Source organism: Pteropus vampyrus, unplaced genomic scaffold, assembly GCF_000151845.1.
Source record: "Pteropus vampyrus isolate Shadow unplaced genomic scaffold, Pvam_2.0 Scaffold1000003416, whole genome shotgun sequence".
Lineage (NCBI taxonomy): Eukaryota > Metazoa > Chordata > Mammalia > Chiroptera > Pteropodidae > Pteropus > Pteropus vampyrus.
Window position 1 is genome coordinate 1 of NW_011917818.1, and position 64,056 is coordinate 64,056.

Sequence of the window (64,056 nt, forward strand, 5' to 3'; positions counted from 1 at the left end):
AAAATTTCTCTTTATTTACCATGAGTTTTCTTTTTTTAAAATATAAGGCTTCTTTTACATTTCAATCTTTGTATGACAGAAGTAGCTGTGGTTTAGTACACAAACAAAAACTGTAGAGTCAGAAGACCTGGCTAAAATCCTGAATTCTTTATCTTTTTAACCTTTCCGTTCCAGATTGGAGTCACTAAATGACTTCATTCATATGTATAGAGTGCTTATGCAATGCTTAGATTTCTCTATTTAGTTCTTACTAGATGTAATTTTTCTAACTGAGTATGTAAATATTAGAAAAGTAGAATGGCTATGGAATATTTTGGGGAAATAAAAATTTTAGGAAATGTAATCTGGCCAGATATATGCAGTTAATACTCTTATGAGGGTCGCTGTATATTCGAACTGTAAACTTCATTTTTAAGTATAATCACATTTATTAATCTTTTATATTATGCCTCCCTGGTTTGTTGCCTTCCTAATTCTGAGACTCTTAAATTCTCTTATGCTTCATCTTTTACTTTCATGAATTCAACATATTATGTTGCATTTTGAATTCAAGAGAATGTTATGCTTATATAAAGTTGGTGGTTTAGAACCAACTCCATATATTTTCCATTTCAATATGAACTCATTGCAAACACTTCATAATATAAACAAAGAAGTCCTTCATTACTTCAGAAAATGTCATGATATCATTTTATTGAATGTTAGCTATAAGTCTCTTTTATTTATTTAGATTTCTGAGAGTCATAAAAAAGAAAAAAGGCTGCTACATAAAAACCACATGTAGCAGGATGAAATTGCCATGCTAAGACTGGAAATAGACACAGTAAGAAATCAGAAGCAAGAAATAGAAAAAAAATATTTGGAGGACATTGCAACTATACAAGACAAAAATGACTGTCATCAAAAGACAATAAAATTGAACGAGGAAACATTAACAAAAAAAATATTTCAATGTACTGCACAGCTTAACATTCTGACAGCTGAGAATACAATGCTCAAATCTCAACTGGAGGATGAAAAACAAAGAAAGACTGGCAAAAGAAGTTGAATCATGCTGTTCTAGACTGGCTACTGCTACACATGATCATGAGCAAGGTCAGACGTCAAAAAAAGACCTAGAACTTTCTTTCCAGAGAGCAAGAGATGACTGGTTTCATTTACGGGACAAAATGAATTTTGATCTGTATAACCTGAAAGGGAACAATGAGATTCTTTCTCAACGACTGTGTAAAGCTGAAAGTAAATTGAACAGCCTAGAAAGTGAGCTTCATTAGGCAATAGATGCTCTCAGAGAAAGGACTTTGGTTTTAGAACATGTCCAAACAGACCTAAGCCAGACCCAGTGTCAAAAGAAGGAAATTGAATATAAGTATCAACATGAACAAGATAAAGTGAATAAATGCACTGGAAAGCAAAAATCCTTGGAGGAGAGGTTATCTCAGGTACAAAGTGAAAATGCATTGCTTTGACAGCAACTGGATCATGCTGACAGTCAAGAAAAGGCACTCATTAATATGCAAGAACAGTTTCAGGACACGATAAAAAGACTTAAAGCTGAAAGTGAAAAACAAGGCCATATACTGCAAGAAAAAAAACAGAAGTTAATCAATGAATGTTATCGTTTAAAAGAGAGAGTGTGTCAGTATGAATTGGATAAAGAAGAAAGAGAAGTAAGTATTCAGAAAGATCAATATTTTTCAAATTTCTGAAGGAAAACTCAAAGTAATATTTTATTATGGCTAAATAGTGAATCTAGTTGCATATTTCAAGTATACAGACTATAAATGCATTTGCTCTATCAGTTTAAAAGGATACAAACAGCAAATAAAAATTAACCTGAGATTGCTTTCCTTTGAGGAAAACGTTGTGTTGTTTATGAAATTTTAGGTTCGAATTGGTAGTAGATATAGATTGAAATCAATACTTTAGTCTTATAATGCTAAAATCACAATTGAAATCTTTCTGTCACAATATTGCAATGCCATTATGAAGCAGATAAAGAGAAATGCTCATCCTGGGAATGGGTATAATGAAACTCAGGTTAAGGTGAGTAGACTCTTTTGAAAGTCAATTCCAGATTTCCCAGAAGAACTGAGCTGTAGATGCTGTATCTCAAAGTACCTTCCTTTCAGTAGCTTCTAATACATTACCGTTGGTATAATTTTATTTTTATTCATGGCAATTTGAATGAAATTTAGAAACATTTCAGTCTTAAATAGTGTTCTTAGGACCTCTGAACACTCTAAAGGCAGCTACTTCTCATTAATCGTATTTTGGGAAAGATGTGATGTGTTTTAGCAGTACTACACTAGATTTAATCTTCCCACTGCCATTTATCATTTTCATTGACTATTTTTACAAATAATTCACCCATAATTCTCATTTTAGGTGCCATAGCCTGTGATTTGGACATAAGTTTGTCCAATACAACAAGAATTGCAGCCCGTTGTGATTTGCTAATTTTGCATTGGATCTGGATTTTTAGCCTCGGGAGGGGTGGCAGGATTCATGTGCAGCACGGAGGAGGAGGGCAAGGCCCGATGACCTCGGGCCATGAAGGCCTTTGGAGTGGCTTCACTATTATTCTGCGATGTGGGAATCTATTGGATGAGTTTGAGTAGAGGACTGAATATGTGAGGAACTCTGAAGTTAATTTGAGCCTCTGGAAAAAAAAAAAATGAGGAATAACAGCAGTTCACGGTGTAGTCTGACCCAAGTGCCTATATCTCTTTGAGACTTTAGTAGACTGTAAATGTTTGCAGATTCATCAGGGAAAAATGGATAGTGGGGCTGTATTTTCTGTCCAACTAACCTCATACTGATTAGAAAAGGGAATACCACCTTTTCTGTCTTTAACTAAATTAAGTAAATAGCAATGTGTCCATCTGAAGAAAAGAAAGTGAATTGATGTATGTAGTGATCTTCTTCATGTTATAGTTTATGGTAAGAATAGATAACTCTTCAAATACATATATTAGAGTTATCTTCCTTAACATAATTTAAGAATAATGTGTTTTGTAAAATTGTAACTGAAATATCCTACCAGGTTGTCGTGAGACAACTCCAACGAGAACTAGCTGACACCCTCAGAAAGCAATCTATGTCAGAGGTGTCGCTGGAGGTTACAGCACGTTATCATACAAATTTAGGAGATGAGACACACGATGTGAAGATGAAATTAGATCAAATCAGAAGTTAAGTATGTATGAAATTTAACATGCCAACGGTTAATCTATACTTAGTTACATAATTTAAAGTGTTTAGGATACTAATTTTTATGAGCAGCTTTATTTTGAATGTCCCTTGTAATTAATTTTTATAATTTTATTATCTTTATAATGTGCTGATTTTAAAACTTTTTAATGCTGTCATTTTTCTGACATGTTTGTTATCAATATTTATCCTTGAACAAATTGAGAATTATGGAACATTTTTCATTAGAGTTGAGAGACTTTTTTCTATTAAACCACATATTTTTAGTAATATCTCCCTTATTGTGAAGAGAGCATACTTTAAAATCAAAACATATGGTTAATGGAACATTATAGAAAGTTATCTTATTTTTTATCTTAGCACTGTACATGGATATATAATCTGTATATATAATTTATAGATTTCAGGTAACTCGTACTGAAAGTCATTATACAAATCAGTTGAAGTAGGGATTTCTCTCATTTTCTTTCCATTTTAGATATATTTAAAAGCATGGAAATATTCAGATCATTATGGTATGTACTCCTACAAGAGAGAATTAAGAAATTGTATAGATCCACTATTGGATTTAAAAAACAACTTTATTGGTATATAATTCACATATCATAGAATTCCCCCATTTAGAATGTATAATTCAGTATAGCTTAATATCTTCATAGAATTGGGAAACTATTACCACCATCAGTTATAGTATGTTTTCATCACCCCAAAAAGCAGCCCCACATCTTTTAGCTGTCACTCTCAGCTTCCCACCTCCCCAGTACCAATCAACCTCCTCACCGTCTCTATAGATTTGCCTATTCTGGATATTTCATATTAATGGAATCAAACAACACGTGGTCCCTTTTTGACTAGTTTCTCTCATTTAACATGACGTCCGCAAGGTTCAACAGTGTTATAGCACATATTAATATTTTCTTTCTTTTTATTGCTGAACAACACTTCATCGTGTGGCTAAACCACTTATCTGTTCATCAGTTGATGGAATTTTCTGCTGTTTCCACTTTTTTGCTGTTAACAATTCTACTACAAACATTAGTTTACAAATTATTCTGTGAACATATATTTTCATTTCTCTGCCATTGGTTTTGTCCTCTGAGTGACTTAGGCTAGTTTCAACATCTCTTAGCCTTTACTCATGCCATCCTTTCTGTCTTTCAGTTTCTATTTCTCTTGCCTAATCCTACATCTTCTCAGACCTGGCTCCCAATCTCTCCTTCTCCACGAAGCTTTCTCTGACTGTTCTAACTCTGATTGAGATCATTCTCTTCATCTAGCCTATGCAGAACAATTTAGCCCTTACTTTTACATTGTTATAATTTTTTTTCATGTAATGTAATCATGTCTTTCTAAGTTTAAATTTATCTAAGGGGAAACACCATTTGATATGTTGTTACCTGTCCTTGTATCAATTGAAAATATTTTATCTGAACAGTTGTTAGGATAAAATTCGATATTTTATACCACACAAATACTTTCTACTTGGAGACACTCATATAACGAAGCTTTTATTCTAAATGTATTTTAATTTGAAGTAGAAAATTATTTAATTGAATGCTTGTTTTTTTCCCCTTCGGTGTAAAAAAAAAAAAAAAAGTCAAAATCAGTCTTCCTTCACTATGCAGCTAGAATTGGGATTTTTAGATTTATAGCACTTTCCCCACGTAAAACTCTGGTGGTGGCTTTTCTGATATGTCATGCCACATTGCCAGAATCTGCTCATCAAAAAACTTGCTAACACACCCCAACGTGAATAGTTTCTGGGAAGGAATTGATTTTGGAATGTTTATTTAGCCATAGAGTCCATTATTTTCACATCAGTGGCTTTACGCCGCCTCTCCTGGTCCTGTAAGTTACATACTCAGTGCAGGAGATGCTCTTTGCCTTGTAGTCCACAATCATTGCTCACTGAGTAGCACAGAGAGGAAGTATGTTATAAATCATTACAAGCAGCAAAAAGTACTGTTGGCTAGTGGAATTGGTGAAAGGTTTTTGAAGGACCGCGGTACATTCTTGGCTTCACGCTCCCCATTTGCTTCTATTTTCAGTGGTATGAAGAATGATTAGAGAGCAACTTGCATAAGAAACCACTTCCATTGGCATGCCATCTGCATAAAACATGTAACTTTATTAGAACATAACTTTATTAGCAACAATAATGATACTAATTGAAGACACTAAGAGCTTGCTATGCTGCACATACTCTTCTGAGCACTTTACGTATATTCCCTAATTTAAACTTCCCAACATCCCAGTGAGGTAGACCCCATTATTATTTCCATTTTACTGATGAAAAGAGACAGAAGAAAGTGCTTTGAAAGTACTTTGCTCGAGGTCACACTGCTAATAACTGGTGGACCTGGGATTCAAACCCAGGCATTCTGGCTCCTATGTAGGTACTGCCTCTCAAACTATTCCATGAAGCATCTGGTTGTCACTGAAAGCCTGCTATTAACTTTCATAATCACTGGAATGACCATGGATATCCACATGTATGACTATTTAAAAATGATAGTTGATATAGTGCTTGGCATACAAAAATGTAAATGTTTATCATAAGGTAACTTGCTATTTTTCTCCAGTTGACCAATATATAAATTTGCATATTTATCTGATAAAATAAAATTTGACAACATGAATAACGTTTTTGTTTTGGTACTAGGAAAAAGGTTAGTAAACTTCTCTGTAAAGGGCCAAGAGAGTAAATATTTTAGGCTCTGTGGACCATATGGTCTCTGTTGTCACACCTCATCTCTGCTGTTATGACACAAAGTAGCCATAAACGAAATGCAGATGAAAGAGTGTGGCTTTGTTCCAATAAAATTTTAGTTACAAATACAGGTATATTGTATGAGATTATCGGTAGTTAAAGTTCTTTTTTTAATTTTAGGTGCAAGAAGCAAGCAATGAACATGTAAAGGCCATAAAATGTGCAGAGAAGATGCAAGATCAAATGCGAAAGTATTATTTGTTTGTTTATTTATTTTCTCCTTAGGGATTAAAAAAAAACTGATTGGGGTGACATTGGTTAAAAATTGAAAGCAGCACAGAAAATAAAGAGTATTTATAAAGCAGATGAGCAGTAAGAGAGTTAGATCAGCTATCATAATAAATACACCAGTGTGAAGGTAGATAAAAATTTCAGCTTTGAGATATTTTGAAATGCATAATTTATGTACATTATCTCTACAATCTTGCACATTACCTAGAAAACACAACTGTAAAAATTACACAATTGCCAAATCATCTACTTTTGAAATCTTGAGATTTTTGGCAATGGCATCTTCAGATGTCTGTGCAGAAATTATGCGATATGTTTTAAAACTATGTGTGAGAATAATTATTTTAATACACGTTTTAGGCTTGAAACTGAATGTGCTGAGTTAAAAGACACAATCAAAAAGCAAGCCAGCAGAAGTGAACAGCTTCAGAGAAACCTGTTAGGGACAAGTTTGGTAAGTCAATGTCTCAATTTCTGTCATACTGCAAAAGAATTTTTATTTCTCTTGTAGTAGTATAAAAAATATTTGGACAATATGAAAAGTTTCGTTGACAAAAGTATGTATTGTACTCATTGACAGTACTTGCTAGTAGTCATGTAACTTCTTTTTATAGAGGGAGCTGTGAATTCAAAAGATTAATAATTTTTGTAGTAATATTTTAATAAAAAAGATTATCATAGTCTGAAAGCAATATTTGATATATCCCACATTTTGTATAGCATTCATTTTGGTTTTTCGAGCTTTTGACTGTTTTTCATAATGCCATTATAAATGTGGCCCTACAAATATCTCTGAGTCCAGACGTTTGATCATTGATTTGATCTGGAATTCTGAATTTCTCTTGTAATCTAAACCCTTCAGTGAGATTTTAAGAATTAATTCTTTTTAATGTTCTAATTTATTCTTTGTTCTTTTCATCATGAATGCATACTAGGTCATTATGCAAGCCTTTCCCTAAAGGAATGCATTTTCTTCTTTGTTAGAGTTTTGAAAAAGAGAGAGATGCCAATGAAAATGTAGAAATGGCTGCTCAATTATGGCCTTACATAGTAACATCGTGCTCCTAGCATTGCAAGTTTGGAAATTATTATTTTTTCCTTAACTTGAGTTCATCAGCCTTTCAAAAGTTTCACAATCCAATCTCAGAAAAGATTGATGGGAGCTCCAGGACTCCAATTTATTGACATAAAGAGAAAGCCACATTAACTACTAAGCAGGACAGAATTCTTCTGTCACTCTTGCCCTCCTCTGTGGGAGAAGTGACCTATGATTTAAGACCAGAAGGGTGCATTGTGCACCCTACATTGGATCAGTGAGGTAGACACACCTATCAACTAGCTTCCTTCTGTCGCTGTAGCTGGGTCCATGCAATTTCATTACACAGATATACCTATCAGGGGAAATGCAAGATTGTGTTGATCGCCCTTCCTGTGGCCAAAGAAATATTGAAAATTATAGTTTTTCTCAACTTCGTATACATTGGACACATTGTGTCATCATACTTTTCACAGGTGACATGACAATATATTGATAAAGAGTCTTCCTTGAATAAGAGTGCCTGGAGTTGTCACTTTAAAGTTTTAGACAGAAATCTATTAAGGTATCAAAACTTGAAAAACTTTGTAAGCAAACCCAGTACTGATTGAGCTTATACAAAAATATCGAGTGATTTTTTTTTGTAGACTTCTGTAGAAATGAGTTATGATATGGAATTATTGATCACTATATGGTCTACTTACTCTGTGAATAAAAAGTTTAATAACAGACAGATTTCAACAAACTCAGTCAATAGTCTAACATCTCTAGCAGTGTCTAATCTCATGAATCTGCAGGCCAGATCCTACCTGGGTTAAGGTATTTGATCCACACAATGTTGAGGCGGGGAATCTAGATTGGGAAGAAGAGAGAGCTCTAGCTGACTCCGCCTTCAAACAACATAATTGAGTGTGCACCTGAATGGAACTTGGGAGGAAGACTTTGATAGGTCAGGTCAGGTGTTTATGGAATAGAATGTGATTTAATAAAAAAGCCAATAATGGATAGTCTGATGCTTGTGCAAAGTTTTTGCATTCTAAGAGAAAAACAGGGCGAAGTATGCTGGTCAACGTCCTGAGAGGGAAGGGACGGACCTCCAAGATCAGAAAATAACACTACTCCCAAAGCAACACCGATAAAATGTACAACAAAATATACAATATTAGCTAATCCACACCAAGTAATGGTCTATGAGTGTGTGGTCTATGAGTGTGAGGATATTATCTGTGAGGAATTAGAAGAAAGAAAAGAACAGATGACCTCATTGAGGGGGTCAAGGCTGACATGTAGTTTAAGGAATCTGGTTTGATGCCTTGAGATGTAAAGAATTCTGAGAGAATGTAAAGGAAGAATAGAAAGGGTCCAGGACTGAATATCAGGGCTGCTGTTGCTTAGAAATGACTTGGGTTTAGAGGAGCAGGGCGGGTGGGGGAAGGGCTGTCAGTTGCTCCTCAGAAGTAAAGCAGGATGAGGACTAAAGAAAAAAAGAATCTTCAAAAAAATTTTAGTGCAGTTACAGGATTGAGAGTCAGACTCTTATGTAAAAGAGGAGAATAAGTGGTGAAATCTGAATATGTGGATGAGACCATGCATGGCAGAATGTTAGAGTCCAATGGAAGGGGAGAAACAGGATGATAGAAAAAGCTACAAGAGTCAAGGAAAAGTTATGTATTTATATAACAGAGAGAAGACGTTAATAGAAAAGGAGAAATTGGAATCTATGGAAGAATGCTTACAGAGGAGGAGAATCTATCTTATTCTAAAGTCAGATTATTCTCATAATGTCATGAGAATTGCATGGGAACTTTTTAAAGATTATCTCAGTAAGATGTGATTTAATCAAACCTGGAATATCTTGAATTATTAATGAAAATATTGGTAGGGCATCATTAGAAACTAAAAGGTAAATATAGGCACTCTTTATAAAAGATTTTAACAGCATTTTCCTTGGGAAAACATCGGTTTTTAAACAAATTTTGGCAATTCAAATTCTAGAAAAAAATCGATGATAATGTAAAATCAATGTGAACTGTTTTAAGAAAAGTCATTGTTTTTAAAATCTGTCCTTATTGGCATCACATATTTCATGAAATAATGAGGAATAATATTTTAAAGAAAGAAGGGTAAGTCTCTAGATGTTTAAAATTCATTTTGTTTAAAAATGTTTTTCACAGTCTGAGAATGAAAAGGAGCTACTAAAACAATCTCTGGAATATCGTTTGGATGAAGAAAAGAGGAAAAATGGTGAATTAGAAAAAGAGATTACCAGGTAAGATTTTATTATTTCAGATCATTTTAACCATTAATTAAGGTTTAGCTATAATTTTAGTTTATGAAAACCTAAATAAAATGTTATTTCATATCTCTAATTTGTATAAGTAAACAAGGTATCTTGTTTAAAAAATTTCTTTAGAAACTCACAGCACAAACCTTTTTGAATGCCAAATAGTATACCTACTCTTTAATGATTCCTAAAACAATAAAGACAGTTCCTTTTGCATATACTGTAACTGCATTCTCTTTGTCTACCTCGAATTTTTATTTCTGTGAGACGTCTTTGCCCTCTCTGGTATCTTTCCTTCTTTTAGTAGCGTTCTTCCTTTCAGCATTGCAACAGTTGAACATCTAAAAACAGATCTGTGTCATGGTTTAACAAGATCAACAATTATCTTGATTTGGCCAGGTTTTCTTTCTACTTTTTTCAGTTGTAAAATATATTCCACATGCCAAAATGTGTGTATGACTAAAAGAAAAATAAGATGAGCGATCCTGTTTTATGACTTAGAACAAAAAATAATGAAATCGTTCCCGATGTCTGAGAAGCACCCACATGGCTTCCTGTCTGTTTATCTGCTGAAAAAATAAGTTTGTTCTCTGATTCTCATCAATCTTTTTTTTCTCTCATTTAACTGTCTTTCTCTACGTTGTTTTGTATCCCTTTAATTTCGCTAACATCGTGCTATCGACATCTCTTGTTCTACAGGCTTGAAGAGACTATTACACATTATCTCTCTGATTATTTCTTTCTTCCGAAGAGTTCTTTTTCTGTTTCTCTTTCTATTTTGAATAATCTCTTACTGATACTTTCTTTTCTTCTTGTAGACTGTCATGAAGTGAGTATCAAGAGGTATTTTTGTGTTTTTTTCAAAACATTCATGTATAATTATGGTTTTCTTTTTCACCTTGGATATTGATGTCTGGTGTATAGCTGATATTTACAAAGACGTTAAGGTTTTATATTAACATTGGAAAACATATTAATAATAACTCATTTATAAGAACTCTATATAGTTATAATATTATCTGTTTCATATATGTCATAAAATTATTTTTCATATTATTTATCTAAGACTATACTTTAGTTAATATGCTTTCATACAATATTTGACTGGAACGAATGAAAGAGGATCCTAATTTACAGATTTGCATATTTTATATACAAGAACATAATATCAGTTTAAATAAGAATCAAATATCTATTCTTAATGAATTGATTTCCTCATTTTGTACTTTACTGCAGACTTAAGGAGCTCTTAAAAATTACAGGAAGGAAATTAAATGAATATGAAAAGGGAGAGCTTCATTTGCCTGGAGATTTAAAACCCAATCTCACTGAAATGGATGTTCTGATTACTAAATTAAAACAGAAGGTAATTTTTTATTAAATTTATTGGGGAGACATTGTTTCATAAAATGATATAGGTTTCAAGTATACAGTTCAATAATATGTCATATGGATACTGCATTGTGTGTTCACCACTCAAAGTTAAGTTTCCTTCCATCACCATATATTTGACCCCCTTTAACAAATTTCTACTTCCCCTTCCCCGACTTCCTTCTGGTAACCATTCAGCTGTTGCTCGTGTCCATGAGTCTCTGTTTGTTTTTCCTTTTCATTTGTTGCTTTCAGTTTTATATGCCACATATGAGTGAAATCATATGGTTCTCAATGTTTTTTGTCAGACTTATTTCAGTTAGCATGATAATCTCAAGATCCATCCATTTGTCACAAATGGCAGTATTTTATCTTTTCTTATGGCTGAGTAATATTCCACTGTGTATATGCACCACATCTTCTTTATCCAGTCATCTATCAAAGGACACTTCAGTTGTTTCCACAGTTTCATGTGAATAATGCTGCTATGAACATCAGGGTCTATATATCTTTATGAATAATGTTTTTCAGATACTGGGGGTAAATACCCAGAGGAAGGATATGGTAATTCTATTCTTAATTTTTTGAGGAACTGCCATATTGTTTTTCCTCCCTATTGATATCGCTGCAGCAGTGTATGAGGGTTCCTTTCTTCCTCCATCCACTCCAACTCTTGTTATTATTGTCCCACTGATGATAGTCATTTTAACAGGTGTGAAGTGATTTTGATTTGCATTTTGGGACCCCAAAATCACTTAATTTGAGGAACTACAAACCACTCAATGATTTGAGCCGTGTAATATAGATTATTCTCCAATTTTATAGACTTGATAACCGTGAGAAAGACAGCCTTTTTTATATCATTTTTCTATAAAGTAGGCATACCTCTATCTTAAACCCTGGCTGATCATCTAAAGCCAAGAAGCACACCATTATATGACCCAAGGAGTAGCACCAAATTGATGTTTTTGCAATAGATTTACTGAGATATAATGAAGAAGCCATGTATTTTGCTCATTTAAATTACACAAATCAGTGGCTTTTACTCTATTCAGGGAGTTATATAGTCATCACAATCAATCTTAGAATATTTTCATCACCCTAAAAAGTAACCCCATATCGTTTTGCCTTCCCCATGTATCAGTTTCCCTTCTCCTCTCTTATGAGCCATAGGGAACCACTGCTGTACTCTCAGTGTCTTTAGAGTTGCCTATTCTGATATTTCATATCAATAGAACTGCACAACATGTGACAGCCTTTTGTGATTGTCTTCTTTTCTTTAGCATAAAGTTTTTATGGTAAATCTATTTTATAGCATGTACTATCAGTTCTTCATTTCTCTTTATCACTGAATGACATTCCACTGTATGGCCAGACTATAGTTTTAAAAATTTTATTCATCATTTGATGAACCTCTGGGTTGTTTCCACTTTGTGGCTGTTATTAATAATGCTGCTATGAACATTTGTGTCCATGTTTTTGCGTGGCCATGTGTGTTTTTTCTTATGAATGGAATATACTTATGAATAGAATTGCTGGATTACATCTTTAACCTTTTGAAAAACTACCAGACTGTTTTCAGAAGTGGCTGCACCATTTTTACATTTCTGTCCATAATATATGAGTGTTAACAATTTTCCACTGGCCGTTACTACCACTTGCTATTACCTGACTTTTGATTATAACCTTCCTAGTGATATGTAGTGGCATCTTATTGTGGTTTTGATTTGCATTTTTCTAATGACTAATGATGTTGTACATCTTTTCACATTTGTATGTGTTAGCCATTTGTATATCTTCTTTGAAGAACTGTCTATTCAGTTCCTTTGCCCATTCAAAATTGGATCATCCTTTTATATTTGAATTGTCAGTGTTCTTTATATATCATAGATACTACTCCATTATCAGGTAGAGGATTTTCAAATATTTCTCCCATTTATTAGCTCGCCTAGTCTATGTCTCGATGATGTCTTTTAAAGCATAGAACTTTTTAATTTCAATCAAGACCAGTTCATCAATTTTTATCTTTTGATGCCATATCTAAGAAACAATTGCTGAATCCTGTCATAAAGATATACACCTATGTTGTCTTCTAAAAGATTTATAGTTTTAGCTTATGCATTTTGAGTCAATTTTTATATATGGTATGAGGTAGAAGTCTAATTTTATTTTTTTGCATGTGGCTATTCAGTTGTCCCATTATCATTGGTTAAAAATGACTATTCATGTCCTATTGAACCGTTCGGCATCCTTGTTGAAAATCACTTGGCCATAAATTTGAGGGTTAATTTTTGGATTTTCAATTCTAATTTATTGCCCTATGTCTGTCCTTATGCTCATACCAAATCAAATTTTATGAGAACACTTTCTCTGTCATCTTGCATATTACCAGTTGTTTTGTGTAATCAAAAAAATTTGGTATAGTGGAATGTCTTCAACTCCACTTCTGTAGAATGGATTTGCTTCTTGAAGGAGTCTGTGACCAGTTGATGCCTTGCTGACTCTGTGACATGATAGAATAAGTAGGCTTACAAAGAAGCTTCCTCCTTCTATTTTCCTTCAGTCAGACCTTTCATTCAGACATTTAGTCTCTTAACCTGCGCCTCCCACTTCACTCTCATTTCCATCCTGTGTTGGCAACAGGATCTGCTGACTTAGTTGGCCATATCTTCATTGCTTTTCACTCATAATCCGCAGAGTCCTCCATAGACTTCACTTTCTGGGAAGGAGAAGATTAAATCTGGACTGTCCGCTTTCCTGTTTAGAAATCTCTATAATCCATCATCTTGCAATTCGCAAGTAGATCTGCTTTTCACCTGGGTCTTTAGTGTAACACTGGTGCCAGTCTTGCCCTTGGCATTGATCCTACATTCTCAGAAACCACAATTCCCTGTATCGACTTAGTTTACTTTAATAGAGATATGCATCTGTACTTTGTAGCTTAATACATAGTTACAGAATCAATGTTTCATCCCATTTAAAGAAAAAAAAAAGTCAAAATTATAGCTGTTAAAAACCAGGTAGTATTCACTCAATTTATCAGACACAAATAATAGATTAGTAATTTGAATTTCAAAATTTCAAAGCCAATTGATGTGATGTGAAGCATTGTGGTATGACATAAAGATGAGATGGTCTTACCTTCTCATACAAGCAAGCTGGAAGTATGGAAAAGGAGAAATTGGATTTAAATAGTGTCTAAAAACCTTACATGACTTTTACTGCTGAGAATGAAAATGATTCTATAATGCTATTTCCTCTCTGAGGAAAAGAAAATGCAGATTGAGTACTACATTGATAAATAAATATTCACAGCTTCCTAACTCTTTAGGCATTTCAGTGACTTGAAATCAGGTAAAAAGTCTCATTTGTGTTGTTAAACTGACTATTTCTAGCTTTTCAACCACTATACTTTAAATCAGAGGTCCTCAACCCCAGCTCACAGACTGGTACCAGACCATGGCCTGTTAGGAATCAGGCTGCACAGTGGGAGGTGAGCGGTGGGCCAGGGAGCAAAGTTTCATCTGTATTTGCAGCCGCTCCCCAGCGCTAGCATCACCATCTCAGCTCTACCTCAGCTCATCAGGCATTCGATTCTCATAGGAGCACCGGTCTCTAGTGCCAAAAAGGTTGGAGATTGCTTCTTTAAATCATATGTCTCCTTGCCACTCTTCCTTATTCCTTAAGTTGAGGAAAAATTCTAAAAATACATACCTGCCTGGATGTAACAGAAGGGGACCCTAGAAAAGCTTTTTATGTCTTTCTTCCAGTTATCTGATTCTTTCTACTAGAATTGTTTGTTATCAATAAATTAATGTCAACGTTTATTAGATCCCACTTTAAAGGAGACTTACAAGCAAAGCATACCTCGAAGGTATTGCGGGTGTGGATCCAGACTGTCGACATAAAACAAGTTTCACAAGAAAGCGTGTCGCAAGAATTTTTTGTTGCCCAGTGCCTGTATACAAGTTATGTGTATACTATACTGTAGTCTGTTAAGTGTGCAATAGCATTATGTCTAAAAAACACAATGCACATACCTTAATTAAACACACTTTATGGATCAAAAATGCTAACCATCATCTGAGCCTGTTGGAAAAATTGTTCCCCAATAGATTTGCTGAATGCAAAGTTTTCATAAGCCTTCAGTTTGTAAAAACACACAATATGTGTGAAGCACAATAAAGCACAGTGCAATACAACAAGGTATGTCAATAATTTCTGCAGTATGAGTTATGTTTCTTATTATCTCTTTTTTAATCCAGAGGTTTACCTGTTGTTCCCTAAAGAACTCCCCGAAGTTTAGTGGTTTATGTAAATGACATTTGTTCACAAATTGAAGGTTAGGAAAATTTAGGAAAATTTAGGCCAGCTTGTCTCTGTTCTCCTGTTTCACTTGGGGCAGTGTTGCTTTTCCTGAACTAGCCTCGGAATTCACACAGCATCACTTCCATCATCTTCTCTTCATTAGGAGCAAGTCACTAAGGTTAACCCATATTCTCCCTTGTATATGGAAGGAATATTTCAAAACATACAGACACGTTTAACAACCAGCTTCATCTACCCTCTGGCCGTAATTGTTTATATTTCTCCCACGTAAAAAAATACACCGATCCCTACCTAATACCCCCAGAAGTCTCAATTACTATGAAGTCAAGATTGAGTCCAAGATTTTACCATTTTAATCAGGTGTAGATGCACATGAGGTGCCTGGAGTGTGATTGCTGGAGTCAAGCCCCTTGAGGACAATTCCTTTCAATACAAAGACTTGAGAAGCAAAGAGACAAGTTTATTGATCACTTACACTTCCAACATTGTGCTAAATGGCTAAGGACTTGCATTCAGAAATGGGGACCGGGACGCACACGCGTCCACAGCAGTCCTGAAATGCAGCCTGGTGCGCGCTGCCAGTGCTTTGGTGAGGACCAAGTCCTAACTTTGGGAACGCTTCCCCATGGCCCTTTGCTGTACCCTCTGATCACTTTGTTCTGCTCTTTTGATAAAAAAATACCCTGCACTTGCAGCTCTATTTTCAGTCAGCTTCTTTTGTGTGGAATGTGTAAGACGTACAGGCCACTTTTTGTACTGTCTTAGTCTCCTTTAGTCCAAGCTCGGAAGCAGGTTTTTTGCTACTGCAATTCTCTTCAAAACATTGTGTTGCCTGTGAATTTTATTGGGGTTCGTGCCAGTACTAGAGCCACCACCGCATTTCATCGTGAGATATTCTTTTCACCTTGGGTTTCCTTGGAGCTATTGTAGGACAATGCCTTAAAAATTCGTATAGTCTTCGGATCCTGAAAGGAATTTGAGGCACCATCTTGTCTCTTTCCAAGGTCTTAACAGAGGGTTTCACAGTCTTGTCTCCATCCTTAGACCATATCTTCCTAGTGGCATTGTGGATTTGCTCTTAGCCCAGAAGCCATTTCTTTACTTTAGCATGATTTGACAATTGGACATGTGGGAGATGCTATAAACAGGAAACAGATATCAGAACCCAATAAGTCCTGGTTCCTTAATAGTTCATGGTCTTTCTTAAATTTACCTTTCTCCTGAATTTGACTTTTAGCTGCTTCATAGCAAGAGTTCCCTCTCATCCAGGTTCCGGTGTCATTTTCTTCAATTGCCCAGAAGCCCTTGCGGTCAGCCTCTTCAGGGTCCATTGGGCCTCCTATACCTGTCTCAGATGCCCTTTTGGTTTGCATTCTCACACTTTTCTATGTTTTTCCAGGTTCCACTTACCTCCCAATTCAAAGTCACTCCTACAAATTTAGTTCTCTTTTCTAAGTGGCAGAATTCCATATTTAATACTAGTATCTATGTCATTTCTTGCTGCTCAGAGGAGAAAAACACACCTCATAACCTAGCGGCTCAAAACAGCATTTATTTTTTTCGCAAACCTGCAGTTAGGTGAGGCTCAGTAAGGCCGGCTCATTTGTTTCTCACTTGGCATCAGCTGGGATGACTTAGAGCTGGGACCTACAATCACCTAAGGTCTTGTCATGCACATGTTTGGCAGCCGAAGCTGGCTTCTGATCAGGACATTTGCTGAGGCCGTCTGAGCTGGAAAGTCTAAATGAGGACGTACTGTGTGTCTTGGGCTGCTTCATTCTTCACAGTATGGTGGCTGGGTTCTCAGGCTGAGCTTCCCTAGTCAGAGAAAGGCAAATGGAAGCTGTATCACATTTTCTGAGCCAGACATTGAAGTCATACAGCAGTTCTGCCATAATTCTAGTTTCTAGAAACCAGTTACTTACTAAAGCCAGCACATATTTGAGGAGAGGGAAAGTCAAGGAGAAGAAATAAAGAATTTGTAGACATATTTTTAAAATACCACATTCACTCACCTTGTCTTCTCAAATAATCATTGTATCTAAAGGAAAGTAGTTCTTCTCAACTCATATCATTGAAATCCCTACAAGATTTTTGTTGGTGTTGGTTTTGTTCTTTAGAATGTTCTCTTATTTTGTGGAATGTAATAAAGGATTCTGACTTACCATGATTAAATTTAGTCATTTTTGTGTTCAACAATATGTAGGAATCTTTTTACTAAACTTTTGTAATGGGAGATGTAATTTCTCCTTAACTCTGGGAATGATTTCTTTGTGGAATGCAATTCAAATTACATTAAAACACTTGTAGTTTGGTAAAGGGCTTATGGCAGTAGAAGCCATATTTTTAAGATTCATTAGTAGAACCTCAGTTTCAGAGTCCTATTTGAGAGGCATTTATCAACTGAGGCCTAAATAACTCAACATGAGATCCATAAAACTTTTTAAAAATGTTATGGAGAGTTAAGATGGGGGAAGAGGTTAGAGACTTTCTACTCGGAAGTAACTTATCATCATTTCATGGAGGAAAGACATAAAATAGTCAAACAAGAAAGTGTATAGAATCCAATGCAGATGTTTGTGGCAAAGACAATGACGGCAGAGAATGTCTTTTTGCGACTCCTGGTGGTTTTAACCGTGTTCTTGATTCTGGGTAATTTGAGCTTCCACATCCTAAGACTCTACCACAGTACAGATAACATTTTATTGCAACTGAATTTATTTTAGAAGTCGATACTGGTTTTGAGTTAGGCTCTTCTCAGTCGACTTCCTTCTTCACCAAACTCTATTCTCTTTTCATGCAGATTACTGATTCTAAGGCAAAACTGGAAACTGTATCTTCCAAATGTCTACGTCTGGAAGAAGAAAATCAGTTTCTTCGACAGCAGCTATTGTCTTTGAAAGGAATACAAGCAAAATGTGATGAACTGAAGAATAAAAATAAAAATTTGGATGGACAATTAGTAATTCTCCAAAATCACATAGAAATGAATATGGTAGAATACAATGAAGTCGAGCAGTATAAACATGAGACTGAAGAGAGAGGAAGATAGGAAATAGTCAAAAAGTTAAAAGAAGTAGACCTATTTTTACAGGTTAATTTATTGATCTTTAATAATCTTTAATTCATTTCACAGCAAATGACATTCTGGATATGTACATTGTATGTGTTTCGTCTACTTCCCTTACTAGTAATTTGTTTTGTAGATTTCAGGAAGGAAAATGGCATCTGCTTGTTCTTTTAAATGTTTCAGTTTTCATCATATTACACCAAATGGTTCCCTGAGAATGATTCTTCCTAGAGAATCATTTTATTTTTAAGACCTAGCTATGTAAAACAAGACTATTAGGAAGAAAGGAACATTTGTGATTTAAAAGTTGTACCATCCTCTCAGATTATTATGTTTTATTGTTCAATTTTTAAAATTTTAAAATTTTATAGTTTCTCATGGTATCATTGACTCATAACTGAAGAAAACAAACATAGTGTAATTATTCAGGCTATAATTATCTCAAAAATGTATCCTTTGTATTTGCTTTAGGCACAAGCAGCATCTCAGGAAAACTTACCGCATTTCCGAGAGAATGATAATGCTTCAATAAGAAGTCACATAGAACTCAGAATTGAAGATCTGGAATCTGAACTCTCCAAAGTGAAAGCTTCTCAAGTAGATTCTAATAAAACAGACTTGGAAAAATATAAACAACTCTACCTAGAGGAATTACAAGTTAGAACGTCATTGACACAGAAGCTAAACAAGTAAGCCAAAACATGCAATCAGTGAAAATTGATTTAGCTCATGAATTTGCCTCTAAAGGCAAATATTAAAATAATTTTGATCAAGCAAGGTTCATGAGATTAGTAGGAAGTGAAAGCTAACGAAACAGTATAATTTTGCCAAATGATGTCAGGAAATGAACTTTCCTTTACAATGTTAGTCCAGAACAGTTTGCATCTCTCCTTCATTTTTGGTTTGGCATGACTGTATTTTTTCTCACTTAATATTTTCATGTAGTTAACTTGACCTACTATTATTTAAGCTAAGTGGTTTTAAAGCTTTATAATCTAGATGGCAATATTAGTATACAATTTTCTGTCAGTATTCTGCTAAACAGAAATATTAACGAGTTAAACTATATTTTTGAAGATAACGACTCAAACTCAAAGGGTTAAAAGTGCTCTGCACTTTCTGACCCTTGACACATGTACTTTTTGGATTGTGATCTTTGTTACTATCACTAGGGGGCGCCTTGAGACAACTGATCCTTTTTACGGTTTTTCCAAAATCACATAGAAATGAATCCTTTTTACAGTTTTTCTAAACTACATAAACGCATTCATGTTAATTTGGGAAAGATTAAGATGGGGGTGAAGAGCCCTATAATCTCCAAAGTGGCAAAAAAATAACAAGGTGATCTGCCTGAGGGGGTGTGTGCAGGCCAGAACAGGCAGATCCCACTTGCAATGCCCTGGTAACAATATTATAAACAAATTGCCTCTGGAGCTGTTTTGGTTCATTTTGATCAACAGCTAGGCTATCTGGTCTCCCCAAGAGGTTGCTGCTCTAAATTATGTCCAGTGCCGAAAGGTTAATTTCTTCAAGGTAACAAGTGTATGGTACAAGGGTGAGGAAAGCACGTGCTTGGAAATGTCTTTGAGGAATTTTTTTTTTAAACTCTAAACTGGTTTACTAAATATGCCTAATGGCGCCCTCAAGAGTGTTTTAAGTACAGCCGTTCCTGAAGGCACCAAGTATCACCTGATAAGCCGTCCTCATCACTGAGAACTGTTTCTCTCCCCTCCTTACTTTGAATTGATTGTTAGTTAGAAATCCCCCCTAGAAACATTTATACTTCTTTAGAACACTTGTAAACCTACATTGGTATATAGTAGGTCTGCTCCGACATATTTTCGCTGATAAAATGCTGTTTAATGGGGGAATTATGGCAAGCTCAAAAATGCAAGTAATGTAGGGAAAAATGAAACACTGAGCATGTGCTTTTTGACCATCTTCACAGGGCTAATGAAAGGCTAGCAGAGACGAGCGCCAAATTTCGTGCGATGGAACAGCAGTACAAATCTTTACTCAGCACTCCTAATACGAGGCCGGCCCAGGAACCACCTTGTCCTGCAACTCAGAGTTTCATGCTCAATAGAAATCCTGCTCAAAGAGAAAACTTGGAAATTTCAACTTCAATCCCATGGACTTCAAATAACAGCATGGAGACTTACTTGTTCAAGGTTAGTTATTATCTTTTTTCCCTTGGGTTTCGATTTTCTGTTATAATTCTTGTTTCTAATTTGTTGAAATTTTGAGCTGTTTCATTGACTAATGCACACCAAGTAAAAGTCATAATTACATGTGTTCATATAGAAATAAGGCAAAATTTTCAATTTTTTTCCTTGAATTTAATAAAATCCCTAAATCTCTCGTGTTCAAGAGATGCTACTGCTCATTAACATTATTGAATAACTGTAGCTAAACTGACACCTTTTAAATTTTTTGAAAAGCCACCTTCAATTTTGATATTAGAAATCAAATATTATTGCCTAGTAATCAGTTGTATACTTTGTGATGCTTGGCTTCCTTTCTGTTTGATTTTAGTTTGGGATAGTTTATAACAATTTTAAAGGTTTGCCTAATATCAGTTTTTTCACCCTTAAGCATCAGCGAATGATAGACATTTAAACACTTAACCATATACGAATTTTCGTATTTAAATGAATCTGAGATCAATACTTTTTATGAGCTAGGTCACCTCATAACACTCAAAAGATTAATTTCTCAGACTTTAAGATAAAAAAGGTAAGGACAGACAGGAATGGACACTTCATAATGATAAAGAGGACGATACATCAAGAAGACATAACATTTATCAATACAATGCATATGTTCCCAATCAGGAGCACCAAAATATATAAAGCAATTACTAAGAGAGCTAAAGGGAGAAACTCACTAGAACCCAGTTATCATTTGGGCAACTTAAATATCTCACTGTCAGCTATGGATTGATCAAACAGAAAATCAGTAAGAAAACATCAACCTTAAATGACATACGAGACTATTTAAAGAGCACTTCAGTTGTTTCCACGTCTTGGCCACCATGACTAACGCTTCTGTGAACATCGGGGTGCACATGTTGTTACAAATCTTTTCAAATTTTGGGATAAATACTCAGAACCTCCAAACTGTTTTCCATAGTGACTGTACCAACTGACATTCCCACCAGCAGTGTGCGAGGTTTACTATTTCTCCACAACCTCTCCAACGCTGTTGTAACTTTTCTTGTTGATAATAGCCATTTTAATAGGAGGTGTGCAGTGGTATGTTATTGTAGTTTGGATCTGTGTTTTCCTAATAGCTAGAGAAGTTGAGCAACAAGGGGCCAATATCCAAAATATACAAAGAAATCATGCAACTCAACAACAACAAAAATCCAATTAAAAAATAGGCAGAGGACCTAGAGAGACACGTCTCCCAAGAAGACATACAAATGGCCAACAGATAAAGAGAAGATGCTTAACTTTCCTAGCTATTAGAGGAATGAACACTTTTCTTACTTAGGTAACTCGATTGGAGTAATTCAGCAGTTTGTGTTTTCTCTCACCTGTGCTCCTTGAACCTCCTGGGTCCAGGTTTGGGGCTTAGCTGTGGGCTTATGATTCCCGGCCTGTGTGACCAGGGTGACGGGTGTCGCCACTGTATCCAGGTCCCTGGGGTCTCGGGGCACCAACACCACTACCATCACCACCATGACCACCATGGGTAGTGGGGTGGGGATGTAGCCGGGGTAGGGGAGCTGGTAAGTGAGCACCACGTAGTGCCTCACTCAGAGCTGCTACCTGGTTCTCTAAGGCCACCCGCAGAGCTGTGCTGGGGACTGGAGGCTGGAGACATGTCAGCTGCTGCTACTGGTCTCTCTAGTGCTGAGAGCACTGCTGCAGCTGGGGAGGAATTTGGATTTTTAGGAAAGTGGGTGGATGCTGCAGCTGCCCCTCTCACCCACTACCCCTCCGCCACTTCTGACTTGGTTGGAACCGCAGCCTTGTCTGCCTGGAACTGCAGTTACGGGCCTGTCCCTGTCCTTCCCCCCAGCCCACCTCCCCTACGCATTCCAGGAAGCCCACCTCCCCACGTACTGATGTGGGGATCTTTTAGGCGTCCTAGCGTGCTGAGCAGAGGAACCTTTGCTGGGTTATGGGTGTCTGACTAGTTGTAGATTTAAGGGGAGGTGCAAAGGTGTTGTCGCACTTGCCATGGTGCTCACGTCAGTCCCTAAAATATCCATTTCGATCAATGCACCTTGTTTATGATTTTGATGGTGTTTCTATGGTCATTTTATTGCAGAGATAAATCACATAGGCTTGGGCAAAATGAGGCTTCAACCTTGCTTCTTCAATTGGCTTTATTATAATAAATGATAGGAGAGCAAAGTAAAGATTTTGAGACGGGCTTTCGGCGAATAGGGCCTAAGCGCTTTGAAGTGGTGCAACCGGACTACTGGGTACCAAAGAAAATGAATGTCAACACTTCTATGAACTGTTAAGCATGATGCACATTTAAAATGTTCTTGTTAGTTCACAGTAGAATATTCAGATAACATATCATTTTGCAAGGTGAAGACGAAAGCGTATGTACATGCAGAAGCCATGCAAGAGAAGATTTTTGTGGAAATTCTTCCTTCGGTTAATTTGTTTGGTAGGAAAGAGGTGTTTATGATTTAGTCTTTCTAGACGAACTGAAAAATAGTTTATTTTAATTTCATGTTGTAGTTCCAAGGGATGCGTAGTTCCCTTGTGGGGCACTGGTTGCCGAGTCGTGCCCGGCTGAATCAGAGAGAGAAAAGAGCAGCACTCTGTCCAGACGCAGAGACAGGTCTCCAGCATCACTACAGAACACCTGGAAAGTCCCCTTCCACAGTGGTGATGATGTGAGCTTGGACAGAAATATGGTAGATGGTAAAGAGGAATCCGTTTTGTGTTTTAAAGTTTGCTACAGATACCCCACAACATGGATGGTTCATTTGTTGATTGCTCTTGGTAAACCAAGTTTTATTTGGAGGAAAAGAAGAGTTCTTTTAAGAAAGAATTTCCTCCATTTCAGCCTGTTTGGTTTAATTAAAGATTTTTCTCCTTCAAATTCCCTGTCTTATGGTTTAAAAAAATGCGCGCTTTCTAAATTCAGCACAGTTCCTGCTCCTAATAGATTAACGGTCTTAATTTCTGGTCCTTTATTTTTATTCCGACTTTAAAGTTTGTGATTTAGTTAGAAAGTTACTTTTCGTGTCTTATGACTAAACATAATCAGCTATATGTCCAAGTTTTCCATATTCGCTTTCTCTGAGTTCTACTTAAAAATGGATGTATTTTTCCTGAATAGGAAGGAGTAGCTGGCATAGAACCCGAGGCTCAGTAAGAAGACTCAAAGTCCATTCTTGGCCTGCAGCTAATTGTTTTTGTGACCTTATGCAATCCTATAATCTCTCTGAGCCTTTGTTGTAAAAATTCAGGGCTGATTAAATCAATGACTTTCATAACAAAGTTTTTTCAAACACTAGAATTGTTCTTTAAGAAAAAGTTGCATGAAACTGTACTATATAAAACAAAGACAAACGGAGCTGCCCAGCTACAGGAGAGATGAAGCCTGAAGCTGTGCAAGCTCCATAAGCCTGTCTCTCATGCCAGTATCAGAAACGTGATATGGAAAACAGTCTCTGAAATTGTTGGGAAGCATGTTAGTTAACAAATTTCTCTTCACAGTTCACATCGTAAAGGCTTGGATATCACATCATTATCACCACAGTGTTTATTATGTTCAGTATATTATTTTAAACCGTGTTTTGGGCATTTAGTGAGAGAGTCCCTTTTAGAAGAAAGGTTTAAAGAAGACCACTGTAGGTGGGGACACTTGTAATACAGTTTGAAACATTCGTGCACATTCCATAACTAAGTAGACTATAAGTACAATTAGCTGAATGTTTCAAAAATGGCCCTAATAGCTAGAAAGGAAACCAAGTTACAATGCAAGGATTATTCATGGTGTTCGTTGTTTCTAATTCTTGAAAGTCACGAATCAGAAAGTAAGTTTGAAAACTTGCTCTGGCCCATATTTCTCCTTCATTCAGGCAGATTTTATGAAATCTTTGTGTTGATATGAATAAAGAAATGTTTCATTCATAATATAGGCAGCAAAATATTTTAATTTTTGTTGCCAGTAGCATTTTCACATAACAATGCAGTACCACTTTCATCATTTTAAGTTTCTGTGCTGAAAAATTAATAGCCTAGAACATTAAGATTTTAATTTTCTAAACATGTAAGAATGGAAAGCTCGTTTTAAGAAAAAATCTATTAAAGGAAAGAAAAACTGATTAAGCTTTTATAAAGGGCAGTTTTTCTAAAAATTGCAAAATTATGCATTCAGTGTAAAACATGACTTGTTTAAGTCTTTGTACCTTTCAGATCAAACATCATCCTTCTGAAATTATGTTTATTCAATATGCAATATCAGATGTACTTTTTATCAGATTAATCTAAATAGTCATATATATATTACATATATTCAATATCTAAAATTATAATTTGTAGAACTTTATTTTATGCATGTGATTATCTTTGTATTTATGCAATCTACAAGTTAGGTCTAGTCTCTAAAAGTATTATTTAAAGGCCACATTTCATAAATTGTATATCATTCCTATAATACTGTCTCTTGTTTAACTTTAATACTATAAATAATATTTGATATATTTCAGATGCAGCGGGAGTTGGAAAAAAATATTCTTAGAGAACTAAAAGAAGGTATGTTTCCAAATTTTATTAGTTCAATTTAGATAACATTGATTTTTGAGATAAGCTGTAAATAGTAAATGACATCCCTTTAACATTTGGATAATAGATACTGCATTGAATATTTTCTTGTACATACCGAATGAAAACTGTGAAAGCATAAGCATTCGTGATAAAGTATATATTTACTCCTCATTTATTCCACAGCTTGTTAAAAATCTCAGAGGTCCACATATCTCTCTTCATTTCCGGCTCCCCCCTTCCTTTCCTCCGCCATCCTTATGGAACTGTCAGCCTACACACTGAAACTATTGTCAGAAACTGGGCTTCATGGACTCCTCGTGTTCTTGCTAGTGATATAACACCCATTAACCAGACCCATCTAGTAATGCTGAGCCAAGCCATTACAGTTCCTAAAGCTGTCACCTGCTGGGTGACATTTCCATCTCTAGTCATTGACTTTGTCCTTGGTCTACCTTTTGCCCTGAGGAGGGAAACTCCTAATTCCTTTGCAGGAATAAAAACACCCAGATCAATTTAGTTCTTGCATAATAATTCGGCCATATCTCTTGCTCCTTACTCTATTCTGCCCCTTTGCTCTAGCGTCTAGCCAAACTAGACTACTTCTAATTCCACAAATGTTTTTCCTCATCTCTTATCTTTGCATCTTTCCTTCCCTTTATCTGGCATAATTCTTCCTTGTCATTCAGGTATCATCTTCAATATTACCACCACCAAAAAGTGTACAATATCGACACAAAACTCGGATGTCTCATCTGTGTGTTTCAGTACTGTCCTGTTTTATATTTGTCATGGTATATATGACTCTAAATGGAGATTACCTGTTTATCTGTTTTTATTTTTTCATTTATACTATGTAATTATTCAGAAGTGGACTGTGTCATCTTCATTTTGTTACTCTAGTGCTTGCCATACTAACTTAGCACATGGTTGTGGGATAGATGAATGAAGATGGAGAAAACCAAAAACTGACACTCAGCCATGATTGCAATTAATTCAGTGTGCAATCTTGGGAAATTATATTTTAATAACGCCATATTGTGTATTGTGGTCACATATAAACTTTTTCATTTTTCTTAACACGTATACTTAGTTGTATTTTAGATAAAGAATATAATTTTTTTCTTTCCAGCTGAAGCTGAACTTGAATTTGAATCCTGTAGACTCTCTTCTCTTGTATGATCTATTGATGACTTAAGCCTGTATCAAGATTTAGTTTTGAAAATGTCACAAAAATATGTACAGATTTTGAAGAAAAAGTAAATGATCTGAAACATAAAGAGTAAAAATTTATTTACTGGGCTGTTTGTATATTGTTTAATTGTTTCCCATTAACCCCATACCGTGCAAAAATCTTTATTAAAGAAAACTATTTGTGTATCACATGTGGATAATGTAAATTTATGTGGTACTTTAATTATATTTTTTAGCATCTAGCTAACTCCATCCAGCAGATTTTGTGAATGAAAATGAGCACTATTCAGTTTTACATGCTCAAACTACCAAATACCAGCTGTTTAAACAACACCCAACAAGCAAGTTGCCATGAATACTTTAGGGGTGTACATGGACAGCTTTTTTGTATTTTCTAATTTTTATCACCATATGTGAAACTAAAGATTTAGACAGACAACATTTTGATATCTGCAGCGATGGCTACCATCAACGTTTGGATGTATTATAATTGTTATAGTACCATAAAATGCATTATATGTAGTTTTAAACACTGATTCATAGGTCCATCCTCATGGAAAATAAGATTTGCCTGAGGCTACTCACCTTTTCTATATATTGATTAATTTTTGATTTATTTTTTTGAGAACAGTCTTAAGATGAGAGAAAAGTTCCACTTTTAAGACAACTTTTTCTCCCAGAACCACTTGAGAGTAAATAGCTGACACTACGCCATCATCCCTAAATGTTTTATTTCCTATGTGTCAGTACCTTCCCCTTAACTACCATGCCACCTACACAGTCAGAAAATTAACACTAAACCATTTCATCATTTAATCTTCACGTTTTTTCCAAGTCTTTCTCCTTGTCTACAGTATCTTTCACAGCAAAAGACCCTGCTCAAGTCCTTGGATTGTACGTAGTTGTCGTGTCCCTTCGTCTCCTTCAGTCTGGGACAGTTTCTCAGTCTTTCCTGACCTTGAAGAGTAAATTCCAGTCACGTAGAATGTCTTTCAAAGTGGGTTTTTCTGACATTTACTTATAAGATACAGATCATGTTTTTAGCAGCAGTGTCACAGAAGTGGGCCTGTGATGTGACCAACAATTTTGATATGTCCCATTATTGGTAATGTGCTTTTTCTTTTTTTAACATTAAAAAAATTTTTTAAGTACTGGTGGTGTACAACATGATATCAGTTTCAGGTGTACCCAGTAGTGGTGATGTTAACCTTGACCACTGAAGGTAGTTTCTGCTGGTTTTCTCTCTGTAATGTGCCCTTTTCCCTGCTTAATTAATTAGTGTTTTACAGGGAAGTACTTTGAGAACATTTGAATATCTCCGTTCCTCATCAATCTTTTGATTTATTTACTTATTTATAAGTATGGATTCATTGTTTATTTTATCCAATGGATCATAATTTGTTACTATCATTTAAAAAAGTTTATTTTTCTTTTACAAATAGACTGTTTCGGCAATTTCAGACTTCCAGAAAAGTTGCAAGAATGGTACGAGGAATTCCTGGATCTCATTCTCTAAAAGTTAACATTTTACTATATTTTCTTTATGCTTTTGTCCTTCTCTCTTTCTAGATAAATAGAGTGTAGGTATATAATACATACATATTATACATGAACCATTTATAAGTTATAGACGTGATACTTCTTTACTCATAAATGCTTTAGTTTAGTTTTTATTTCCCAAGAAAAAGAAAATCTTACATTACTATAGTATAACTGTCAAAATCAGGAAATGAAAATTGGTTCAGTATTCATATTTCACCCATGAACCTTCTTCAGATTTTTCTAGTTGTCTCAGTAATATCCTTCATAGGCAAGGATCTTATTATAAATGTTTTTATCTTATTATAAATGTTAATTTAAAATTAATTTCATTTCCTGCTTTTTGCTACCTTATAGAAATAACATCGATATTTTGCATTTTGAGCTTGAATTCGGTATCTTGCCTAATAAACTCTCATATTTTTTCTTACTCTATTGTTTTATCTGCAGATTCTTTTGGAATTTTTACCAGTATATACATATAATTTATACATAGTGATGATTTTGTTTTCCACTTTCCAATTCCTTGAGTTTTCATTTATTTTTCTTTCTTATTGCAAGAATGTTATTGAATATTAGCAGGGATGGTGGATATCCATGTCTTGTTGAAATTGCAAAGGGGAAGCAGTATATTTTTCTAATTATGTAAATAGTGTGTGTGTGTTTTTTAAGCAGATGTCCTTGATTAGTGTATCAGTTTTCTATTGCTGTGTAACAGAATCCCACCAAATTAACATCTTAAAACCACACCCATTATGTTACAATTTGGTCATGGCTTAGCTGGGTCCTTTGCTCAGGATCAGGAATTTGGGCATGGCTTAGCTGGGTTCTTTGCTCAGGGTCTCACAAAGCTGCTGTCAAGGTGTCCGCTGGGCTGCATTGTCGTTTGGAGGCTCGAATGGGGAAGAATCTGCTTCGAAGCTCATTTAGTTTGTTTGCAGAATTTATTTCCTCGTGACGGTATGACCACGTATTTACTTTCCCAGTAATTTGTTGGCTCTCAGTCAGAGGCTGCCCTCAGGTCCTAGAGATGGCCTACAGTTCCTATGAGGTTCATCTTAGTCCGATCGAGCTGCTGTAACAAAATTTTATAGACTCATATACAACAGAAATTTAGTTCTCACAGTTCTAGAATCGAGGAAGCCTCAGATCAAGGCAGTGGTAGACTAAGTGGACGGTGACGGCCCACTTCCCAGTTTATGAAGTCCGGTCTTCTTCCTGTGGCACATGGCAGAGAGGCAAGAGATCGCTCTCAATCCTCTTTTATAAGGACACTATTCCCATTTCTGAGGGCTTCATCCTCATGACCTATGATCATCCAAAGGCCCACTTCCAAATACCATCACACTGGACATCAGCATTTAACATGCCTTTGGGTGAGGGAAGCACAAGCACTGAGTCTATGGCAAGGCCATTGACAGCACTTGGCCGTGTGAGCCCACTCAGTACCGCTGCTCGCTTCATAAAGCCAGCCAGCAGCACCTCTCACTCCAGAGAGGGCTCAGGCTACTTTTAAGGGTTTTCACCTAATTCAATCAGGCTCACCCAGAACAATTCTTTTGATTAGTTCAAAACAAACTGAATTAATGATATCTGCAAAATTCCTTTCCATCTGTCATATTCTAATGGCTACAAGCAAGTGACAAATCCTGTCCACTCTCAAGGGAAAGGGATTATGAAAGGGGAGAACACCCATAGGCAGACGTTATCAGGTCATCCTTGGGTCTGTCTGCCACAGTTATGTTAAGGAATTTTCCTCAAAATACCAGTTATCTGAGTTTTGTCAAGAATGAGTGTTGAATTTTACTTACTGCACACTTTTACCCAAGGCTTCTGTAATACCTTCTTGCTCTCTCTTTTTCTCTACCTTCCCCGAATCGTGTTTTTTCTTTTTCTTTATCTTTTTCTATCTGTCCTTGCTCTGGCCAACTCCATAGTCATCCTCCAAGTCCTCCACTATTTTTATTGCCATCCTTCCTATCGATAATTTCATCTGTCAAATAGTGCAAATTTCTACATTTAGTTTTAGTCCTACAAAGAAAGTAAGTGCTTCCTATTAAAAGTATCACATCAAGTTTAAATGTAAATTTTAAAAATGACTATACCAGTTTAGACTAAGAAGTCCCATCTGGTAGGATACATGCACATCACCCAAATAGTGTCGCCTATGGGGAGATCCCTTTAATCTTCGGGAGCCGAAATGCCCGTGGATGTGCCTGGAGGAGTCAGTAGCCCAGAGGAAGACCTGCTTCAGCTCTGCACGGCACCATCATGTATTCACAGCAAGGAGGCAGAGAGTCAGCTCCTGGAGGTTGGCTCAGTCTAGTTTACAGAATGTGGGGCCATTCGGGATGACATCTTGGCTCATGCTGATCTTATTTCTTTGATCAATCCAGAAATTTCTGGGACACCTTTTCATACACCACTATGTTTTCTGGAAGTGAACCTGCGCTTATACAGAGATTTAAAAATCAAGCGACATGCTGTTTCTAGTGCTCTGGACCATCTCTCAAAGACAGTTGCTGATTACTAGGTAAATGCCTAAAACATGTTTTAGAGCATTTTTTCCCCATGAATGCATTACCTTAGGACGGAATATTAAGATCTGCCTCTGATTCAGAAAACAAAGTATAATCATGGAAACACTTTTCTCAGGAAGTTGAAACCTTCCTGCTGAAACCACGTGTCTAGTTGTCAAGGAAGTGCCTGCACATTAACAGTATTGTAAAGAAGGAATAAGTAGGCTTATTTGGTTGTTTCAGATCACTGAGGAAAAGGATTGTTGAAGGCGGGCCCGATTTTCACAATGATTCTTTAATATATACAAAAAGTGAGATAGAATTTTTATTTTTCCTTCTCCATAACCATAAGATAACATCAATTTTCTAGTTAAAAAAGTTTGGCACATGGCTGTTTTGGAGGTTTTACACTTTTTTACGAGATTATAAACGGTTGGATAAAGTTTGATTATAAGCTTGCCTCAAACATGGAGTTACATACACTCTATAGAACTAAGGTCACTGCACTAAGAATCCACAGGTGGAATGATATTTGTGATTTGCATTGGTTCTGCCAAGACTTCCATGTGGGGGGAGTGATTCTACGGAATAAGGTGGATGCTGCAGTAATTTTGCTCACAGACATTCAATTACCGAGTAAGTTTCAAATTCAAAACCAAGCCTTTACTCATACAATCCCATCACTTTCATAAAAAGGAAAGAGCAAGATGACTCCAATTATTCCCAAGCCAGGCACTAAAATCAGGAAAGACTAGAATCCCAGCTGCATTCTTCAGATACGGCCATACGTGTTTGTACCAGATTTCTAATGCATTTATGAGTTCAGCTAGCCAAGACCTATAATCAAAGCAGATTGCATCTAATTGCTCCCCTGCTGGTTATTCTAGTAATCCTATAAATGGAATCTGGATTTCTCAAAATGACTACAAAATGGAATTGGGATACACATTCTAAGCTCACATTTTCTGTGATGAGAATTTTAAAGCAATTTGAATTTGTGAAATTTTTCCATGTCAGTTTTATAGCTCTGAGACTGACTCCTGCCAGGTCAGTTAGGGACAAGGCCTGGGAATGATGAGATAGCATCAGATTAAGCATTTCTGCTATAATTTTTTTCCTGAATTAGTTTACAAATGTTAGAATATCTGCTCCAAAGAACTTAAAGCAAAGATGAAATTTATTTCTCCTTCAACTGAATAATCCACAGGTCACCTGGCTTCCGGGACAGGTGGATTCTGGCCCTTCATGTTGTTCTTCTCCCAGTGCAATAGGCCTCTACATTGATCATTTCCAGCTTAGATATTTCCTTTCCTCAATGGCCAATCCTTCCACTTGTATTTTCAATACCATCTTTCTGTTCTTTCTTTGAGAGATGGTCCAGAGCACTAGAAACAGCATGTCGCTTGATTTTTAAATCTCTGTATAAGCGCAGGTTCATTTCCAGAAAACATAGTGGTGTAGGAAAAGGTGTCCCAGAAATTTCTGTATTAATAATAGACTAGTTTGTAACTTCAGTCTCTACCTCTCACTGAATCTTCCCTTTAGATTTTAAACATGTTAAAGATTCTCCCATTAAAAATATCTGTACTTGGCTCTCACATACTGCTCCAGCTCTCCTACGATATCTCTCCTTCACCTCCAAACTCTTTCAAGAATTCTTTGGACTCACAGCACCCATGTTTCCAAATATAGTGGAAAATATCAATCAGGTACTAAAGGTCAAAGATAGCCAAAAGGTTTGAAGAAAAAACACATGATACACAACCACATCATAGTCAGATTGCTAAAAACCAATAATAATAATAATAATAAAATCTTAAGTAGCTAAAGAAAAAAGGCAGACTCCATAGAGAAGAAAAATGTAACATGGAAGTCTGATATCTAATTGAGCATTGCATCAAGAAGGCAATGGAATGACATTTTTAAAGTGTTGAAAGAAAATAACCCTCTCAACCTATCATTTTATGTCCAGTTAAAGTATTCCTTAAAAAAAAGTGAAATGCATTTTTGATGCATGGTCTTGAAGAAATCACATGAGAAATGAGCATTTATTTTTAATAAATAATAATGAACACTCATCATATAAAAATTGTTAAATATAGTGAAGACTATTTCAAAGGAAATTTTTATATCATTATAACTTTCTTTGAAAAGAAGAAAGGTTGAAATCAATGCCTTAAACTACCCCATTAAAAACCATGAAAACGAAGAGAAAATTAAAGTAGAAAACAAGAAGAAATAAAGAGTAGAAGTCAATGAAATAGCAGATAGAGAAATGATAGAGAAAATTAATACAGGTGAATTTGGGTCTTGGAAAAATATAGTAAAATCGATCATCCCTTGATCAAGAAATAAAAAAGATGTAATACAAACAACCAATATCAAGAATTGCACAGGGAGCATACTAGAGGCTTGAAAATAATGTTAAAAAATTAATCAGTTGACCAATTAGATCAATGGGTAAATTCTTTGTAAGACAAAACATACTAAACTGACCCAAGAAGAAACAAAACATCTGACTGGACTTCTATTTCTTAAAGAAAGTGAATTTGGAATAAAAAGCCTTTCAGAAAAACTTGATGCCCAGATGACTTCACTGGTCAATTCTACCAAATATTTAAGGACTATTGGAGAACCGAAATTAACCATATGTCATGTATTTCAGAATACAGAAGAGGAGTATTATTTACCAGCTTATTTCTTGAAGGCAGTACGATTCATATCAAACCCTGAGAAAGACATTATGAGAAAAGGGAATTGCAGACCAGTATCCCTCATGATCATAGGAACAAATATCATTGACAAGATGTTAACAAAACAAAGAGCGATATTTGAAAATAAAATTAAGGCATGACCAAAAGGGAGTCATCCTAGAAATGCAAGGTTGGTATCATAATACAAATCATTTCACATAAATTGCCACATTCAGATTAAAATAGGAAAATGACATGATAATCTTAAGAGATAGACAAAAATTCTATGATAAAATTCAGTACCAATTCTTGATACAACATCTCACCTAACTAGGAGTAGAAAGAAGCTTCTTCGATCCGATCGCAATTGTTATGAAATACCTCCAGGTGACTATTATACTTGATGAGAGGTTGAGCATCTTTTTCGTAGACTTAGGAACGAGCTAGTGATGTCTGCTCTCAGTATATTTTCCCACATTTGTGGATGGTTTAAGCCAGTGCAATCAGGAAAGTAAGAAATAAAGACTATGTAGGAAGAAAGAAAATGGCCTTTATGTATCCTTTACATAGTTGCATAGTTAAGAAACTACAAAAATCTGCAGGAACTAATAAAGGAATGAAACCAGGTTACATGATATAAAGTAAGTATATGAAAATCAACTGTATTTTTGTGCACTTGTACAAAAATGGGGAAAAATTTTTAATATTATTTAAAATGCCATAAACTAAAAAAAAAAAAAAAAAGAAGAAGAAAGAAATCTTCCTAAATGTATAAGGTATTCTTGAGAGAATTTGAAGAAGACATAAATAAAAGGAGAGATACCATGTTCACAGACTGGAAAATCTCTTATTGCTACAACATCTATTTTCCCCAAATTGATCCACAGATTCATCATAACCTAATTATGATCCCAGAAGGTTTTTTAAAAATATAAATTGATAAGTGATTCTCAAATAAATATCTAAATGCAAGGAAACTAGAATAGCAAAAAAATTTGGAAAAGAAGAGAAACATTGAAAAACTTGCACAACCTAATTTCAAGAATGAATAGAAATCTCCGGTAATCATGACTGTGTGTGGTATTGGCTTAGCATGGACAAACAGACCAATGAACAGAAATAAAGCCACACATAAATCGTCAATTGATTTTTTGAAGAGTGGCCAAGTTAATCCAAGTTAATTGGTGAAAGGATCATCTTTTCACTAACGATGCTGGGACAATTGGATCATTACAGAAAGAAAATGAACCTCTATGCGTACTTTCTGACAAACACAGGTCTATGGATCAAGTGTAAAGTTAAAACTATGAACTTTGAAAAGAAAACAGAGATAATTATTATGTAATCTTGGAAAAGGCAAAATATCCTCAGAGAGGACACAAAAAACACTAACCCCCCCCCCAAAAGAAGATAAATTGAATTTCAAAACTCTATAAACTTCAGTCCATATACATACACCATTAAGAAATGCACACAAAAGCCCCATGTTGGGAGACTAAGTAAGCTGACATTTTACAAAATAATGCATATAGAAAGTACAATGAGAATAATATTCATTTATAGTGTAATATATGAAATACTTGAATTCCATACAATAATGTGTAATGATGAAATAAAAAGGAAAAAAGAACTGAAAAATTATACTTTATGCTTGATCATGTACCATAATAAAGATGACAAAACTTCCTAATTTAGTAAAGATATTTTAATGTAAGAATAATTAATTTTTCTCAGGATATTTTATATAACATTTTAAAATGAGATTTCCAAGGCATGGAAACATGACTTTGTGTTTAGTTTATTGATGCTTTTTAATCATGCATTTTTATGAGATTGAATTGGGGCCATCAGAAATTTTATAACTGGTCTTTGATTTGCTAGTGGATAGTCAGGCAAAGCTTCAAAAAAAAAAAAGTTAAGAATACTGGAATACATATTAGGCCATGAGCAGCCCCGCAAAACATAACGAGACACATAATCTTTAAAAGCATCCTGAAGAGGCATGCTTTTGCTGCAGAGAAAACATACACCTCTATTATTGTTGAAGTTGCACTTTGTAACCCTGGGTAGCCTAGATCCCATGCCTCAGCAGTTATTTGGTTGACTGGGGGCTTAGAACTGAAAACAAATGCATAAGAAATGTGTGCAGAAAAATAGAAAGAAAATTCTCTACAAATGACAAGATGAATCAGGGATATGGAAACAAAATGGACTTTTTCGAATGCCATGAAAACCATTACTCCTACAGTCACAGGCGCAATAGCAAAAGTTACCCACAAAGAACAAAGTGGAAGAAAAATTAACAGTAAGAAAATGATGAATATATCTGTTAATGCAACAATGATATTTTTGAATAGTGTTTTCTAATAATGCAGTGTAGTGATCAAAATATAGGAATACCTGTTCATATCATCAGGATAATGTCACACTTTGTGGCCAAGTCTCGAAAACATAAGCACATCATCTTCTTATGGGTTAAAAATAAGATCCATCGTCTGAATGAAAGGCCAGGAAGAAATGATTTCCTCCTGTGTGATGAAATACTAATGCCATGCATAAAAAGGGGGAAATGTGTAGCGCATGGAAACACTGTTTATAAAAGCATTCTTGTCATGTCCTTCTGGTCTCTTACCTGCCATGTATTGCACGTATTCTTAGAACCAAAACTCTGTAAGATGTGTATCTCCATAGTCTGACACATTTTTCCAGTGTTTGACTAGCATTTTTATCCCAATAGTGAAGAGTTTCAGTAACAATAACCATAGCCCTGGGGACCATAATCTGAAAAATAGTCTTTATCAATGTTAAAATATGGTGTCATATTGGGATGGTCACTTGCCACATTTCAAAGGTCTAAACCTTCCTACCCTTGGAAACACCCCGATACACTGCTGAGGCCATACGAGATGCTTAGAAGCAGCTACAAACACTTGGACTCGGTGAGCAAAGGGCCAAAATGGTCTCCTAGGGCATCAGAAACACTCTTTCTTTGCTGTCATACATGTCTGAAAACTCAGAAAACAGGAGTAACAATTGGATTTTTTCCTTCTCAAATGAGAGATTGGAAAGGCAGTGGGTGCTCTTTCCACTAGACGGCAAGCTTCCACTCTTATTAAGGGGACATGATTCCTAGTTAGTGGCAGTTTGGCTTCAAATGTACATGAATCATAAACGCATAAAATCCTAATGATAATCTTAACATGTTACGGTGTAAGGATTTCATCCCAAGGAAGTTTTCAAAGATATTACTAATTGATTCTTAATATTTAGTTATCATCTCCCATCATTAACTTCTAATATTTTATATATATCCTTTAATTTGTTTCACTCGACATAAGGATTTTCTTCAGAATGTCTAATGATGTCTATGTTGAATAATTGTATTATGCTTATACGATCTATGCTTCTTGGTGCTGGTAAGTTCATTTTTATATTTTCCACCCTGCTTTATAAGGGCAAAAATGATTCAAGACTCAAATATGCTCAAAATCAGTGTCCAGACAAATGCTGTGACACTGCCCCAAAATGAACTGTTAATAGTGCTGTGATTCATGGACTGATAATCCATTTAATCTGAATTCACACTGGGAAAGACAATTGAAGGATTAAGCGACAAGTTTGAGGTGGGTTGCAATAAAAAAATTGTGTGAAATTGAAGGATTGGTTGTAATAATACTTTCCAGTTCTCACAAAATGACCAAATTACCAAGTAAAGTAATGGCAGGATAGATCTTGCCTAGCTGGTCTAGATTGAATTAATTGGTGAAATCAAGGGGCAAAAGGAGCAAAGTTTGTGTCTTTTTTAACATATATAATAAGTAGAAAAATAGTTTTCTATGTTCATAGGCTTTATTTAAAAATCAGATAAGTACCAAGTGCATTGTAACATTCTCAAGTTGCTTTGAGTCTATGGAAGTCTTTGTTGTATACGATTGATTTTGAAGTTAAAACTAGAACATTTGAAAGTATGAAGTTATCTTTGTGGAGCATGCTTTTAAATGTTTTTATAGTTTATAAATAGAAATGAATAGATTTCACATTTTTAAGATACAGCAATAGTTTATCCTTTCTCATTTAGGTTTTTGCCTCTTTCATATCTGCTCATCTATTTCTGCTCATCTATTTCAGGGCTCATGTGAATGAGCAAAACACTGAAGGGAACCAGCGCTGCCTGCAAGCAGCCTCTGGGACTGGAGACACCTGTGCCTCGCAGGTGCTCTGGGTCTCCTTGTCCGTTGGGCCTCCGTGCACACGGGCAGTGACATCACCTACTGCCAGGCGAATGCTCACTTGTGTTGCTTGGTAACCATTATTGAGGCTGAAAGATTCTAAAGTGCCTAACTGCCTAGTTGCCTTGCTGGGCTGTCGTGGTGAGAGGCGGTTGGCTTATCTGGAGGCTAGAAGCCCACCCAGGATGAGACGGAAAGCAGAGAGGGTGCTGAGGGGGCTCTGAAGCCCAGGGCTCTGCACGGTATCGGCCATGAGAAAGTTTTTTGGCTTTAGGAGACAGAAGGACAAGTTGTTCTTGGACTCCTCAGCCATCCAGCAGAGGAATGGAGCTGATACAGTCCCTGACTGTAGCAGTAGAATCTCCTCAGGGCCCAAGTATCACATCCGAGACAAAGATCTTGGAAAAATCCACAAAGCTGCCAGCACGGGCAATGTCCAGAAAGTGCAAAAACTTCTATTGCGCAAAAAAAAGTACCTGAATGACAGAGACAAGAAGAACAGGTAATAGGGACTGTGAGGCCAGTGGCCATGGGTGGGCCTGGGGTGGGGGGCACCTGGGAGAAGGGCTCACCTGCCAGGGCACAACCTGGTGGAGCCCAGCCCTTCCGTAACAGTGGACGCTGGGCTGTCTCCCCTCCTGAGGCCCGGCTCTGCAGCACCTCTGTGGTGGGACCTTACCTGGGCACCTTATCTGCCCCTATAAGACACTTTACAGATGATTTTAAAATCAATTTAATTAAATATCAGTAATAGAATCACAATTAAGTATCTATAGCATTTTATTTTTTGATGTTCACATTTTTATACCATAATGTTATAAACTATAGAAAAGTGAATAATGAGAAAAATAATTCCTACAATAGATCAACTTGTGGTGTGGCAGCCTGACACTGCCTGGCCATTTCCTGCTCAAGGAGTTCGTTCCTGACCGCCCTTCCCCAACCTCGAGAGCTCTCTGGCTAACTTCAGTTTTCTCATAGCTTGCAAACCAATTAATGTTCTTCCTTATATGTAGCTGCGTAGGAATGACAAGACTGCATAAAACTGTCTGTTACGTTACAGTCGGGGCTCAGACTTTGGATAAGAATCTGCTGAGGCAGTGCCAGGATCAATAAATGCTGCTTCCTGCTTATAGCCCCAGTGTCCCATCTCTGCGTTCGAGAATCCCACAGCAGTGGGCTAAAAATTCTTTGGATAAAATCCAATATCTATTTTATAGCAGTGCACACCTGTGGATGTGTGGTCTTCAGTGAGAGACCTTAGATGTGAACTTGGAAGTGGGAAGATGGCTGTGGTCTGGAATAGGAAGACTCATTTTCTCAATATGTGCGCTCTTCCTATATATATGTCAATTTTACATGAACCAACAAAAATATGGTTTAAAATTTTTTGAGTTACACATGCTGTCTTTTCTTGTGATGAAATGAAGACAAATTTTAGATAATAGACAAAGACTGGCCCGCCCGAATATATGTATGACTGTAGAGCCTGTTACTGGTGACATTTCATGTTAGTAGAAAAAATAAATTAGTCATAAATGGTGGAGGTAGCTGTGAAGGATATGGAGAAAAGAAGCTATATTTTTTTATCCCAAATACAAGTTCCGGATTAAGTATAGACTGAAAAATTTAAATATGCAAAATGAGAAAAATACCAGAATAAATTCAAATGACTATTTTTACATTTTTTATGTGACAAAGACTTCTAAAGCAAGAATTCTAGAGGTTGGTTAAGCAATATAAAAAGTCAAAACCCTCTGTGTATCTGAAAATAATATTAATAAAAGAAAAGAAAATATTCTTGCAAAATATTAAAAATGTATGTTTATCTGAGGAAAAGTATATCTTCATTTGACAGAGGATCTTTGAAATCAGCTAGGAAAAACCCTCATTTGAAATTAGACAGAGTACTTTTTGTGTATCTACAGTTGACCAATAGACACAGGAAAAATATTGGTGTCCCTGGTAAGCAGAGGAATTGAAGTTAAATGAGGAATGAAATACCTTTTTCCATCCTCAAAGTTTGTGAAGACGAGGAACCATGGTACTTAGACTGCTACTTACAGTTTGAGTTGCTTTTGACTTTCGAATAGGCAATTGGTGATAAGTGTCACATTTGAAAAGTATCCATTTCCTCTACATTTCATCAATTCTATCGTTACTAAAAATCTCTATGAAATATTTAGATAAGTAACATACAATTTGTTTTTCTCAATGCCGCTTAAAATAACAATGTATTAAGGACTCATGGAAATGGGTTTTATAAATGAATTGTAGTACATCCCTAAAATAGAATGACATGACCACTGAAGGTGCTATAGATAATAGAAGTATGTTGATGAGCAAAGGTGTGCTCTGGTAGATCAGAAATGGAGAAAAATTGGTTTCATTGCATATACACACAGACCGACCTGATGTTAGCCAAAAATATGTGGAAAATAACACAATTTGTTTCTGAGCATTTGTATTATTAGTGAAATTCTCTTTTCCTTTTGTAAAAATCTGATTTCTACAATGAACACAAAAGCAATCCTAGGAAAATTTTACTAGAATGAAATAATGTTGGGGAAGAGCTGGAATATGAATTTTGCACAAATAAAAATGATTACTCAGTCTGTTTTTTTAAATGTTTTTGAAAATTGGTATCTTCTGACCACTTTTAGTATCTTCAGAAGAGCAACATTTTATCTGTGCCTGTCGAGTTTATGTATATATTTTATTACTGACCTATGTTTTAATTACATGTACAGCTTTATTACATACGACATGTAAACAATTAGAGATTAATCACGTCAGTTGTGTCCTTATGAAATAAAAAAAAGCAAATGTAGGTGATTATTACTATTGCAGAAGTATTGTTTTACTTTATAAAAGTTTCATTTATTGAACTCTGCAACTATATCTATCCATATTTTTGATCCATTTGTTTGTCAAATCGAACCTGAATAGCTATTTCGTAGCAGTCATAGTCTTCTCAGAAGCCTTTCAGTGTGTCTCTAGGCCCTTTTCATCCTTCAAAACTTCATGTTGTCCAGTATGAGCCAAACGAGAAATTCGAAATTGTAGTTTTAGGACCTAATCACAATTGAAGCTTTTTCTCCCTGTATTACTGAAGGTAGAAAATTATAAAAGATAACCTTTACTGCCCTTTTGAAAGTGAAGAATAGTATTAAATCTAACGTTGGTTATTGAAAATATCTGATTTCCAAACAGTCTCGAAGTCTAACTATTGAATAAAATGAGCCATCCCTATTCATTTGAATCCTGAGTTCCCTTTCACTTAAAATTTCTGGAAAAGCAAAGTGAGACATGCTTGAAAACAATTCTTTTCCTGTTTTGTTTTGTTGTTTTAATCTTCTTTCCTAATAATGTTTTTAAAAACTAAAATTGACTTCAATGCCAACCAAATGTCCAGAACTGCAAGAGTCTGTTGTATTGACCATTATTTCACTTAATGTAAGGCACCGTGGGTGACGGTATGATGCCCACTGTTTTATGCACCTATAAGAAACTGTTGAAAAAGCGGACAATTATAGGTGAAAGGCATCCTGCATTATAAATTGCATTTTAGTGTCAGAGATGTTAAAGTGGGAGAACGTACGCATGTCAGAATCGTCGAAATAGTATGTCGTTTCTAATCCTTAAGACATAGCTACAAAAAAAAGGTGTAATGATATCATGTTACTAAATTGAAATATTGTCTTTGTAAAATAATCATAATAGTAATAATGATAATAATTTTATCTAACAATTATTGAGCTGTGTTCAGTGCTAGGAATTGTAGTAAACAGTTTGCATAGCTTCTCATTTAAGCAATCAACAGTGTCCTGTGAGAAAACCATTATTTTTATCGCCATTTTTGGATGAGGAAATAGTGGTACAGAAAGACTCACTGATAACTAAGAAGTGACAGAGTAAAAATAGGATCACAGCCAAGTTGAGCAGAATCCCCGGGTCATGCTGTCTCTATACACAGGGGCAGCACTTTCATTAATGAGGTGATAGAAGCTAATAAATATTGTACTTTCTTCAGAAGAAAATTAAATATTTGTTTTGAAGGCATTGGAATAGCATTAAATGTTTACAATTCCATGAATAATAGTGTGTTTGGAGATAGTGCCCTCCAATTTCCTAAAACGTACTCTCACTTTTATAGGACTGCTCTACATTTGGCCTGTGCCAACGGCCATACGGAAGTGGTAACTCTCCTAACAGACAGTAAATGCGAGCTTAACTACTGTGACGACGATAACAGGACCGCTTTGATTAAGGTACAGAGACCCAACTCTGTCAAAGTGCGATGGGTTTGATTCAATTATGGAGAATGAATAGGAGTTTATCTCATTTAACTATAATTCCCATGTGAAACTTGTGGAATGTTGACTTTGAATTCCTAGTATTTAAAGTCTATATTTTCTCATAATAATGACAGGCCATACAGTGCCAGCAGGAGGAATGTGCTGCTATTCTGATAAAATGTGGTGCCAATCCAAATGTGATGGACATCGACGGCAACACAGCTCTGCACTTTGCTGTCGCTGGTCAGAATATGGAGCTAGCAGAGGAGCTGCTTTTAAACAAGGCCGATATTGAAGCAAAGAACAAGGTATAGATCAACTACATTTATTTATAAGATATGGGAAATACATGTCTTTTGTTTTTTTCTTTTTTAGCCACAAGCATTATATTTCTAATCTGTACACTGTGTATTATATATCAGGCCATGTACTGTGGAACAAACTCCAAAGCCTAGTCAGGAAGGGCTGGAGAGATGTCATGTCCACAGAAAAGCTAAAGCTTTGTATGCCAGCTCCCCTTTCACCCCAGAGTTAAGAACTTCCTGTTAGTGCCTGCGACTGGCTGATAGGCTCAGAGCCTGCAAGTGAGAGAAGGCCTGGAGTAGTGAAGCGATGGTGGGGGTTGGCTGTGATGGAGGCAGGTCTTAGGAAGTGGGTTCCTCTGGGGATGCAGAGAGAAGCTGCAGGCCACAGGGTGTGAACACTGCAGAACGCCAAGGTTCTGAGGATTGGAGCAAGTTGGTCAGGTCATGTCTGGACTGTCAGCAAAAGCATCCACAGTGCTCATAGCCACCCTGCCAGCCATTTAGGGATTTTCAAAAAGGCAGATGTGCATTTGGGTCTCAGGATTATCTTTATAATTGAGAATAAAATTTCGTATTGTGCTTTCTAACAGCCAAGATAAAAATCGATCATCCTCTAAACGGAGAAAACCCATGAGCCGTTTAATTGAAGCAATCACTAAAAATGTCTTTTTACTTTAGAGTCCATTTCCTTAGTGACCCTTTCAGAGCAGGGGTGCCTGAAGCTGACACCTGGTGTCCTGATAGCATTGATAGAAGAGAATCCAGCAAGTTTGTATAAGCTGGAGAAACTTTCACGTCTGTTGGAAAGCTCTCAAAACTGTATCCCTGAGACTCTATAATTTCTGAAGTGTTAATGTTTGGCATAAAAATAATATTATCAAATTGAGATTAAGCCATGTTAAACATTTCTTTAGTACTAAGCATACAAAGCATATTCTGTCATCCTTCTCAAACCCAGGCGATCTCTCTGGAGTCTTCCTCCTGGGGCACAGTACTTAACTTCGAGTCAAGTAGATATTCTTTGGAATATGATTTAAGAAACACTGCTCCAGTGATAATCATTTAGGTTATTAATTCAATAAAAATACTTCAGGTGTTTACTGTTACATTTTAGAGTTTGGAGATACAGAGGTAAAAAACCGGCCTCTGCCCTCCAAAAGCTCTTTGTTTAAATGGGGAGCCATACGATAACTACCGAATACTACGATAGATAAAGTGTGAGAGGAGCCAGGATTTTGGAAGCAGTGCTGTCAGTGTTTGAAGAGAGTGTTGGAGAAGGATGTTGCAGTAAATGTGTTGAAGGGTCGAGGAGGGTATTTTAAAGAGAAGGAGCAGCAGGAGACAGCCCAGAGGGCTACTTGTTCTCTACTTGCTACATTATATGTTTACGTTCTGAGGATCTTTTATAAGCTTTAAAATTCAGTTTCGAGATACATAATCTCATAAGTTCTAAATGGTTTTTGCTGTTTTACAGGATGAACTCACACCACTTTTACTTGCTATCAATGAACACAGACATCAAATGGCAAAATTTTTAATAAAGAAAAATGCAAATATACATGCAGTCGATAGGTTTAAAAGGTACAGTTGTTTGTTCTTTTTCTTAACCTTAATATTGTTCTAGAGTGGTAACAGTCACTCAGGTCAGAAAGATTAAATTAATAAGAGGAGGATTAATTTAGACTTATGTAGTGAAAGATATCAAGGCATCATTCGTTAGATGTAAAAGTCATTCTGACCGTCCTATAAGAAGAGGATAATGCAGTATTCATATTCATATTTATTTATAATACTGGCTGATGTCATTCGTAATCTAATATTTTTGGTCCTATGATCTTATATTAACTCAAGGGATTTCAAAAGAGCTTTATTAGTTTTATATTGTATGAACTCTAACTTTTACTTTACACTACAATATGGAATTGAGTCTCTCATAGTTTTTTAACCTCGACTTTGTGTACAGTTTTACTTAAAAGATGCATATGAAGCAAATAGGACTTGATTTTGTCTTTTGGATGATTCTTTGCTTTAAATTGCTTTGTTTAAGAAATACTGATGTTGTTAAGTTATTCTTAAGTGACTATGAATTACTGCTCCCAGATACTATGGGTTCGTTCGTTTTTATCATTTTTAATTTCTGGTATATTTTGATGTTTTTATTTTTAATTGGCGTGGGTAGAGGAAGAAAGAGAACTTTAACTGAATGAACTTTTCCTTAATAAAGACAAATGAGAGGTGAGTATAAAGAAAAAATGAGAGGGGCTTTCAGTTCACACAAGACTCTCACACACCAGGAGTGTGACCTTGGGAACACTACTCATCATCACCAAATATGTGTCCTGACATGAATAGGAGGATAAGAACATATCCCACAAGAATGGTGTGTGCTTGATTATCCAGCATCTACTTTAGTGCCTAGCACACGCTTATCAGTATCATAAACTCTAGGACAATTCTTCTTATAATTATTATTAATATTGTTGTCTAGAACCTGCAAAACAGCTCTTAGTCACCTGACTTCTAGCTGACTTTGAGATATAATATGTGAGACTAAGGATCAAACAGGTAATTCTTCATCTAAATCTTTACTTAGTTCAGATAAGAGCTCTCAGTATAGTTTCTTCTCTATTAGAGGAGTTTATTGAGCACTTTCTAAAACCCAAGTGGGGCAAGAGGCTTCCTTTTTGTCCCTTCCTTTTATACTTGGAGGTATTTTAAAGATGAACACTTAAACATGGAACCGGAGAATTCTACAGACACAGGCAAGACGTAATCTTGGTAAAAGATTTCAAATTAACTGTTTAAATAACTTCAGTAACATTCCGAAGTGTGAAATTAACTCTCTGTTATTTTAGAACGTCTCTTATGCTTGCTGTAAACGATTCATCTACAGACCTAGTCAAGCTTCTTCTTCAGGAAGGTGTCAACGTGTTGGCAGAAGATAAAAATGGATCTACTGCAGAAGAACATGCTTTTAAGACGGGTCTTACTTTGTAAGTATTTCTATTAAAATGTTAGTGATCACAAAAATGAGGTTTAAAAGAATTTAGCTCTTCTTACATAACAGGTGAGATGTCACAGTTTGGTTCAGGCAGTTTGGGAATGGCAGTGAGTTAGAGTCCCTCCTCAGAGACCAGTTAAAGGCTGGACAAGTTAGAAGCAGCAGTGGGTACAGATTCCTTATCTCAGGACTTTGAATCCTTTATCCTTCGGGATCCTAACGTGACCTGTTCATTCCAAGTATAAGCCCTGTGCATGGGATACAATAATGTCTCTTCTCTCGCTTGTTCTTTGGGGACTTGAAATGTGAGTTTAGCAGAAAATTCTGTTTTCTGGGGCTATTTCCTATATTCTCCCACTTGAATTTTTTAAACGCCTAAGATTTTCTAAATCCAAAGGAGACAATCCTCTGTCACTTGTCAGATGGAGATATAAAGAAGGACACTGTACTCAGTGTGTCGTGTCTACTGATGGAATTGCTGCACAGCGGCTCTTTGAAACTGGTCCTGGGGTCATGAGTGACCTCTGCTCCCAGGTTGCCCTTGCTGATCCAAATGCCTCAGTCTTCATGGAGATCCGCACTTGGACTTCAATATTACATTTATTTTTAATGTTTATCCACATGTGCTTTTTTGCTCAGCCACTATTCCAAAGCACCAGTTTTCTCAGGCGGGCCTCCAGGCCTTGGGCACACAACCCTTTGGCCCCTACTCAAAACCTGTATGGAGCCACATCTGAGCTCAGACCTTCACGATGCATTACTCTTTGAGCATCTTTATTGCATAATCTGCTAGCAGGTGCTATTTGGAACCATTCTAAGCTGAGATGTTTAAATAATGCTGCAGGAAAAGGTCATATTTTTCTCTCTTTTGTTACCAGATTTCTACACCAAGGCCACCTGATATCCTGTAGAGCACCTCTCAGGTCATAGAAGGTCCATGTCACCCTCCCGGAGTAGTAGGCACCAACTTGCCTGAGAGTCTATAATGAAGATTGGCCCCTCAAGTGATCTGTTTTCTAGAATCATGAAAATCTCCCAAGTGACTTGAATCTTCCTCAGGGTTCAAAATATTTACAATTATGCCTCCCATGGAGCCAGTCAACAGAAAGCTCTGAATCTAAAGGCAGTCATTTGGCGTTCAGTTAGTTCAGGCCCATCCCTGACTCATGAGTATCCATGTGCAAGTACAGTCATATCTTTGGAATGGGCAGGGAGATTAAGTGTTGTTCTAATAAAGATATTGCTGGTTCAGTGTTTGAGTCATCAGAGAAAGGATAGTAGTAGTTTGAGCCTGGTCTCGATCTCTCTAAGTTTTTTGCCTGCTGTTTACAGAGCTAGGACTTCTGGGTTCATGACACTTGCCTCTCTGTCAAGCTATATCAAATTAATTGTCTGAACTCTACTGCCCTCAATTTATGAGTGATAGACCTTACTTTGTTTTCTTCTTTAATCACATGCTTTATAAAAAATACAGAGAACTTACAAATTTGAAGTGTATGGAATAATTAAAGTTTTATTATTACCTCTGATATCTGAAATGCTATAAGAATATCACATATGTGGTAAATGTTTTTCATTTCAATAGAAAGATAGTAACATTATTTATCACCTTTTTTTACAAAGCAATTACAGACTAATTCGTGATTATAAAGTAGAAGAGATTTGTAAACAGTTGTCTCAGAATAGCAATCAAGGTAAGGCTTCTGCTAGTGAATTACTCTTGTTGGCCCTACTATACATAACATTAAAGACAGAAAATTTTGTTAATAAAAAGTAGTATTTTCTCGGAATTTCTTTCTTAATAGTCTAGTATTGAGAATATTGTCTAAATGAATTGTAGGTATGTAAAAATCTGCGGTAGTATTGTCTGAAAAGAAATTCATTTAATTAAGCATGACACCTAAAATCCCATATGATATTTTTGTGCCAAAAGAAAATTTTTTTAAGTGTGCATGTTACATGTTTCCTCTGTAATCGCCTTATAATCAACTTAGTTTGTTGTAAAATATCGATTTTTGTTGAATTTTACAGCAAATGGATTCCATTTAGAAGTGAATAGTTGTTTTTACAGAGTGATTTGTCTCACTAAAAATGTCACTAAAACTAGAAACTCAACAACAACTTCCTGGTACCACAATCAAATGCAAACAGTGAGAACTTTGAAACATTGTCAGTAACATGAGCAGCAATCCCGATGAGACTGTTTTTTGAAGACATCCACTGATAGTAGGGAATTCAGAAAAGGAACGCCTTGTTGAAAAGCATAGGTTATTGTATTTATTGTTATAACAACGAGGTCTCACTATTATCACCTTCATTCCACATGAGTCGGAAGAGAATGAGATGTTGACATCATTTGTAGAACATGTTTCCTTGTGTCATTTGGATAATTGTCATGACTCTGTAATTTCTTTAGAACAAGAGGCTCTGTCACCATTAGGCAGAAGATAATCATAATAAATATTCAAAGAGCCTACGTCGAGTCACAACTTATAAAAAAAGTACAAAAAATTTCTAAAATCAGAAAAATGCTACCGTACTACCCGGATGTGGCACCAGTGCATTGTGCAATCTGAACCATATGAGGACACTTTAAATTAGAGAATCTGATGAAAGAACTTCTGTAGGTTGATTTAGAAGTTATAGGAAACACAAAGTTGAAGTAGAGATTTGGCCTTGAAGGTGCTCAAAATATCGTGTTTGCTGTCTCTGGTTTATTCTATGTTTTTAAAACAGAATTTTTATTCATTTATTCATTTTCTGCTTAACAGTTTGCTATTAAATATCACGTGTCTTTTGCCTGCTTCACTTGGTCTGTGAAGCATTGCCATTTAATAGCTAAGGCATGTTTTTAGTTTTATGAGATATTAAGAAAAAGATTCTAAACAAATAAAGCTCTATCATCGGCAGTACATTATTATACTATATATGATAGCTATGTTTTTCTCTGGTGATCACAGTTGATTGATGCATAACTATTATAAAATTGAAACCCTGCTTAGTCAGATAAAATTGACAGTGGGATCTCGTCGTTTTTTATAGGAACTTATAGAACATGTTGTCATTAGGATTTTCTATTTTTTATTCTGATTGATGTAGAATTGTTGCCTGTTTCACATTATTTTCTGACATCATTGTTTTATTTATCCCTTTAAGACATTAGTCAAACAGATACAGATTTGCAAGATTCTACAGAAGAATTATCCAGAAATAAAAATTCAATAGCAGGTATGCTGTGAAATAACCTTTCGACCATCATCACGTACAACACGCCAACCCAGATAATAAACCTTTGATGTAATACAGTTTCGTTAGAGGTTCCTAAAACCGCACCTAGGTTCTGTTATTTACTAGCAAGTTGACAGCACTCAGCAACATTGTGCTCATGCCTGTGGTTTAGTACAGTGAAAGGATCAAAGCAAAGTCCAGAAAGAGGGAAGGGGCCTGGGACACAGTGTGGAGGAAACCAGGTGCAAGTTTCTAAGAGTGGTCTCCCTCTGGAGTTCCCAGGATATGCTTGGTTCCTCCCGTGTCCAGTTCTGAGACGTCGTCTACCGGGCCCCGAGTCTCACTGAGCTCAGTGCCTGAGGTTTTTCTGGCACGCTAGTCACTTAGGCATCCTCCCCCTGGCATGGACCAAATCTCCAGACTCCCAGAAGGAAAGCAAGTGCTCAGCATCAACCACCTTGTTTCTACAGACAATCGAGGCCCAGTGAGCCCCTCTTGTCAGTTAGGGAATGGTGGAACCCTCTCCCACCAGGTTCCCAGACACCAACCAAGGGCGAGCCATTCAAGCGGAACTTGCTGAGGATTGCAGTCGTAGTCTTGCTGTGCGAAATCTTTTCTGTACAGTAATTACAGCCCTTACTTAATTTGGGGGAGTTTAACATTTTAATAGCTGTAATGTGATGATTTCACATGGTACTTGTCTCAATTGCATCATCCATAATAAATTGCTGTGCTGTTTCGTTTTTTGACTTCTGGTGAATATTGAACAAGTATTTGTACATAAACGCCATGGCAATTCGTATGGTAATTAAAATCTCTCCTTATCTGATGAATCTTCCCATCAAATTTTAAAATAAAATCGGCAGAATGATTTCTGATTTAAAATGAGAATAAAAGTTATCTTCTTATTTATAGGGATGATTCAGTTTTGATTCGTGTTGCACTAAATCCCTGTTTATGATGTTAAAGCAGTTAGAACAGGCGTGTGGATTTTGAAATTGGGGGATGTTCAGTTTCAGTAGACACTTCTGAGATATCCTATAGGTATATAGCACTCTGGTACTTGAGGCCTTCCTGATAATATTTTTCAACGTTTGACTTGAAGTACATTTCTGTTATTGAATACCAACAGTGAGACACTGAATCTAAAAGTTGAGGGGTTAGGCAGTAGTGGTAGGAGTCAAAAAACAAGAAAACAGCAATCTATTCTAAGTCATTATACGTCATTTCCAAAGCCAAACGTGAGGTTTCAGCTCCATACTGGCTCTAGTTGAATGTATAGTTGGTTTATATATTTACAAATAATTGAATATATGTCCCTTTGCTTTTTAGATTCTCTCAACCTATATCCTCTGTTGAAGGTAATAACTTTTATATGTTTTTATCTTGAATTCTTAAGTATGTCATGTATGAAATATACATTATTTTTTACCCATCTTGTTTCAAAACCCATTTAGCGTATGGTTGAAGTGACAGACTTTGTTTCTAAAAAAGAAGTAGGAATGGAGGCTACACGAACGTCCAGATCAGGTAAACTTTATAAAACAATTTTAACTCTAGAAAAGAGTACAGAACAAAATAGGACATGCTCATGTTCTTTTTATTTTCAATTTCTTTTTTAGGCAAAGTAATAGAAGGAGTTAACATCAATTGTGTGGATGTCATTTTTGTATTTAACTTTAAGAAAAGAGATATTTACAAATGGAAGAAAGAATTTTAAATGTAACTTTTAACTCTGATATTTCTAATTTCATTTCAATATCTTCATATTTCCAGTTTGGAGTCCCTGTACTTAGTAAGGATACCCCGAGTTTAATTATTTGACTCCAAGACTTTTCCCGTGTTTAAAAATGCTTATATGAATTCTGACCTTCACATGGAGTAAAGTCTCAGTTGCTAGCATATTGTTTTTAAACTTTATTTCCTTTTAGTGTTCTTACACTGGTGACCTTAAGCCGACCAGATGTTCTAATTAGCAGACTGTGTGTATTTGTGCATGTGTATTTACAGTGTCTTTGATTATTAAAATGAAGGAAATATTCTGACATCAGAAGCATGGTGGCCTGAGGGGTAAACTTGAAATTACAATAAACAGCTACAATCCAAGAGAAAATACCCAGTCTAGCACAAAAACTTACCTAATAAATCTGTACATCAGAGCATCTCAAGGTGGGCGAATCGGGAGGAGGAAAGAGGAGCCAAGATGATGCCCAGAGCTCCTAGCAGGATGCAGGAGGGAGGGGGCGGGAATTAGGAGGCAGTTTGCACTCTTTGCAGCCCGGAACATTCCTGCCTCAGCGATCAGCGTATTCCACGTGGCTGAGCCTGCAAACCAGGGTAGAAACCAGCATAGAGAGAGGATACAGAGTGGTGACAGCTGTGTTTTAGCAACCGCTATTGCCAGGCAGAAAGCTGAGTCACGGGACCTGGCCGTCTCCCCAAAGCCGCCTACAGCACGCCTCCTTATACTCTCCCAGAGCTAGCTGTGAGCCCCAGGGGACAATGCAGCATGAAGTGTCAGACTACAGAGCACGGAGCCTGGAGACCCGGGAACTGAGACACACACTGCAGCTGGACCTAGCAACAAAAGTGGAGATATAGAGGAAAGGCAGCTGAAGCACGGAGGCCAGTATTACTGGAAAGAAAACAGCCACAGATAAACAGGCAGCCTTTTTCATCCAAACAGAAAATCAATAAGAAGATACCAACCTTAAATGACACATTAGACCAATTGGGCATAACTGATGTATACAGAGCTTTTCATGCCAAAACATCACATTATCCATTCTTCTCCAATCCATGTGGAACATCCTCAAGGATGGACCATATGTTGGGACACATAACTGGCCTTCGCAAATTTAAGAAGAAGGTAAATCATACCAAACATTTTTCGACCATAATTCTTTGAAAGTGAAGACCAACTGCAAAAAGAAAGCAAGAAAAAACACAAATATGTGGAGATTAAACAACATGCTGCTATAATATGACTGGGTCATAGAAGAAATAAAAGAGATCCAAAGATACATAGAAACAAACGAGAAGAAAAAATTGAAATGCCAAGTTAAGTGAATATAGATGTTTAAGATATTCTTCGTCCTTTGTGGGTGTTTTTTTTTTTTTTTTTTATGATGTTGTTCATCAGCCCTAGGATCTGATGATATAGGCCTCACAAGCTGAAAAAGCATGATTTCTACAGATATTTGCCACATAAGGTGGAGGGTGAGAAAAATGACATCATACAGCACTTTTTGGACCCTCTTGCTCCGTGAGGTGGGTCAAGAGAGACATTTTAGCAATGAAAGGAAAGAGTCTCAAGGGTTTTTACTTTGTAAACCTGGAATCACAGTCTTTTATACTTATTTTGCAACTGGAAACAGGGCCAGAAAGTGTCTGTTTCCCATTTTTTACCGAGTATAGTACTCTAGATAGGGCGTTTCATCCTAAACTCAACGGTGTTGACGGAAGAGGTGGAGAAGGTGTAATGTGTTACTGCACGATGCGTATACTCTCATCTAACAGCTCTTCATGGCAGAAGTCCAGAAAATTCATGCTATTTAAGTTTGGCCTTGTTAGTTTATGATACTGATTCTACTAATGATAGCACGTTCTTTCAGTTTGATTCAGTTTGGTTAGGTTTATCATCATTGTAAATAGTAGTTCCCTCGTAAGTACCAAATTTTGATAAATTCTATTGTGTTTTTCTTGCGTCTGATACATGTATATATAAAGGAGTGGAAGTAAAAGTTGTTACCATATTAATTGTCCACCAATAGTATCTTTAATATTTATATTAGTGTAGTCCTCAGGTGTGGTACTAAAGGAAAACGTTTTAACGCAGCATCAGTCTGATACTTTTCATAGTCCTGTGTTTATCTGTTCTTGATTTCAAATGTATTTTACCTTTTTCTTTAATAGGGCATGAGATTTCTGAAGAAGGCTCTGTAAGCAGGTAGGATTTTATGTTTAATCATGGCCAAGTGGTTGTTTACATGGAGAATTTGAAACTCCAAAAGATTTCAGAGACTTATTTAGATAGAGTAGTGATAAAAATGAGATTTAAACTCAGATTTCTAAGGCCACTACTCAACCTTATCATCTTGTATTGAGAGTTTTAAAACAGAAAGGTGGGAATAGCAGGTCTAGTGAAGGCAGAGGAAGAGGACGATAATGAAAATAGCAGGGCAATCCAAAATTTAAGAGGAACGACACTAGGTTGGGATAAGAATAAGGGTTTTAGAACAAAGATAAGAGTCAGGTTATGGAAAAGAGATCAGAATATTGTGGTCTATGATAAGTTAAAATAAATTACAAGAAGGAAGAACACAGGATGTTGGGAGTTGTTTAGAAAGGAAGATTAAAATAAGTGGTCCGAGGGAATCCTAAACACATTGCTGCTGTTTGTTGGTTCATTGAATTGGAGGAACTAGCAAAATTTAAGTTTTCTAGTGAAAAAAAATACAATAATTCGAGGCACTGGGAAAGATTCTCTTTAGAGCACATAGGCATGTGGTTTCATCTTTCCTGCACCCCAGTTTACAGAGCGGGGCTTGGAGATCCTTGAGACCTAGGGGACTGGAGATTGTGAACTCCATCAATTTATGGCCCAAGGCAGGAGTCTCCTCACCTTCACCTCTTTTCCCAATTTGCTGCTGTCCTTCTCATGTACATGGAGGGTTGAGCAGGGCTGTCAAATCCTAATGGAGTTTGGTAGTTGTTAACATGCCTGTGTTGGGAGTGGATGACTCCATTTAGCTAGTTTTCCAGGAGTGGGGGAATAGAGAGCTCCTGCTCTGGGTTGTTCGAGCCCATCCTTGTTTCAGGTGTCCGTGCCTTCAGAGGTGGAAGATTTATAGGCTGGAGAGTGCCATGGAGCCAGGCAGAAGAGGGACTTGGAAGTGGGAAGGAGCACAGCATATGCATTCGTTCTTTGACTTTTCTACATTTAGCTTTCAACCATTTCAAGGTACTCTCTGTACTGTCTGAGAGTAAAAAGAAGAAATGGGGTCATCTGATGTAGTGGTTTCCATGCTAAAGAACCAAGACTGACATTTTGGACTAACACAGATTAGTCTCTGAACCACGGGCAGACAATGCAGAAGGGACAGTATGCCTTTCTAGCCTGGTTTAGGTCATCAGATTTTGTCCAGTTCAGGTTACAAAAGTTACTTCAGCCACTAATTGGATTTTCATTTCAGCCTTCAGGACTTTTGGTGAAAAGAATGTCATCTCAGCCTTGGCCAATATATTGGCTGACACTCTTTGTTACAGGAACTTAGAGGGTGTCTTTATTAAATATTTCGTAGATTAGAAGAGTGGAGGCAGAAATAGATAACTAAAAGCTTTTCTTATAACAGAGGCCACATTTAATTATGTCAGGAAACTTCATTTAATATGTAGGTTTCCACCTTTTACTCAAATTTTTCAGTTTTTTTTTTTAAAGAAATAAAGTCTTTTCTGTTGTATATTTTTACTCTATATTTTTATTTTATATTTTTTAGCAACCCTCAGCTTGGTGATTCATGGTCTTCAGCAGATAGTGAAGAACTTAGTTTTCATACCAAGGTAAAATGCTCCTGAATGAAATAATTTGTTCTGCTCTAAATTAAGTTTTGTGTAGTACTTTTAAAATTTAGGAGTGGTCTACCTGTTATAGTGTTTGTAATGAAAAATTGGTCTATTAAATTCCATTTTATAGAAACATGACTATTTGACCTTTTTCTTAATAATTTTTTAAAGTACTGAAGGTGGGGTCCATAACAAAGAATGGGCTAGCAAATAAATAGTGATAGGAAAATTATGTTGGGAAAGGTTTTGCACAATAAAGGAGATAGAAAATTTGGTGAAGGATAAAGATTCTCAATGTGACTTCAAAAAAAAAAGGCAACTCGTGCCCAAATGCAATCTTTAATTGATCCAAGTACTTGTTGTAATAATCATGAAATCTTCTTGATGACTTTCATTTCCAAAACTATATAGCATATTATACATAGTTTTTTTTTCTTAACATTTTTTATTTTGGTATAATGTGGTTCTTAAGAAAAAGTTGTTTTCTCTATTTTTGCTCTGGTTTCCATCTTTAGACTAATATAATAAAAATTGTGGAAATTTAGAAACATAAGTTCTCTTTCTCAAAACCCATATTACAAAGAGGTTCCACTGTACTCTAAATCATTACATTAGAGTATATTTAAAAGTCTTTATCTAATGGAAGAATATATGTTTTACTTAAAATAATAACCAGTGCTAGAAGCAGAGATAGTAGAATGTCACACTTGAGAAATTTTGTTGCGGTCATTGTTTAAATTTTTTATTTCAATTACAGTCGATATAATTCAATATTATGTCAGTTTCAGGTATACAGCATAGTGGTTAGATATTTACATAATTTATGAGGTAATCCCACCGATAAGTCTAGTACTCCCTGAGACCATACATAGTTGTTGCAATATTTTTGCCTTATTCTGTACTTTCCTATTCGTTATTCTGTACTTTCCATCTTCCTGACTACTTTGTAAGTGCTAATATGTGCTTCTTAATCCCTTTAAATTTTTCAACCAGCTCCCCACATTCCATCAGTTCATCCTCTGTAACTATGAATTTCTTTCCCTTTTGTTTGTTGGTTTATTTTGATTTTCAAATTCCACAAATAAGTGAAATTGTATGGTTTTGTCTCTCTCTGTTTGCCTTCTTTCACTTAGCGTAATACCACCTAGGTCTATGGATATTGTCGCAAATGGTAAGGTTTTCTTCCTTATAGACAAGTAATAGTTCATTGTGTATATGTACCACCTCTTTTTTATCCAATTGTCTATCGACGGACACTTACGTTGCTTACATATCTTGGCTACTATAACTAATGCTGCAACGAACATAGAGATGCATGTATCTTTTCTATTTAACCTTTTGAATTTCTTTGGATAAGTCCCTGGAAGTATGAGTGCTGGGTCATATGGTAGTTCTATTTTTGAATTTTTGAGAAATCTCCGTGGAGGCTGCGCCAATGTGCAATCCCATCAGTAGTATGCCAGGGTTCTCTTTTCTTCCCATCCTCACCAATATTGGTTATTTGTTTATTCATTGATAATAACCCTTTTGACAGGTGTGAGGTGATATCTGAGTATGGTTTAAATTAGTGGTTTAAATTATGGTTTCAATGATGAGAAGTGTTGTTCACCATCTTTCATATGTCTTTTGTCCATCCCTATGTCCTTTTCAGAGAAATGCCTATTCCAGTTCTCTGCCCATTTTTTAATTGTATTGTTTGCCTTTTCAGTGTTAAATTGTATGAGTTCTTTCTACCTTTTGGATATTAACTCTTTATGTATGTATCATTGATGAATATCTTCTCTCATGCTTTAGATTGTCTTTTTGTGTTGTTGATGGTTTTCTTTGTTGTGTAAAATCTTTTTGGTTTAAAGTCATTTGTGTGTGTCTTTTTCTTTTATCCATTCAGCCACTCTATGTCTTTTGAAAGGAGTGCTTAATGCATTTACACTTAAAGTAATTATTGATAGTGATGTGGTAACTGCCAATGTGTGGACTGACCTCACGGAGTTGGATTGGCTGGAGCAGGGCTCTGGGGCCGGCTGAGTCCATTCTTTCATGTCATTTGTAGAACTAATTCGTTGATGCTCTAGTGTGGTCTGAAGCAGATGACTAGGTATGTTGTTTCTTGGGCCTCTCTAGTGCAGGCCCAGGTCAGATGCTACTTGTGCTCAGCCTATTGCCACCAGGTAGGAGCAGAAGTGACCTGTTGTTGGTATCTGCCTGTGCTAGGCTCCAAGGCTATACTGTGAACTGAGGCCGGCTTCCACTATTGCTGGACTGGGGGCCACCTAGCATGATGTGCCAGGCATGCCGAGTCCAACTGCTTCTTGGTTGGGGTTCTGTGGATCTTTGAGAGATAATATAATATGATACATATTCGAAATAAAATATTTATGTATTTTAATACAATTTTATATATTTTAACATATAATAAAAATGCCTTGCCATTTCATAGTCACATAGGCATTTTTCTTCTCCAATGTAAAACTTGTGTTTTAACAGGAGTCTTGTAACATGGTGAATTGATGTTTGACAAAGAAGGTTTTTCATGAAACTTAAAATGCTTATTACTATAATAGCCGAGAAATAAATCTTTGCATATATCTATAAAAGAGTATCTTATATTGTTGAAACAGAATTTGAAATATATAATTGAAAAATTGAATCCCATGTTCAATCCATATTCCCCTGCTATTTTTGTTTTCAAATTTTCACATGTTCTATGTAGATCATCATTATTTAATTAGATCAGTTCAGTATTCTGTTACAAACATCTATTTTCTGAACATCGTACACTTATCCTGAGGAAGTTACTTTTTTTTTCTTGCCAAAGTTTCAAAACCCTGCAATATTTTCTGCGATTACTTTTATGTTTGCAAAATAGTTAGTCCTACCCAAAATATATTTATCCAGATCTTTCTTCTAAGCCCCCTAGGTGCCTCCAATTTCATATGTCCCAGAGTGAAGACATGATCACTGGCCCTTTCCTTTTCGCTGACTCCTGTAACCTCCTCTGGCATCTGTTTTCCCCGTCCTAGGTCATAGCACCACTGAAACACTGAAGCATGAAAAGTTCTGATGTCACCACATCCAGTCACTCACCAAGTTTAATATTTTCTAAAAGCTTACCATTTTTTATATCTTACTACTGTAAATCGCTTTCTCATCTTTAATTTTTAAATACACTTTTCTCGTTTTGCTGTCCTTGCGTTCATGTTTACTTCACTGCCAGTGTGACTGTTCTGTAATATGTTTGTGACGATACAACTCCTCTTCTTATTGAATGGCTCCCCATTAAGTGAGGGTAAATTTCATATACCAGCATGACACTTGCCTCGTTTGCTGTGGCTCTGATTCTCCAGCTTTGTCTCTCCATCCCATTCCCAGTGTTCCAGCCTTACCACAGTACTAGGTGCCCTCAGTTACTTGCTGTTTCATATCTCATGCTTTTGCTCCCACTGCCCTTTGTAGCATGCCCTTCACACCCTCACTCTGCACTTAGGAAATCTTTCAAGAGACAGCCCTATCTCTGTAGCATTTCCTGAGCCTCCCAGATACAACTGCCTGCTGTCCCTTTGTGCCCTTACTGTACGTTACTCACTTCAGCTGTAGACGTAGCTAATGATACTTTTGCGTGTTTACTGTTTTTGTGCATCTGTACCCCTACTACAATAGAGGATGAAATCTTTTCTTTGTATTTGCCACTTTTCCCAGGTTGGTGCCTATGATTTGAGAGATATAGTAAATGTCTGTCATCCTCCTGACTGATTGACTGACTGAAGGAACGAGTCAAAGAATGTGATATTTTCTGAAACTGGGTTTTTGTTTTCCTTTGTTCTCATAGGAAGAAGCAATCACGCCAGCCATTGGAAGCAAAGAAAATGGTATGGATATTAATGAATGTGCTCCACGAGAGCAAACAAATAGGAACAGAATGAATTATGTTGATGGAACACATAAAAATAATCCAAGTGGTCATTTAGTGGCGATCTATATATTTTCTCTGCTTATAAGCTGATATAAACAAATCTAAATTGTGTAGATGCAAATATGAGATCCATTTCTTTTAAGTATATTTTTTTACTCTGTTTCTTCAAAAGTATTCCAACTGCAAACAACTTTTTTTCTTGCCAAAGTTTCATAACCATGCAAATTTTTCTGCTATTATTTTTATGTTATCTAAATATTTATGATTGCAGATATACCTGTATATGTATTTTAAATGTATACTAATAAATATTTTCATTAATGTCTCTGTAACTACATTTTATAGTTAAAATGTCAGCATTAGGAACAGGAGAAGAAAAAGAAGCAAAATCATCTTGGCATTCTGAGGTACTATCTTTCATTATTATTTTTTCATTTTAATATCAGCATTGAGTGATGTTAAAACATAAAAGGCATGATTTGACTTTATTTTCTCACCTCTGCATTTGCCCATAAGAATATTTTCTTATATTTTAACCTACAATTAATACAATAATTTATAAATAAAAAAACACTGCATAGGACCTTTCTCCTAATTTTTAAGATTCCCTTAATGAAGTCGGTGTAATATAGTATAAGAAATTCAATATCAGTTTGAGTTCTGAAGTTCAGTTTATCTAAAAACTGAGGAATTATTCCAGATAAAACCGTGGCCTAATGTTAGAAAGTAGTTTCTTTAATACCTTGGAACATGAATAGATAATGCATGAAATTTTGAGGTTTCATTGTATTGGGATTGTTAAGTAGATTCTGCAAGGAAAAACTGTCTTGGAGAGTTAAAATATCCTGTATTGAGTACCTTTATGACAGCCATTCTTATAGTAATGTAAGGAAGTATAAAGTAATGTCTTAGATTATAGCCATCTGCCACCTCATGGTACAAATACTGAATTTGAAGTCCAAGAACATATTAGCATCCTGGATTGGTCACTCACTAGCTATGGGGCCTTGGGAAAACTTGCTTATAACCTGTCAGTATATCAGTGACCTCATTCATATTAAGGGTACTGATCCCTACCTTTCAGGTATGTGCAAAGAACAAATGTGGTAAGAAATGTGAAAACACTTTGTAAACAATAAAGGGTGCTATGAAAATGTAAGGCACAATGATCACAGTGGTATTTAATGACTTACTAAATATCGAGAACACTTTGTAAACACGAGACACAATGAATTGATAGTAGTGTCAAGAAAAGAATGGGAAAGTTAAACAAGCATGTTCATTTTGAGTATGGGGGAATGACAATTTTAAGGAGCTGGTAACTGGAGATACCCTGTAGATATGTAGTGCTTTAGTATTTGAGACTTTCTTGATGAAATCGTAAATGTTTTGTCCTGAAGTATATTTCTGTTATTGAATACCGACTATGTGCTGGGCAGTTAGACACCGCATCTAGAAGTTGAGGGTTGAGGCTGTAGGGGCAGAAAACAAGTACACAACAATCCATTTAGGTGTTCATATCAAGAAAATAAAAAATGTTAGGTTAGATAATATTGGGGCAGTATCATTGGAATAGGCCTGAGTGTATAATTTCCTACATCAGTAAAGTACTTTCTGAGCATTTCTTGGAATGAACAGGAAGCAGGAAGAGGGCTAACCACCATCATACCATTTGCATTATTGTTGTAGTGTGTAAATAAGAAATAAAATGTGCTATGTAAACATTTTTGCTATTATTTAAACAGAATTTCAAGAAAAGTGTTTCTTACCATCTTCCCGTTTTATTCAATGACTTTCCTCTCAAAACTTAGCAAATAATAGTTAGCTTTTTCCAAGCTCATCTTTACCTAAGTGAAATAGGTCCCACAATAATCTCTTTATACGTAACATGACATACTCCATGTTTCTATCATGTCAGGTATCTAATTTTAACACTAAAAAGTCTTTTTAGAAATATTTAAAATATTACCAAGTATCTTAATTAAAGAATTCCTTTAAATGCATGTATTTCAAAATGTTCTCGAACTTGCGGAGAATGCAAATTAGAGAAGGTGTTTTGAAGTTAGTTTCGCATTGATGTGTACATGTAAATCAATATTTTGTCTATGAAAGTATTTACACTGGGCTTCCATGCTTAATTTTCAGAGTAGCTAAATGAAGACAAAAGTTCAGGTTGATCTAGAGAACTTAAGTTGAAGTTTTTCTATTGAATATTTTGATATTCAACACATGCTTCTCTTATTGTTAGGTCTACTTGCTTTTAATGTAGGAAATTCAGATATTTTCTGAGAAGGAGATTAGGAAATCTTTCGATATCTCACTGTTGATATAAATATTAACAGGATTTTTCTACAAGTCTTCCAAAAATTTATGCTGAAGGCTTAGCTGGAGCTGCAGATCAAAAAGGAAAAAACCTACAAACTGAGCAAATAGCAGGTAAGAACTGTATTGTGTAAAACAGGAATTTAAAAGAATGTTGATTTAAAATAGGAATCTTCACATATTTCCTTACTATTGCATGCATAGTAAGGAAAAGAGAAGTAAAAAGATCAGTTGTATCTCTTCTCAGGTATCGGCAACAGATTAAATCGAGAGTGTCTTGAGGACCTAAATTATTTGTTTCACTTCAAGATACTCTAAGACCTAAGAAAAGTCAGAAATAAGAAAAAAAAGAATAAACGAAGGAATGAAAAATGAGCAAGGCAAAAATTATCGGGAGGAAATTAAGGGGAAATAAAGCAAACATGTGTAGTGGAAGGTGGTAGACTAATTCTTTAGAAAATGTCAGAGGAGAATATTGGAAATATGGAAAAAATATGAAGTAGCTTCCAGCACCAAAAATTATCAGAGAAGTAGAGCAAAATGTTTCCACTTGTACTCTTTTCCTTGTTGTTGGGAAGGCATTACAGACTGAGGTATCTGATAATGTAGAGATCTACTTTTGGTATCCATGTTTAAAATAAAAAATGTTGTTTACAGGAGTAAGAAACAGAAATCTTAAAATCATAACCTTTAACTCTGACATTTTTTCGATACTTAAAATTTCCCATTTTGCAATCCCTGTACTGATTAGGGATTCTTAGGAGGTTATTATGTGACCCTGATGGTTTTCCAACATTGTTAGTCTTCCCACTATGCTCTGAGTAGACAGTGTGTCAACTTCTCTTCAGAGAAATCAAGAAACAAAGTCGTCAGATAGGTGAAGACATGTAAGGGACAACAATAAACATCATTTTCATTTTATTTCTGAGCATGTTTATAGCCAAAGCAAAACAAGGCGATGAAGTAGTAGAAATGATCGATGTAAGTTACTACTGTGAAAGAGAGAGGAAAAGAAAAGCTGGTGCGGAAAATTCACAAAAAGAATGCAAAAAGAAGTTTCCAGACCACAAGTCTACACATCACTTATGAAGAGGAAAGTTTATAGTGAAAGGAAGAAAGGGGGAAAGAGCGGTGTTAGCTAGGTAACTGGAGGAAATCTGAGAGACCTCACTTGAGATGGCTTGAGAGTTTTTGCACTGAAACCGAAGATGAGATCACTGCCGCTCCAGAGCACACTGGGAGCAGAGGGGAGTGTTCGAATTGCAGTAAACTGTAGCCACTCATCTAACCTCCTCAGGATTATCAGGCATCAAAGATATATATTACATTGGCATTTGTTATTGCAAGGAGATTTGTTTCAATATAGAAGCATTGGCTCTTTTGTTTTAATATAGGTAAATTTTGAAATAGGTAGTTCTTCAAAGTTCTTCAAAGCCCAACTAATTTTAATAAAGAAAAAATTATAGCATTCATTCCCTAAGTGCTAAAATTAATATTTTCAGAAAGTATTGCACTGATTTAGAAACAAAAGATAATATCTAAAATTTGTGATGCAATTTAATGAAATTTTCCATTTTTCCTAACCCTTTTTCACTGTCAAAAGCTCGTTATTCATTATTTCTTGGGTATGTTTTTTGTACGTTTTTTTCATGAGTGGATCAAGAAAGTTTCAGATGGCTAAACTAGGAGATACAAGAAACATAGCCCCTATCGGCATGCAAGAAGTCAATGTTTCTTCTAACGAGGACTCTACTAATCTTTATCCAAGCTGATCAATTTATAACCCTATCTCAGCTGATACATGACTTATGTATTCACGTGAACTCTCACTGCAACTGTGTAGATGCTAAATTACTGTACAAATTGAAGATCATGATGAATACTTGTAGCACGATGGAATAAATGATTCTGACATATTGCATTAAGGATAGGCTGTTGCATTCTACCACTAGGTTTCACATGGACCCTGTCAGGGTCGTGATTTGTTCCTCTGATGAAAGATCAGTTTTCACCCATCACTCGGTGTGTTGACATTGGAGGATGCACACTGATCTAGTTGTTAGAGTCACTGGAAAAATAACCTTGCTTTTGAAAGCTCATGCTGCATGTTTTATGAAACCTATACTCCTGGTTTTTCTTCAGTATTTATGGCGGATTTTTGTTTCTGTCTTGTTGAAGGGGAGAAGGGGAGAGGTAGATAAAGGTACAAGAGTCAAACATGGTGGCGGAAGGAAATTTAACTTTGGAGAACATAGTATGCAATATACATATGATGTATTATTGATTGTATACTGAAAACTTGTATAATTTTATGAACCAATGTCACCCTGATAAAGGTAATAGAAATATATTAAAAATAATAATATTCTTTCTTTTTGAGAGCAGTTTGAGGTTCACAGCAAAACTGAGCAGAAAGAACAGAGAGTGCCCATAAACCATCTCACCACACACACAGTCTCCCTCATTGTGGACAGCCCGCACCGGGGAGGTCCATGTATCACAGTCGATGAACCTGCACTGACTCGTCTTCATCAGCTGGATCTCATAGTTTACATTAAAGTTCACTCCTGGTGTCGTAGAGTCTATGAGTTTTGACAAATATATAATTTCCTGTATCCACCGAAACAGTATCATGTAGAATAGTTTCACTGCCCTAGAAATTCTTCGCGTTTTCCTTACCCAGCCCTCCTTTCTCCCTAATACCGGGAAACCACTGATCTTTTTACTGTCTCCATAGTTAACCTTTTCCTGAATGTCCTATAGTAAGATTAGGTAGTGGTTATCTCTTTGAATGTTTAAAAAATCGAAATGCCAAGTTAACTGAATATAGTTGTTTAAGATATTTTTCGTCCTTTGTGGGTGTTTTTTTTTTTTTTATGATGTTGTTTATCAGCCTAGGATCTGATGATATAGGCCTCACAAGCTGAAAAAGCATGATTTCTACAGATATTTGCCACATAAGGGGGAGGGCTGAGAAAAATGACATCATACTGCACTATTTGGACCCTCTTGCTCCATGAGGTGGGTCCAGAGAGACATTTTAGCAATGAAAGGAAAGAGTCTCAAGGGTTTTTACTTTGTAAACCTGGAATCACAGTCTTTTATACTTATTTTGCAACCGGAAACAGGGCCAGAAAGCGTCTGTTTCCTATTTTTTACCGAGCTGCAGAGTATAGTATTCTAGATAGGGTGTTTCATCCTAAACTCAACGGTGTTGACGGAAGAGGTGGAGAAGGTGTAATGTGTTACTGCACGATGGCAGAAGTCCAGAAAATTCATGCTATTTAAGTTTGATATTGTTAGTTTATGATACTGATTATCCTAATGATGCCATGTTCTTTCAGTTTGATTCAGTTTGGTTAGGTTTTGCTTCATTGTAAATAGTAGTTCCCTTGTAAGTATCAAATTTTGATAAATTCTATTGTGTTTTTCTTGCGTCTGATACATGTATATATAAAGGAGAGGAAGTAAAAGTTGTTACCATATTAATTGTCCACCAATAGTATCGTTAATATTGATATTAGTATAGTCCTCAGGTGTGGTACTAAAGGAAAATGTTTTAACGCAGCATCAGTCTGATACTTTCATAGTCCTGTATTTATCTATTCTTGATTTCAAATGTATTTTACTTTTTTCTGTAATAGGGCATGAGATTTCTGAAGAAGACTCTGTAAGCAGGTAGGATTTTATGGATTTTAAAAAATTATAGCCAACTAGGGGAATGAAGAGAAAAGAAACTAACATTAGTTGAGTGTGCTCCCCTGGGCTAGATACTGTGTTCTGTCCTTAACACATGTTATCTTACATAGTCATCACAATACCTTCTCAAAATAGTTGTGCTATTATAACTTCCTTTTTATTAATTAGGCTACCGTAGTTCAAGAGGGTCGATGAATGAACCCGTGATTCCCTAGTGAACAAGTGGCAGACCCCTGACTTGACTTTCAACCTGCTTTGCTCTCAAATCCACTGTCAGTCTCTCTGCCTGTACTGATGAATTCCTGGGCAGCACTGACGTCAAGATACAAATGCAAGTCAGATCAATTCAGATAGTCCAATTTCTTTATCTGTTAACTTAGATTTAGAGATTTCCCAGGAAGCCCAGTTAGTCCAAGCATTGTCTTAAGATACTTGACAGTTGCAGCAGTAACTAGTAACTTGATTCTACCATGAAAAGGTTTAGAGCATTTCTCAGTTATCCATGGCCAC

General features: G+C 36.0%; 1 protein-coding gene across 1 annotated transcript; it reads left to right on the forward strand.

Annotated features, from left to right (window-relative positions):
• Positions 1-736: 736 nt before the first annotated feature.
• On the forward strand, positions 737-27,754 carry LOC105311361 (ankyrin repeat domain-containing protein 26-like; the record flags this gene model as incomplete). Its single annotated transcript, XM_023527061.1, is given in 14 exon segments — positions 737-1,023; positions 1,025-1,670; positions 3,047-3,199; positions 6,104-6,174; positions 6,575-6,668; positions 9,425-9,519; positions 10,771-10,900; positions 18,038-18,328; positions 18,776-18,993; positions 20,253-20,475; positions 24,990-25,035; positions 26,177-26,295; positions 27,074-27,203; positions 27,681-27,754. Coding segments are annotated over 14 exon segments (2,577 nt in total), but the record flags the coding sequence as incomplete, so codon positions are not given.
• Between the last annotated feature and the right edge of the window lie 36,302 nt (positions 27,755-64,056).